Source organism: Triticum dicoccoides, chromosome 1A, assembly GCF_002162155.2.
Source record: "Triticum dicoccoides isolate Atlit2015 ecotype Zavitan chromosome 1A, WEW_v2.0, whole genome shotgun sequence".
Taxonomy (NCBI): domain Eukaryota; kingdom Viridiplantae; phylum Streptophyta; class Magnoliopsida; order Poales; family Poaceae; genus Triticum; species Triticum dicoccoides.
In genome coordinates this window covers 435,319,595-435,391,683 of record NC_041380.1, presented here as the reverse complement: position 1 = coordinate 435,391,683, position 72,089 = coordinate 435,319,595, and positions in this window count along the sequence as shown.

The following is a 72,089-nucleotide window of genomic DNA, read 5'->3' as shown; positions in this document are numbered from 1 at the left end:
GATCTCCTTGTACATGTTTGACATTGAGTTGTGGTCCATCTTCTTCTTGGCATAGATATCCAAGTCATCATCTTGCTCCTCTGGGGCATTAATGACCTGTGCCCACTCAGCAACTGTGGATTGGTACCTTGTACCCTCAGACATCCATGTGATCCTCCCATCTGGGTAGAAGTGTGCCGTGGAGTAGAACTACATGATAAGCTCCTCGTTCCACTTTGTGAGCTTCTGCCCAACAAAGTCAGCTACTCCACAAGCTATGAAGCTGTCTTGCACTCCAGGATAGTGCTCTTCGTTGTCCTTAATGTATTGCCAATCAACCCATCGCATATCACAGACAATGGGCTTCTTATCTAGCAGCATTGTCTCATAAAAATCCTGCTGCTCCTTGGTGTGAAATCTGTAGTCAACTGTTGTCCTTCTCCTTGAAGCATATGGGTCTGCTTCTCTCCACTTCCTCAACCCTGAATCTCTCATGAGCTTCATGTCCTCAGCCACAGGATGAGCATCGTTGTGGTCTGGGATCTTGGGCTTTAGCTTTCTCAGAATTTGCTCTTCATCCTCTTCTTCAGCAACAGTCTCAGGCACTGGGGCCTTGTTCTTCTCAGCTGCAGGAATGCTTCTTGTGTTCCTCTTTGGCTTTGGCTTTGGAGCTGGCTTGGCCTTGGAAGCAGCTCCCCCTGATTTTATGGCATCTCCCATTAGCTTGGGTGCCTTGGGTGCTGGTGCAGCTACCTCTTCTTCTTCTTCCTCTTCCATGATGGAAGCTTTGCCAAGCACTCTAGCCACAGTCTTCTTCACCCTTTCCTTTCTTTTCTTGCCCTCGGCTGCAACTGGCTCTATGGGTTTCTTAGTTGACATTCTGGCCTTTGACATTGGCTGCCTGCCTGTTGGCCTTTTGATTTTCAGCCCTGGCTTTGTGCCTTGAGCTGGCTCAACTCTCTTGGAAGTGGCCTCTTCCTCTGCCACATAGTCCTCATCTTCGGAATTTGAAGTCCTCTTCTTCCTCTGTCTCGTGGCAGCCTTTGGCAAGTTGCTAGGGGTTCTCCTGCTGCCTTCATCAGAAGAACTTGAGGGACTAGTGCCCTCACTCATGTCCACCTGCTGCTCTGACATGTTTTGGCTATCACTTTGATCAGACATGCTGCAACTGACTGCTGACCCTGTGAATAGTTTATAGATGAGATAGACAAGATGAGCATCACAAAATGCAGAGATTTTTGCAAAAGAATGATACAAAAACTTAGTTTTAGTTTCCCACTGAAATCATCTCGGATCTACCGATTTTTAAACTCGGTGATACCGAAGCAGTTTTGGCACCTGAACTGGTGAACTCGGTTGGACCGAGTCACAGTTCGGTGGCACCGAGACTGCTAGGGTTTCACTGAGTTCCAAAATCGGTCACACCGATAGGTAATTCTCGGTCAGACCGAGTCTCACTTGTGCAATGGCATAAGCCAAATCGGTGGGACCGAGTTTTTCAACTCGGTGGGTCCGAGATGGTTTCGGTGGAAACCTAACCCTAAAATTTTCGAATCAAAGCTAATCTACGGGCGCATTGACTGGATAGGAGTGTTTCAATTGTGGAAAGAATCATGAAGAACACAATGTGCTAGGAATTGGACGGGGAATAGCACTGTGATCAAGTCCATACCCTAGTTCGGCGGAGACTTGCTACGGCGGCAACGACGGGGCAGAATTCCCATTGACGGCGATGGAGACCAGCGACTGGAGGCGGCTGGCAGCGAGAAGACGATCCGGAGACCACGAGGGCAGAGCAGGCTATCGCGCGGGCGAGGGGTTCGGAGAAATTTCCAAAATTTTGCCCGTGACTATATATAGCCCGACCCTGTCGGTGTGACCGAGTGGAACAACTCGGTGGCACCAAGATTCATAACTGCAAGCAGTTACTGAAACTCGGTGTGACCGAAAGGTTCAAATCGGTTGCACCGAGATCGAAAACCTAGATCAACTTAATAATCTCAGTAGGACTGAAAGTGGAGTATTGGTCAGACCGAGAATCATAAAGAGGTTTTGGAAGTTTAAGTCTATGACGAATCGGGGACTCCGAGCGCTCCTCACACAGAGTGGTTCGAATCTGACTTCATCAAATTTTGTGATGCAGCATGAATAGAATTTGAGACGAGAAAAGCATAGATAGCTAGAGGAGGTTCTTAGGCATTCTTGTCCATCCACTTGGCAAAAAGAAATAAAGCCGAACAATCAAAACAACAAGTGGATGTCCTCGAATGAGTAAAATATGCAACCAGCATGCTCACACAATAAGATGGCAAATGAAATATGTGACAAGGCATGCACAACCAATTCTAGCATCTATCAAGCAATTTGCGATGACTAGGTCATCTATATATGAGTATATTGACTTAGGAGTCAAGTGAGAACACTTGATCATAGGTCATACTCATCGTTTAAGCTCAAGTGGGGTTACCTCTTTTACATAAAGCATTGTTTTGTTCACATCTTTAGAGTTGCTTTAGCTCAAGTCTTAGAGTAAAGCTCCCCCTAGATGTGATATCCCCCCTAAGAGGGATGAACTAACCTTGGGTTTTGTCGATGATGACTTCATGTAGATATTGAAGATGTGGATGCTCAATGTTGATGTAGATCTCTTGGAGCTATCCATTTGAGTTAATTGCACTTTCAATACCTACATGGGTTAGTCCCACAAGGAACAAACAAGGATATCCATAGACATAGAGTGATGCACACAAAGATGATGTCCATGAAAACTTTTAGGTTACCTTGTCCCTTGTCTTACCAACAAGAGGGTTTGTGACTCCTTGAACTAGTGCAAGATGTGGAAGTTGATTGCACTTGTTCTTGCCAAAATGATAAGAGTGAAGTATGTTGGCGGAGTCACCCTCAAGAACTCTCTAGTTCTTCTTCTTTTGGATCCACACCATCTTGATGGGAATCCTTGGAGTTGTAGTCGTACTTGATGAAGTGGAACTTGAAGTAGTCTTGGGAATCCACTTGACTAAGGTCTTTGGAGCTTCTTCAAATGCATCAATTTCCTCTTGAAGCTTGTCCTTGCCTTTTTGCTTGTAGTCTTGTGGTGGAAGATCATCTTGAGCTTGTGTCCCCTTGAAAGAAGTGTACTTATCTTGTTGAGGAATAAACTTTGTCTTGGGGTATTGATCTTCTTCCCACTCAACTCCATTGGCATTGAACTTTCTTTCAAAACCAACACCTTGATTCTTCCGGTGCATTCCTTGCTTGCGCACAATTTCCTCGAATTGCTTACTCCCGGCAAGGCTTTTGTACACTCCTTTCTCTATAATTCCCTTCAATAAACTATTTTCTTGCTCAAGTGTAACTTGGCTAAGAGAATCATTAGTGGAATCAAGAGAGCTACTAGAAGTAACAATATTGGATTTAGCATGATCATTGTTACTACTAGAGGAAGAATCTTTCTTGTTCTTGTTACTAGACTTGACTTGAGGCATGTAAGTGGATAAGAGTAAACGCTTGGCAATGTAAGAAGAACTTTTCTTGCGGAGATCATCATTGATTGCTTTTAAGAACTCATGCTCCTGCTCAAGATTGAGTTTTTCAAAGCGTAATTTCTCATGAGCTCTTAAAAGTTCTCGATGATCTTCGAAGATGGTTTCATGAGCTAACTTAAGAGTGTTTAGTTCTTTAGTTAGGGCCTCAATCTTCTCCTTATCATTGTCATTCGTTCTATCTTGATTAGCATGTTTAATTGACATTTCATCATAGTATTCATCACTAGAGTTGTCAACAAGCAAATCATCACCTAACAAGTCATCTTCATCACTATTGAAATCAACATACTCGGGGTGTGTTACCTTAGGACCTTTGGCCATGAAGCATCTTCCAATTCCTTCATTTGGTGAGTCAAATATGTCGTAGGAGTTGGTTGACACAAGTGCTAGACCGGCAACACCTTCATTTTGAGTATCTTCGGAGTCGGAGTGATAACTTCTCTCGGAGTGGCTGTCAGAGTCGGAGCCGGATACCCATTCACCAACATGAGCTTGATGTCTTCGTCTTGTGTAGCTCCTTGATGATTTTTCCTTCCTTTCCGAATCCCTGCTTCTCCGTGAGTATCTTCGTTCATAACGATCATCTCTACTCCTTCTCTCTCTTGGTGGTGATTCTTTGCTTCTTCTTCTTGGAGAATCTTCTCTTCTCTTGTAGGGAGCCGTACACTCACTGGAATAGTGTCCAGGTCTTCCACAATTGTAGCAGTTTCGCTCTCGACTAGAAGATCTTTTGTCATTGTAGGATCTTGACTTGAAGCTTCTATCTTTGCTTCTACTCTTGTAGAACTTGTTGAAGTTCTTCACCATTAAGCTCAATTCTTCATTGAGGTCTTGTTTCTCACTTGATGATGTAGGGGCTTCACATGAGGCTTTATAGGCACCACTTGATTTGTTGTGAAGTTCCTCTTTATCCTTAAGTGACATCTCATGAGCAACAATTCTTCCAATCACCTCCGTTGGCTTGAGATCTTTGTAATTGGGCATCATTTGGATCAATGTGCACACGGTATCATATTTTCCATCCAAGGCTCTTAGAATCTTCTTGATGATGAATTTATCGGTCATCTCTTCACTTCCTAAGCCGGCAATCTCATTTGTGATGAGAGCAAGCCTAGAGTACATTTCAGCGACACCTTCACCATCCTTCATCTTGAACTTGTCAAGTTGGCTTTGAAGCACATCCAACTTGGATTCCTTGACGGAGTCGGTACCTTCGTGCATATCAATCAAAGTGTCCCAAATTTCCTTCGCATTCTCAAGACGGCTGATTTTGTTGAATTCTTCGGGGCACAATCCGTTGAAGAGAATATCACAAGCTTGAGCATTGTATTGCAACATCTTCAACTCATCCGCAGTAGCTTCACGGTTTGGTTCTCTCCCATCAAAGAAGTCACCTTGCAAACCAACACACACAATAGCCCAAACGGCGGGGTTATGTCCAAGAATATGCATTTTCATTTCATGCTTCCAACTAGCAAAATTAGTACCATCAAAGTAAGGACCTCTACGGTGATAATTTCCTTCGCTAGACGCCATACTCTCCTAGGTTGTGAAACCAAGGCTATGACCACTAAAAGCTATGGAGATCAAAGCAAATGGAGACCAAAGCTCTGATACCACTTGTAGGATCGAAAGTATGTCTAGAGGGGGGTGATTAGACTACTTGACCAAATAAAAACTTAACCTTTTCCCAATTTTAGTTCTTGGCAGATTTTAGCTGTTTTAGGACAAGTCAAGCAATCATCACATAATTCAAGCAAGCATGCAAAGAATATATTGGCAGCGGAAAGTAAAGCATGCAACTTGCAAGAATGTAAAGGGAAGGGTTTGGAGAATTCAAACGCAATTGGAGACACGGATGTTTTTCCCGTGGTTCGGATAGGTGGTGCTATCCTACATCCACGTTGATGGAGACTTCAACCCACGAAGGGTAACAGTTGCGAGAGTCCACACAGGGCTCCGCCCACAAAGGGTAACGGTTGTGCGAGTCCACACAGGGCTCCACCCACGAAGGGTCCACGAAGAAGCAACCACCCACAAAGGGTCCACGAAGAAGAAACCTTGTTTATCCCACCATGGCCATCGCCCACACAGGACTTGCCTCACTAGCGGTAGATCTTCACGAAGTAGGCGATCTCCTTGCCCCTACAAACTCCTTGGTTCAACTCCACAATCTTGTCGGAGGCTCCCAAGTGACACCTAGCCAATCTAGGAGACACCACTCTCCGAGAAGTAACAAATGGTGTGTAGGTAATGAACTCCTTGCTCTTGTTCTTCAAATGATAGTCTCCCCAACACTCAACTCTCTCTCATAGGATTTGGATTTGGTGGAAAGAAGATTTGAGTGGAAAGCAACTTCGGAAGGCTAGAGATCAAGATTCATATGGTAGGAATGGAATATCTTGGTCTCAACACATGAGTAGGTGGTTCTCTCTCAGAACATACGAGTTGGAATGGTGTATGTGTTCTGATGGCTCTCACCATGAATGAAGAGGAGGTGGAGGGGTATATATAGCCTCCACACAAAATCCAACCGTTACACAGTTTTCCAATCCCGGTGGGACCGAATCAATAAACTCGGTCGGACCGAAAATGTAAACCTAGTGACCGTTAGAGATTTTTGGTGGGACTGACATGCAACTCGGTAGGACCGATATGGTTAGGGTTTGGGCATAACGTAATCTCGGTGAGACCGATTACACAAACTCGGTGAGACCGAATTTGGTAATTAGCTAACCAGAGAGTTGGTCAGGCAAACTCGGTGGGACCGATTTGCTCTTTCGGTGAGACCGAGTGGAACTCGGTGAGACCGAAAAGTTACAAAGGGGAAACACTGAGTTTACATTGCAATCTCGGTGGGACCGATTCGCTCTTTCGGTGAGACCGAAAAGTTACGAAAGGGAAACAAAGAGTTTGCAATCCCATCTCGGTGAGACCAAGATCCTTATCGGTAGAACCGAATTGCTAGGGTTTGGCAGTGGCTAATGACAAGTGAAAACTCGGTGGCGCCGGATAGGAAGAATCGGTAGGACCGAGTTTGGCTTAGGTTTAGGTCATATGTGGATATGGAAAAGTAGTTGAGGGTTTTGGAGCATATCACTAAGCACATGAAGCAAGAGGCTCATTAAGCAACACCTCATCCCTCCTTGATAGTATTGGCTTTTCCTAAAGACTCAATGTGATCTTGGATCACTAAAATATAAAATGAAGAGTCTTGAGCTTTTGAGCTTGAGCCAATCCTTTGTCCTTAGCATTTTGAGGGTTCCACTTTCACATCCATGCCATGCCAATCATTGAGCTTTCCTGAAATAATCATCTTGGAATAGCATTAGCTCAATGAGCTATGTGTTGTGATGAATTACCAAAACCACCTAGGGATAGTTGCACTTTCATCCCTCCTCCGTCCTGGGCTTGGCCCATGGTGAGCCTCCCGCTATTCCCCGCCCGTGCTTCTTATAGTTACATAACGCTCATCTGTTTTTTCGCCAAGTCCCTGGTAACATCATCATGCATGCAACTTGTGTGGACCATATATTTGTGCATGTTGCTCCGTTTTGCATGTATGATATGTCAAAGTGTTCATCTCTGAGTGCTCTTCGTGCTAGTGTCTTTTTCAGGCATGTTACTGTCCATCTTGATGCCCTAATCATTGTTGCAAAAGTGTTATATGATATAACTGTTGGGCAACGTAGCAGAAATTCTAAATTTTCCTACGTGTCACCAAGATCTATCTATGGAGAGACCAGCAACGAGTAGAAAGAGAGTGCATCTACATACCCTTGTAGATCTCTAAGCGGAAGCGTTCAAGTGAACGGGGTTGAAGGAGTCGTTCTCGTCGTGATTCAAATCACCGATGATCAAGTGCCGAACGCACGGCACCTCCGCGTTCAACACACGTACAGCCCGGTGACGTCTCCCACGCCTTGATCCAGCAAGGAGAGAGGGAGAGGTTGAGGAAGACTCCATCCAACAGCAGCACAACGGCGTGGTGGTGGTGGAGGAGCGTGGCAATCCTGCAGGGCTTCGCCAAGCACCGCGGGAGAGGAGGAGTACTTGTGAGAGGGGGAGGGCTGCGCCAGAACTTCGTCTTTAGCTCCCATGCGTCTCCCCACTATATATAGGGGTGGAGGGGCTGGTTTCTTGCCCTCCAAGTCCATTGGGGCGTTGGCCAAGGTGGGAGGAAAGAAATCCCATCATTTCCTTCCTCACTGATTGTTATCCCCCCTTTTTAGGGATCTTGATCTTATCCCTTCGGGATATGATCTTATTCCTTCTAAGGGGGGATCTTGGTGCGCCTTGACTAGGGGTGTGGGGCCTTGCCCCCACTACCCACGTTCATGTGGGTCCCCCCATGCAGGTGGGCCCCACTCCGGAACCTTCTAGAACCTTCCCGGTACAATACCGAAAAATCCCGAACATTTTCCTGTGGCCAAAATAGGACTTCCCATATATAAATCTTTACATCCGGACCATTCCGGAACTCCTCGTGACGTCCGGGATCTCATCCGGGACTCCGAACAACATTCGGTAACCACATACAAACTTCCTTTATAACCCTAGCATCATCGAACCTTATGTGTGTAGACCCTACGGGTTCGGGAGACAAGCAGACATGACCGAGATGTTCTCCGGTCAATAACCAACAGCGGGATCTGGATACCCATGATGGCTCCCACATGTTCCACGATGATCTCATCGGATGAACCACGATGTCAAGGACTTAATCAATCCTGTATTCAATTCCCTTTGTCTATCGGTATGTTACTTGCCCGAGATTCGATCGTCGGTATCCAATACCTTGTTCAATCTCGTTACCGTCAAGTCACTTTACTTGTTCCGTAACACATCATCCCGTGATCAAATCCTTGGTCACATTGCGCATATGATGATGTCCTACCGAGTGGGCCCAGAGATACCTCTCCGTTTACACGGAGTGACAAATCCCAGTCTCGATCCGCATAAAACAATAGATACTTTCGGAGATACCTGTAGTGCACCTTTATAGTCACCCAGTTACGTTGTGACGTTTGATACACCCAAAGCACTCCTACGGTATCCAAGAGTTACACGCTCTCATGGTCAAAGGAAGAGATACTTGACATTGGCAAAGCTCTAGCAAACGAACTACATGATCTTTGTGCTAGGCTTAGGATTGGGTCTTGTCCATCACATCATTCTCCTAATGATGTGATCCCGTTATCAACGACATCCAATGTCCATAGCCAGGAAACCATGACTATCTGTTGATCACAACGAGCTAGTCAACTAGAGGCTCACTAGGGACATATTGTGGTCTATGTATTCACACGTGTATTACGATTTCCGGATAATACAGTTATAGCATGAATAAAAGACAATTATCATGAACAAGGAAATATAATAATAACACTTTTATTATTGCCTCTAGGGCATATTTCCAACAGTCTCCCACTTGCACTAGAGTCAATAATCTAGTTCACATCGCCATGTGATTAACACTCACAGGTCACATCGCCATGTGACTAATACCCAAGAGTTTTAGGTTTGATCATGTTGCTTGTGAGAGAGGTTTTAGTCAACGGGTCCGAACCTTTCAGATCCGTGTGTGCTTTACAAATATCTATGTCATCTCCTAGATGTAGCTACCACGCTCTATTTGGAGCTATTCCAAATAACTGTTCTACTTGGAGCTATTCTAAATTGTTGCCCCATAATACGTATCCGGTATCTCTTCTTAGAGCTATCCGGATAGGTGTTAAGCTTGCATCGACGTAACCTTTACGACGAACTCTTTTACCACCTCCATAATCGAGAAAATTCCTTAGTCCACTAGTTACCAAGGATAACTTTGACCGCTGTCTGTGATCCATTCATGGATCACTCTTGTACCCCTTGACTGACTCATGGCAAGGCACACTTCAGGTGCGGTACTCAGCATGGCATACTGTAGAGCCTATGTCTTAAGCATAGGGGACGACCTTCGTCCTTTCTCTCTATTCTGCCGAGGTCGAGCTTTAAGTCTTAACTTCGTACCTTACAACTCAGGCAAGAACTTCTTCTTTGACTGATCCATCTTGAACACCTTCAAGATCATGTCAAGGTATGTGCTCATTTGAAAGTATTATTAAGCATTTTGATCTATCCTTATAGATCTTGATGCTCAATGTTCAAGTAGCTTAATCCAGGTTTTCTATTGAAAAACACCTTTCAAATAACCCTATATGCTTTCTAGAAATTCTATATCATCTCTGATCATCAATATGTCAACAACATATACTCATCAGAAATTTTATAGTGCTCCCACTCACTTCTTTGGAAATACAAGTTTCTCATAAACTTTGTATAAATCCAAAATCTTTGATCATCTCATCAAAGCGTACATTCCAACTCCGAGATGCTTACTCCAGTCCTTAGAAGGATCGCTGGAGCTAGCATACCTTTTAGCATCCTTAGGATCGACAAAACTTTTCTGATTGTATTGCATACAACCTTTCCTTACGAAAACTGGTAAGGAAACTTGTCTTGACATCCATCTGCCAGATTTCATAAATGCAGCTAATGCTAACATGATTCCGACGGACTTTAAGCATCGCTACGAGTGAGAAAATCTCATCGTAGTCAACTCCTTGAACTTGTCGGAAAACACTTCGCCACAAGTCGAGCTTCATATATGGTGACATTACCATCCACGTCCGTCTTCTTCTTAAAAGATCCATTTATCTCAATGGATTGCCGATCATCGGGCAAGTCCATCAAAGTCCATGCTTTGTTCTGATATATGGATACTATCTCGGATTTCATGGCTTCTAACCATTTGTCGGAATTTGGGCCCACCATCGCTTCTCCATAGCTCGTAGGTTCATTGTTGTCTAGCAACATGACCTTCAAGACAGGATTACTGTACCACTCTGAAGTAGTACGTATCCATGTCACCCTACAAGGTACGATAGTGACTTGATCCGAAACTTCATGATCACTATCATAAGCTTCTACTTCAATTGGTGTAGGTGCCACAGGAACAACTTCCTGTGCCCTGCTACACACTTGTTGAAGTGATGGTTCAATAACCTCATCAAGTCTCCACCATCCTCCCACTCAACTCTTTCGAGAGAAATCTTTCCTCGAGAAAGGACCCGATTCAAGAAACAATCCATATTGCTTTCGGATCTGAATTAGGAGGTATACCCAACTGTTTTGGGTGTCCTATGAAGATGCATTTTATCCGCTTTGGGTTCGAGCTTATCAATCCTGAAACTTTTTCACATAAGCATCGCAGCCCCAAACCTTTAAGAAATGACAACTTAGGTTTCTCTAAACCATAGTTCATACGGTGTCATCTCAACGGAATTACGTGGTGCCCTATTTAAAGTGAATGTGGTTGTCTCTAATGCCTAACCCATGAATGACAGTGGTAATTCGATAAGAGACATCATGGTACCCACCATATCCAATAGGGTGCAACTATGATGTTCGGACACACCATCACACTATGGTGTTCCAGGCGGTATTTATTGCGAAACAATTTCCACAATGTCTTAATTGTGTGCCAAAACTCGTAACTCAGATATTCATCTCTATGATCATATCATAGACATTTTATCCTCTTGTCACAATGATCTTCTACTTCACTCTAAAATTACTTGAACCATTCAATGATTCAGACTTGTGTTTTATCAAGTAAATATTCTCAACATCTACTCGAATCATCTGTGAAGTAAGATCATAACGATATTCACGGCATGCCTCAGCACTCATTGGATTGGACACATCAAAATGTGTTACTTCCAACAAGTTGCTATCTTGTTCCATGTGGTATGATTTGCATATCTCAAGTGATTCAAAATCAAGTGAGTCCAAACGGTCCATTTGCATGGAGTTTCTTCATGCGTATACACCAATAGACATGGTTCGCATGTCTCAAACTTTTCAAAACGAGTGAGTCCAAAGATCCATCAACATGGAGCTTCTTCATGCGTTTTATACCATTATGACTTACATGGCAGTGCCACAAGTAAGTGGTACTATCATTACTATCTTATATCTTTTGGCATGAAAATGTGTATCACTACGATCGAGATTCAATAAACCATTCAGGTTTAATACTAATCTTGATGGTAGAGGGAGCGTGCGATGTTTGATCACATCAAACTTGGAAACACTTCCAACATATATCGTCAGCTCACCTTTAGCTAGTCTCCGTTTATTCCGTAGCTCTTTATTTCGAGTTACTAACACTTAGCAACCGAACCGGTATCTAATACCCTGGTGCTACTAGGAGTACTAGTAAAGTACACATTAACATAATGTATATCCAATATACTTCTATCGACCTTGCCAGCCTTCTTATCTACCAAGTATGTAGGGTAATTCTACTCTAGTGACTGTTCCCCTTATTACAGAAGCACTTAGTCTCGGGTTTGGGTTCAACCTTGGGTTTCTTCACTAGAGCAGCAGCTGATTTGCCGTTTCATGAAGTATCCCTTCTTGCCCTTTCCCTTCTTGAAACTAGTGGTTTCACCAACCATCAACAATTGATGCTCCTTCTTGATTTCTACTTTCGCGGTGTCAAACATCGTGAATACCTCAAGGATCATGTTATTTATCCCTGATATGTTACAGTTCATCACAAAGCTCTAGCAGCTCGGTGGCAATGACTTTGGAGAAACATCACTATCTCATTTGGAAGATCAACTCCCACTCAATTCAAGTGATTGTTGCACTCAGACAATCTGAGCACAAGCTCAACGATTGAGATTTTCTCCCTTAGTTTGTAGGCTAAGAGAATCGTCGGAGGTCTTATACCTCTTGACGTGAGCACGAGCCTGAAATCCCAATTTCAGCCCTCGAAACATCTCATATGTTCCGCGATGTTTCGAAAACGTCTTTGGTGCCTCTACTTAAACCATTTAACTGAACTATCACGTAGTTATCAAAACGTTTATGTTCGATGTTCGAAACATCCACAAACGACGTTTGGGGTTCAGCACACTGAGCGGTGCATTAAGGACATAAGCTTTCTACTGTTCGCATAATCGCTACTACCAACTTTCAACTATATTTTCTCTAGGAACATATCTAAAACAGTAGAACTAAAGCGCGAGCTACGACATAATTTGCAAAAGGTCTTTTGACTATGTTCAAGATAATTAAGTTCATCTTATGAACTCCCACTCAGATAGACATCCCTCTGGTCATCTAAGTGATTACATGATCCGAGTCAACTAGGCCGTGTCCGATCATAACATGAGACGGACTAGTCATCATCGGTGAACATCTTCATGTTGATCGTATCTGCTATACGACTCATGCTCGACCTTTCGGTCTCCGTGTTCCGAGGCCATGTCTGCACATGCTAGGCTCGTCAAGTTAACCCTAAGTGTTTTCGCTGTGTAAAACTGTCTTACACCCGTTGTATGTGAACGTAAGAATCCATCACACCCGATCATCACGTGGTGCTTAGAAGCGACGAACTGTAGCAACGGTGCACAGTTAGGGGAGAACACTTCTTGAAATTTTGTAAGGGATCATCTTATTTACTACCGTCGTCCTAAGTAAACAAGATGCATAAACATGATAAACATCACATGCAATCAAATAGTGACATGATATGGCCAATATCATTTTGCTCCTTTTGATCTCCACCTTCGGGGCTCCATGACCATCATCATCACCGGCATGACACCATGATCTCCATCATCATGATCTCCATCATCGTGTCTTCATGAAGTTGTCACGCCAACGACTACTTCTAATTCTATGGCTAACGTGTTTAGCAATAAAGTAAAGTAGTTACATGGCGTTCTTCAATGACACGCAGGTCATACAATAAATAAAGACAACTCCTATGGCTCCTGCCGGTTGTCATACTCATCGACATGCAAGTCGTGAATCCTATTACAAGAACATGATCAATCTCATACATCACATATCATTCATCACATTCTTCTTGGCCATATCACATCACATAGCATACCCTGCAAAAACAAGTTAGACGTCCTCTAATTGTTGTTGCATGTTTTACGTGGTTGCTATGGGTTTCTAGCAAGAACGTTTCTTACCTACGCAAAACCACAACGTGATATGCCAATTGCTATTTACCCTTCATAAGGACCCTTTTCATCGAATCCGTTCCGACTAAAGTGGGAGAGACTGGCACCCGCTAGCCACCTTATGCACCAAGTGCATGTCAATCGGTGGAACCTGTCTCACGTAAGAGTACGTGTAAGGTCGGTTCGGGCCGCTTCATCCCACAATACCGTCGAAACAAGATTGGACTAGTAACGGTAAGCATATTGAACAACATCAACGCCCACAACTACTTTGTGTTCTACTCGTGCAAAGAATCTACGCAATAAACCTGGCTCTGATGCCACTGTTGGGGAACGTAGCAGAAATTCAAAATTTTCCTACGTGTCACCAAGATCTATCTATGGAGATACCAGCAACGAGTAGAAAGAGAGTGCATCTACATACCCTTGTAGATCGCTAAGCGGAAGCGTTCAAGTGAACGGGGTTGAAGGAGTCGTTCTCGTCGTGATTCAAATCACCGATGATCAAGTGCCGAACGCACGGCACCTCCGCGTTCAACACACGTACAGCCCGGTGACGTCTCCCACGCCTTGATCCAGCAAGGAGAGAGGGAGAGGTTGAGGAAGACTCCATCCAACAGCAGCACAACGGCGTGGTGGTGGTGGAGGAGCATGGCAATCCTGGAGGGCTTCGCCAAGCACCGCGGGAGAGGAGGAGTACTTGTGAGAGGGGGAGGGCTGCGCCAGAACTTCGTCTTTAGCTCCCATGCGTCTCCCCACTATATATAGGGGTGGAGGGGCTGGTTTCTTGCCCTCCAAGTCCATTGGGGCGTTGGCCAAGGTGGGAGGAAAGAAATCCCATCATTTCCTTCCTCACCGATTGTTATCCCCCCTTTTTAGGGATCTTGATCTTATCCCTTCGGGATATGATCTTATTCCTTCTAAGGGGGGATCTTGGTGCGCCTTTACCAGGGGTGTGGGGCCTTGCCCCTACTACCCACGTTCATGTGGGTCCCCCCATGCAGGTGGTCCCCACTCCAGAACCTTCTAGAACCTTCCCGGTACAATACCGAAAAATCCCGAACATTTTCCTGTGGCCAAAATAGGACTTCCCATATATAAATCTTTACCTCCGGACCATTCCGGAACTCCTCGTGACGTCCGGGATCTCATCCGGGACTCCGAACAACATTCGGTAACCACATACAAACTTCCTTTATAACCCTAGCGTCATCGAACCTTAAGTGTGTAGACCCTACGGGTTCGGGAGACATGCAGACATGACCGAGACGTTCTCCGGTCAATAACCAACAGCGGGATCTGGATACCCATGATGGCTCCCACATGTTCCACGATGATCTCATCGGATGAACCACGATGTCAAGGACTTAATCAATCCCGTATTCAATTCCCTTTGTCTATCGGTATGTTACTTGCCCGAGATTCGATCGTCGGTATCCAATACCTTGTTCAATCTCGTTACCGTCAAGTCACTTTACTCGTTCCGTAACACATCATCCCGTGATCAACTCCTTGGTCACATTGCGCATATGATGATGTCCTACCGAGTGGGCCCAGAGATACCTCTCCGTTTACACGGAGTGACAAATCCCAGTCTCGATCCGCATAAAACAATAGATACTTTTGGAGATACCTGTAGTGCACCTTTATAGTCACCCAGTTACGTTGTGACGTTTGATACACCCAAAGCACTCCTACGGTATCCAGGAGTTACACGCTCTCATGGTCAAAGGAAGAGATACTTGACATTGGCAAAGCTCTAGCAAACGAACTACACGATCTTTGTGCTAGCCTTAGGATTGGGTCTTGTCCATCACATCATTCTCCTAATGATGTGATCCCGTTATCAACGACATCCAATGTCCATAGCCAGGAAACCATGACTATCTGTTGATCACAACGAGCTAGTCAACTAGAGGCTCACTAGGGACATATTGTGGTCTATGTATTCACACGTGTATTACGATTTCCGAATAATACAGTTATAGCATGAATAAAAGACAATTATCATGAACAAGGAAATATAATAATAACACTTTTATTATTGCCTCTAGGGCATATTTCCAACAATAACCTACTGGGAATTGTCATAACTTGTTGTTTTGTCTTTTTCATTGCATTTTGTGTGTGCATCTTTTGCACCTCATGTCTACATGTTTTAGGAGCATATTCATGCCATCTTTACAGTGGTGGAACCCATGTATTTTTATGTAACTTGTGGTGACTAGCACAATCTTGCAAAGTGTGCCACTTGATGTTGCTGATTTCTCAGACAGTGATTTTTGCCAAGTCTGTAACTGTTACAGTATGTTGCTATGTTAATTTGGTGCTACCATCAATTCCATGCATAATCTTGAGGTGCCTAATTGACATGTTTTGATGACCATGTTATGCTCTATCATGCCATGCCTCTTGATGCCTCATACATGTCCTTTAGCATATGTTTTCATTTTCATGAACATGCCTAAATGATGTTCCAGTTTTCTGTTAACTTCATGATGCCATGTTGTGAGCTTGTTATTGATTAATCTATGCCTCTTTTTGTTATGCTCCAATTGCATGAATTGAAGTATACTAGGAGTACTTTGTCCACATGCCAAGTTTGTTAATTTTTGATTTCATATGACCTCTGTTCCAAGCTTGCAAACATGCTATCTTGTTGTTGTTGTTTTACACTTGCTGAAACTGTTACAACTTTCAAACTTGTCTAGTTGGTTCCCACTAGTCCATGAGCCATATGTATATGATGCCTTGTTGTTATTTTCTCCTTGTTATGTGTACTTTGATGCCATGCCCTTGATTGCCATATAACTTGCTGTAGATTGTCTCTTTCTTGCTCTAAAGTTGCCATCATGCTAAATCCGTCATCCTGTTAACAACATGTTCCTTTTTGCAAGCATCATAGTTTTTACTCCATGCATCATATGAACTTGTGCCCTTGGACTAAGTTGAAGTATATCATGTCTATTACATGTCCATGGGTTTTGCATAATTACTTAAGTTTCTATGTCTGCTGTTATGTGCCTCCAAAGTCAACATCATAATGTTATTGTTTTGCATTCCCAGATTTCCTCTTAAGTCTGAGAATCATCTTATATCATGTTGCATCTTGTCTTGTTGATTGCCTTTGATCTAGGGATCATATGGAGATGCTTAGTAATCATGAATTACCATGTTTAACACATACTTTAATGCCATGCTTTTGTTTGTTATGTTCTTGCACTATATCATCATTGTTTCATGCCTCCAATATGTCAACATGTTAACTCTGCTCACGCACATGCTCTGTTTTTCACTAAGTCATAATCTTTGTTATTAAGTTGCTTTTTGCATTGATCATCTTGATTTAATCCTAATGCCTGTGAACTTGAACCTTAATGATATTTGAAGCATGTAATATTTACTTTGAGTGCATATCAAGTTTATGCCCATATGTTTCCTATAGCATGTTGTTTCCTTGATTGCGAAGTGCTTAGTTGCTATTTTGGGCGGTTTGTGTTTGAAACTTGTATTGAGTGTATGTGTTGAACCGTTGCTCCGTTTTGAGCATGCTCTATATGAAACTTGCTTAGTTTTGCATGTAGTTTCATGTTACCTTGTTGCATCCATGTTTTGGAGTGTTTGTGATGGTGTTTTGCTTGCATTTGCATCAATGCCATGTTTAACTTGTTTTGCTCATATCTTCTAAGCCGTAGCTCCGAACTAAATGAACTTTGTATGTAACTTGACTAGAAAACCGTGTAGATCATCTTGGTGCACTTTAACTTGATGTTTAACAACTTCAACATTGTGTTCTAATCAGATCTGGACCAATTCCAAAATTTGCATATGAGGACTTACCGGAATTGTTATATGTTGATTCCGTCCTCATTTAAACTTGCTTTGATGTGTTGCTCTTGTATGCATCATCTATTGGCATGAGTAGCATCATGTAGCCTTGTCATGCATCATACTTGGTTGAGCATCATGTCATGTTAATGTGCTTGTGTGTTTACCATGTTGTTTGCTTCTTTCCGGTTGTGCTCCTTCTTGATAGTTCATGTTTTGTTGCGGTTGTGAGGATTCGTTCGACTATGTGGCTTCATCTTCTTCATGGAATCGTTCTTCTTCATAGCAGGATTTCAAGAAAGATGACCGTCACCTTGGATCTCACTACTATCTTTGCTATGCTAGTTGTCGCATTGCTATCGCTATGTCGCGCTACCTACCACTTGTTTATCAAGCCTCCCAAATTGCCATGATAGCCTCTAACCTTTTCACTCTTCCTAGCAAACCGTTGTTTGGCTATGTTATCGCTTTGCTTAGCCCCTCTTATAGCATTGCTAGTTGCAGGTTGTTCCATGTTAGGACATGGATATCGTGGGATATCAAAATATCTCTTATTTAATTAATGCATCTATATACTTGGTAAAGGGTGGAAGGCTCGGCCTTATGCCTGGTGTTTTGTTCCACTCTTGCCGCCCTAGTTTCCATCATACCGGTGTTATGTTCCTTGATTTTGCGTCCCTAACACGATGAGAACGAGATACGCACAACTCCTATCAGGCTAGGTCGGTGCATCGGGAGGTCTTGCTAGACTTGTTTTACCATTGTTGAAATGTCTTGTGCACCGGGATTACGATTCTGGTCGGAGGGTCCAGCGATGGAGGATTGTCTCCGTGGATCGTGAGCTTGTCATGGGCTAAGTTGGGATACCCCTGCAGGGTTTAAACTTTTGAGAGCCGTGCCCGCGGTTATGTGGCAGATGGGAATTTGTTAATATCCGATTGTAGAGGACTTGAAGTAAACTCATTTAAAATACACCAACCGCGTTGCATAACCGTGGTTGTCTCTTTTTGGGGAAGTTCGAGAGGAGAAAACGGTTGGGTTATGTTTGAGCGCACGTAGTTCAGGATCACTTCTTGATCATTACTAGTTTGCAACCATTTGCGTAGTTTCTCATCTTACTCATGTATTCGTGAGTTAGCCACCATACATTGCTTAGTTGCTTGCTGCAACCTAACCACTTACCCTTTCCTTACCCATAAAGCTTTGCTAGAATTGATACCCATGGTAATGGGATTGCTGAGTCCTCGTGGCTCACAGATTACTACAACAACAGTTGCAGGTATAGGTAAAGTGATGATCATGACACAAGAGCGATGTTTTACTTGTGTTGGAGTTCTTCTTCTTCGTCGTCAATCTTGGGTTAGGTTCCTGGTCGGCAGCCTAGGCTAGCAAGGTGGATGTCGTTAGAGCTTTTGTTTATGTTACATCTGTAGGCAGATGTTGTACTCTAGTATGTTGTATTGTTGTATTCTTGTGGCATTGTATGCCTTTTCTATGTATCCCCACTATTATGTAATAGTACGATGTAATGATATCCACACCTTGAAAAAGCGTGTCAATATGCAGTCCTATCCTTGGTGGGACCTTCGATTTCCTTTAGGATAGAGTCACATATTGGGTGTTACAGAGATGTTCCAGGAGTTGAAGTTAATATTTCAAGCAAATACCCGAGTTGAGAGATATGAAGTCTCCAACAAGTTCTATAGATGCAAAATGGAGGAGAATAGTTCTGTCAGTGAACACATAATCAAAATGTCTGGGTATCATAACCACTTGACTCAGCTGGGAGTTAATCTTCCAGATGATAGTGTTATTGATGGAGTTCTTCAATCATTGACACCATGCTACGAAGGCTTCGTGATGAACTATAATATGCAAGGGATGGATAAGATAATTCCCGTGCTCTTCGCTATGCTCAAAGTTGCGGAGGTAGAAATCAAGAAGAAGCATCAAGTGTTGATGGTTAACAAGACCACTAGTTCCAAGAAAAAGGGCAAGGGAAAGAAGGGGAACTTCAAGAAGAATGGCAAGCAAGTTGCCAGTCCCGGGAAGAAGCCCAAGTCTAGACCCAAGCCTGAAACTGAGTGCTTCTACTGCAAAGGGACTGGTGACTGGAAGCGGAACTGCCCCAAGTATTTGACGGATAAGAAGGATGGCAAAGTGAACAAAGGTATATTTGATATACATGTTATTGATGTGTACCTTACTAATGCTCATAGTAGCACATGGGTATTTGATGGTTCGGTTGCTCATATTTGTAACTCGAAACATGGGCTATGGATTAAGATTGGCTAAGGACGAGATGATGATGCACGTTGGGAATGGTTCCAAGGTCGATGTGATCACCGTCGGCACGATACCTCTATATCTACCTTCGGGGTTAGTTTTAGACCTGGATAATTGTTATTTGGTGCCAGCGTTGAGCATGAACATTATATCTGGATCTTCTTACATCTGAGATGGTTATTCATTTAAATTAGAGAATAATGGTTGTTCTATTTATATGAGTAATATCTTTTATGGTCATGCACCCTTTAAGAGTGGTCTATTTTTATTGAATCGCGATTGTGGTGATACACATATTCATAATATTGATGCCAAAAGATGCAAAGTTGATAATGATAGTGCAACATATTTGTGGCACTGCCATTTTTGTCATATTGGTGTAAAACACATGAATAAACACCATGCAGATGGACTTTTGGAATCACTTGATTATGAATCATTTGATACTTGCGAACCATGCCTCATGGGCTAGATGACTAAAACTCCGTTCTCCGGAACAATGGAGCAAGCTAATGACCTATTGGAAATAATACATACCGATGTATGCGGTCCGATAAGTGTTGAGGCTCACGGTGGGTATCATTATTTTCTTACCTTCACGGATGATTTGAGCAGATATGGCTATATCTACTTAATGAAACACAAGTCTGAAACATTTGAAAGGTTCAAAGAATTTTAGAGTGAAGTGGAGAATCATCATAACAAAAAAATAAAGTTTCTACGATCTGATCGCAAAGGTGAATATTTGAGTTACGAGTTTGGCCTTCATTTAAGACAATGTGGAATAGTTTCACAACTCACGCCACCTGGAACACCATAGCGTAATGTTGTGTCCGAACATCGTAACCGTACTTTATTAGATATGGTGAGATCTATGATGTCTCTTACCGATTTACCACAATCATTTTGGGGTTATGCATTAGAGACAGCTGCATTCACTTTAAATAGGGCACCGTCTAAATCCGTTGAGACGACACCGTATGAAACGTGGTTTGGCAACAAACCAAAGTTGTCGTTTCTTAAAGTTTGGGGTTGCGATGCTTATGTGAAAAAGCTTCAGCCTGATAAGCTCGAACCCAAATCGGAGAAGTGTGTCTTCATAGGATACCCCAAAAGAAACTGTTGGGTACACTTCTACCATAGATCCGAAGGCAAGATCTTTGTTGCTAAGAATGGATCCTTTCTAGAGAAGGATTGTCTCTCGAAAGAAGTGAGTGGGAGGAGAGTAGAACTTGATGAGGTAATTGTACCTTCTCTCAAATGGGAAAGTAGCTCATCACATAAAACCGTTCCAGTGATGCCTACACCAACTAGAGAGGAAGCTAATGATAATGATCATGAAACTTCAGATCAAGTTACTACCGAACCTCGTAGGTCAACCAGAGCACGTTCTGCACCAGAGTGGTACGGTAACCCTATTCTAGAAGTCATGTTACTAGACCATGATGAACCTATGAACTATGAAGAAGCGATGATGAGCCCAGATTCCAATAAATGGCTTGAGGCCATGAAATCTGAGATAGGATTCATGTATGAGAACAAAGTGTGGATTGTGGTTGACTTGCCCGATGATCGGCGAGCATAGAGAATAAATGGATCTTCTAGAAGAAGACTGGCCCTGATGGTAATATTACTTTCTACAAAGCTCGACTTGTCGCAAAAAGTTTTCGACAGGTTCAAGGAGTTGACTACGATGAGACTTTCTCACCCATAGCGATGCTTAAGTCTATCTGAATCATGTTATCAATTGCCGCATTTTATGATTATGAAATCTAGCAAATGAACATCAAAATTGCATTCCCTAATGGATTTCTTAAAGAAGATTTGTATATGATGCAAGCAGAAGGTTTTGTCTATCCTAAAGGTGCTAACAAAGTGTGCAAGCTCCAGCGATCCATCTATGAACTGGTGCAAGCATCTTGGAGTTGGAATATACGCTTTGATGAGGTGATCAAAGCATATGGTTTTATACAGACTTTCGGAGAAGCCTATATTTACAAGAAAGTGAGTGGGAGCTCTGTAGCATTTCTAATATTATATGTGGATGACATATTGTTGATTGGAAATGATGTAGAATTTCTGGATAGCACAAAAGGATACTTGAATAAAAGTTTTTCAATGAAAGATCTTGGTGAAGCTGCTTATATATTGGGCATCAAGATCTATAGAGATAGATCAAGAAGCTTAATAGGACTTTCACAAAGCGCATACCTTGATAAAGTTTTGAAGAAGTTCAAATGGATCAGTCAAAGAAAGGGTTCTTGCCTATGTTACAAGGTGTGAAGTTGAGTCAGACTCAATGCTTGACCACTATAGAAGATAGAGACAAAATGGAAGTCATTCCCTATGCCTCAGCCATAGGTTCTATCATGTATGCTATGCTGTGTACCAGACCTGATCTGTGCCTCGCTATAAGTTTAGCAGGGAGGTACCAAAGTAATCCAGGAGTGGATCACTAGACAGCGGTCAAGAACATCCTCAAGTACCTGAAAAGGACTAAGGATATGTTTCTCATTTATGGAGGTGACAAAGAGCTCGTCGTAAATGGTTACGTCGATGCCAGCTTTGACACTGATCTGTATGACTCTAAGTCACAAACTGGATACGTATTTATATTGAATGGTGGAGCTGTAAGTTGGTGTAGTTCCAAGCAAAGCGTCATGGCGGGATCTACGTGTGAAGCGGAGTACATAGCTGCTTCGGAAGCAGCAAATGAAGGAGTCTGGATGAAGGAGTTCATATCTGATCTAGGTGTAATACCTAGTGCATCAGGTCCAATGAAAATCTTTTGTGACAAAGTGGAGCAATTTCCTTAGCGAAGGAATCCATATTTCACAAAAGAACCAAACATATCAAGAGACACTTGATACGTCTCCAATGTATCTATAATTTTTGATTATTCCATGCTATTATATTATCTGTTTTGGATGTTTAATGGGGTTTAATATGCTCTTTTATATTATTTTTGGGACTAACCTATTAACCGGAGGCCTAGTGCCAGTTTTTGTTTTTTTTTTTGCCTATTTTAGAGTTTTGCAGAAAAGGAATACCAAATGGAGTCCAAACGGAATGAAAGCTTCACAAGGATCTTTCTTGGACCGAAAGCAATCCAGAAGACTTGGAGTCGAAGTCTGGAACTCCACGAGGAAGCCACGAGGCAGGAGGGCACGCCCCCACCCTCGTGGGCCCCTTGTAGCTCCAACGACGTACTTCTTTCGCCTATATATACTCTTATATGCTAGAAACATCAGGGGGGTCCACGAAACCACTTTTCCACCGCCGCAACCTTATGTACCCGTGAGATCCCATCTTGGGGCCTTTTTTGGTGATCTGCCGGAGGGGGGATCGATCACGAAGGGCTTCTTCATCAACACCATTGCCTCTCCGATGAAGCGTGAGTAGTTTGCCACAGACCTTCGGGTCCATAGTTATTAGCTAGATGGCTTCTTCTCTCTCTTTGATTCTCAATACAAAGTTCTCCTCGATGTTTGATGTCTACTACACAACCTTCTTCTTGTAGACGTTGTTGGGCCTCCAAGTGCAGAGGTTTGTAGGACAGTAGCAAATTTCCCTCAAGTGGATGACCTAAGGTTTATCAATCCGTAGGAGGCATAGGATTAAGATGGTCTCTCTCAAGCAACCCTGCAACCAAATAACAAAGAGTCTCTTGTGTCCCCAACACACCCAATACAATGGTAAATTGTATAGATGCACTAGTTCGGCGAAGAGAGAGTGAAACAAGTGGTATATGGATAGTAGATAAAGGTATTTGTAATCTGAAATAATAAAAACAGCAAGGTAATGAATGATAAAAGTGAGCGTAAATGGTATTGCAATGTGTGGAAATAAGGCCTAGGGTTCATACTTTCCCTCAACAATACTAACATAATTGGATCACATAACTATCCCTCAACATGCAACAAAGAATCACTCCAAAGTCACTAATAGCGGAGAACGAACGAAGAGATTATGGTAGGGTACGAAACCACCTCAAAGTTATTCTTTCCAATCAATCCATTGGGCTATTCCTATAAGTGTCACAAACAGCCCTAGAGTTCGTACTAGAATAACACCTTAAGACACAAATCAACCAAAACCCTAATGTCACCTAGATACTCCAATGTCACCTTAAGTATCTGTGGGTATGATTATACGATATGCGTCACACAATCTCAGATTCATCTATTCAACTAACACAAAGGACCTCAAAGAGTGCCCCAAAGTTCTACCGGAGAATCACGACGAAAACGTGTGCCAACCCCTATGCATAGGTTCATGGGCGGAACCCGCAAGTTGATCACCAAAACATACATCAAGTGAATCACGTGATATCCCATTGTCACCACAGATATCCACGGCAAGACATACATCAAGTGTTCTCAAATCTTTAAAGACTCAATCCGATCAGATTACTTCAAAGGGGAAACTCGATTCATTACAAGAGAGAAGAGGGGGAGGAGAAACATAAGATCCAACTATAATAGCAAAGCTCGCGATACATCAAGATCGTATCATCTCAAGAACACGAGAGAGAGAGAGAGAGAGAGAGAGATCAAACACATAGCTACTGGTACATACCCTCAGCCCCGAGGGAGAACTACTCCCTCCTCGTCATGGAGAGCACCGGGATGATGAAGATGGCCACCGGAGAAGGATTTCCCCCTCCGGCAGGGTGTCAGAATGGGTCTAGATTGGTTTTCGGTGGCTACGGAGGCTTCTGGCGGCAGAACTCCTGATCTATGTTTCGTTCTGGAAGTTTTAGGTCACGTGGGTATATATGGGTGCAGGAGGTACGTTAGGGGAGCCACGAGGGTCCCACGAGACAGGGGGCGCGCCTTAGGGGGGGCCCACCCTCGTGAGCATCTCGTTCCTTCCTTGATGTGGGGTCCAAGTCCATCGGGTGTGTTTCCTTCCAAAAATGACTTCTCAAGTTGATTTCGTTCCGTTTCGACTCCGTCTGATATTCCTTTTCTTCAAAACACTGAAATAGGCATAAAACAGCAAATCTAGGCTGGGCCTCCGGTTAATAGGTTAGTCCCGAAAGTAATATAAAAGTGGAAAATAAAGCCCAATATTGCCCAAAACAATATATAATATAGCATGGAGCAATCAAAAATTATAGATAAGTTGGAGACGTATCAATGTTATTGGAGATCTATTCGATGTAATACTCTTTTGCGGTGTGTTTGCCGAGATCTGATGAATTGTGGATTTATGAACAAGATTATCTATGAATATTATTTGGTTCTTCCCTGAATTCTTATCTTCATGATTTGATATCTTTGCAAGTCTCTTCGAATCATCGGTTTAGTTTGGCCTACTAGATTGATCTTTCTTGCAATGGGAGAAGTGCTTAGCTTTGGGTTCAATTTTGCGGTGTCCTTTCCCAGTGACAGTTGGGGCAACAAGGCACGTATTGTATTTTTGCCATCGAGGATAAAAAGTTGGGGTTTATACCATATTGCTTGAGTTTATCCCTCTACATCATGTCATCTTGCTTAATGCGTTACTCCGTTCTTATGAACTTAATACTCTAGATGCATGCTGGATAGCGGTCGATGTGTGGAGTAATAGTAGTAGATGCAGAATCGTTTCGGTCTACTTGACACGGACGTGATGCCTATATTCATGATCATTGCCTTAGATATCTTCATAACTATGCGATTTTCTATCAATTGCTCGGCACTAATTTGTTCACCCACCGTAATACATGCTATCTTGAGAGAAGCCACTAGTGAAACCTATGGCCCCCGGGTCTCTTTCCTATTATATTGCATCTCTTTTATTTACATCGCATCTCATTTACTATTTTGCAATCTTTACTTTCCAATCTATACAACAAAAAATACCAAAAATATTTACTTTAATATCTCTATTAGATCTCACTTTTGCAAGTGACCATGAAGGGATTGACAACCCTTTATCACATTGGTTGCATGGTTCTTGATTGTTTGTGCGGGTACTACGCGACTTGTGCGTTGTCTCCTACTAGATTGATACCTTGGTTCTCAAAACTGAGGGAAATACTTACGCTACTTTGCTTCATCACCCTTTCCTCTTCAAGGGAAAACCAACGCATGCTCAAGAGGTAGCAACACTTCAACTCCATCCATGATCAAGTCAAGAAAGGATACATAGAGATTTGCAAAATACACACGAATCTGAATGTGGTAGACCTGTTGACTAAGCCTCTTCCACGAGCAAAACATGATCAATGATACGTCTCCAACGTATCTATAATTTTTGATTGTTCCATACTATTATATTATTTGTTTTGGATGTTTAATGGGCTTTAATATACCTTTTATATTATTTTTGGGACTAACCTACTAACCAAAGGTCCGGTGCAAATTACTATTCTTTTGCCTATTTCAGTGTTTCCCAGAAAAGGAATATCAAACGGAATCCAAACGGAATGAAACCTTCGGGAGAGTTATTTTTGGAACAAACGCAATCCAGGAGACTTGGAGTGGACGTCAAGGAAGCAACAAGGCAGCCACGAGGTAGGAGGGTGCGCCCAGGGGGGTAGGCGCGCCCCCCACCCTTGTGGGCCCCTCGTGGCTCCGCCGACCTACTTCTTTCACCTATATATACTCATATACCCCGAAAACATCCGAGAGCACCACGAAACCCTATTTCCACCGCCGCAACCTTCTGTACCCGTGAGATCCCATCTTGGGGCCTTTTCCGGCGCTCCGCCGGAGGGGGAATCGATCACGGAGGCTTCTACATCAACACCATGGCCTCTCTGATGATGTGTGAGTAGTTTACCACACACCTTCGGGTCCATAGTTATTAGCTAGATGGCTTATTCTCTCTCTTTGGATCTCAATACAAAGTTCTCCTCGATTCTCTTGGAGATCTGTTTGATGTAATTCTTTTTGCGGTGTGTTTGTCTAGATCCAATGGATTGTGGGTTTATGATCAAGATTATCTATGAATAATATTTGATTCTTCTCTGAATTCTTTTATGCATGATTTAATATCTTTGCAAGTCTCTTCGAATTATCAGTTTGGTTTGGCCTACTAGATTGATCTTTCTTGCAATGGGAGAAGTTCTTAGCTTTGGGTTCAATCTTTCGGTGTCCTTTCCCAGTGACAGCAGGGGCAGCAAGGCACATATTCTATTGTTGCCATCGAGGATAAAAAGATGGGGGTTTATATCATATTGCTTGAGTTTATCCCTCTACATCATGTCATCTTGCCTAATGTGTTACTCTGTTCTTATGAACTTAATACTCTAGATGCAAGCTGGATAGCAGTCGATGTGTGGAGTAATAGTAGTAGATGCAGAATCGTTTCGGTCTACTTGTCACGGATGTGATGCCTATATACATGATCATGCCTAGATATTCTCATAACTATGCGCTTTTCTATCAATTGCTCGACAGTAATTTGTTCACCCACCGTAGAATTTGCTATCTTGAGAGAAGCCACTAGTGAAACCTATGGGCCCCGGGTCTATCTTCCATCATATTATTTTCCTATCTACTTGCTATTTCTGCCGCCTTTTTATTTTGCAAAGTTTATTTTCCAATCTGTACAACAAAATACCAGAAATATTTATCTTATTATCTTTATTAGATCTCAGTTTTACAAGTGGCCTTCAAGGGATTGACAACACCTTTATCACGTTGGTTGCAAGGTTCTTGATTGTTTGTGCAGGTACGAGGGACTTGCATGTAATCTCCTACTAGATTGATAACTTGGTTCTCAAAAACTGAGGGAAATACTTACGCTACTTTGCTGCATCACCCTTTCCTCTTCAAGGGAAAACCAATGCATGCTCAAGAGGTAGCAAGAAGGATTTCTGGTGCCGTTGCCGGGGAGGTTGCACCAAGTCTAGTCAAGATTTGATCTCCCAGCAACTAGCCATTTCTGGCGTCATTGCCGGGGAGATATATGCACAAGTCAAGACATACCAAGTACCAATCACAAACTCTTATCCCTCGCATTATATTATTTGACATTTGCCTCTCGTTTTCCTCTTCCCCACTTCAACTTTGTCGTTTTATTCGCCCTCTTCCGTTCGTCCTTCTGTTTGCTCGTGTTTCCATGTGCCTTCTATTAGCTTGCATCGTCGCTTTCTAAATATCTATTGTTATGGATCCTCATCCTCGCGCTAATATTTTTAAAATATCCAATTATGATGAACCAATTGCTAGTGAGTTGAGTGCACTAGATCATTTTTATCGAGTTTTGCGTGAAATCTGTGAATCTGAAAGTTGTGATGAACTGCTTTATAGAGTGATTCACGATAGATCTTTGAATAAAAAACATGATTGCAATAATTTTATTATAAATTCTATTGATGTAAATTGTGCTAATAATATGCAAAACCCTAACCTTGGGGGATGCTAGTTTTGCTATGTCATCTACTTGTTGCAATGATCATGATTGGGGTGATTCTTCTTACGATCTTGAAAATTTATTTAAGCCCCATGATGAATATGAGATTGATAATAATGTTTGCAATAATATTGAAAGTGGGTTTGGAAGAGTGTCTGTGACGTTCGGATAATTACGCTAAAGTAATACTCTACTAATGGTGCCAAGTCATCACAATTAATTTTTGCTAATCATCGCTTTGTTCCAAACTGATCTCGAATTCAAATTTAAAAGATAAGTCAAATTATTATTTCTTCAAACTATAAAACTAAAATGTTCGAATTTTGGTATAAAATACCCTAATCAATTGTCAGTTGTAACCAACATCATTTGACTTACCATTTAATTTCTAGGAAAATGTAAAGTGGTCAAACAGCTACCAAAATAGCCATTTCAGAATAAACAAATGTTTATGTGTTTCCAAACCACTTGAAACTTTGTGGGCCTCTCCAAAATAATGACGACTATTTTATATGACAAGTTTCATATTTTACATAATTCTTTTGCTATTAAAAATAAATAGAAAGCGGTAACTCTATTTAAAAAATAAACAGTAGTAAAAGGGTAAATCCTAGGTACTGTGCACTGTAGCCCAATGCTACAGTGCACAGCCTAGCCCACGTAGCCGCCATCTTCAACCTCCTGTTCACTCCATCGCGGTGGACGCCGCTCCCGCGTCCATGGCGCGGATGGCCACACGTCGGCCATCCTACGGCCTCCCCGACGTCGTGGGTGCCTACTAGACCGCTCTCGCGGCCCCTCGGCGAACCCTAGCCTCGCAATCCCCTTCCTCTCGCTCTCTCTTTCTCTACTAGAGGTCGCGCCCGAGACTCCCGTCAGCGCCGCGTCGTCGTTGCCGTGCTCCGGGGCATCCCTGAGCTGCTACAAGGTGGCTAGGATCCTCCCTGACCTCGTCTCCTTCACCTACGCATCTGGATCGAAGCCAAAAGGCCATGTATGTTCCGCATCGAGCTGCCATCCCCACCACGGCCGCTGTGGCCATCGCCGTCGAACTCCACCACCGGCGCCTCCCCGACCTTCCCGGAGCTCGCATACGTCCTCCCCAGTGAGCCCTCCTCCGGATCCCCCTTCCTCCGCCTCGATTCGGTCACCGTTTGCCGTCCCCGAGAACATCCGAGCTCGCGTCGCGTGTACGCGTACGTGTACTGGCTTAAGCGCGTGTGTGAGCTGCTGCTGCTTAACTGTCGTCTCCTGCTGCGGAGTACTGCTGCTGCAGCGCGCCCGCCCTGGCCTCGCCTCTGCCTGCCGCTGCTCGCCGGCCATCGCCCACGGCCGCGTAGCGCGCCCCTGCTGCTCCTTGCGATGCGTTGCTGCTCATACCGCTACTCTGATCTGCTTGCTGCTGCTGTCACTGCACTGCTGCTCTGTTTGCTGCTGCTCACGGCCGCTGCTACTTCTTTCCTTGTGTTGCTGCCGCTGTTGGCCATGGCCGCCGTGGCTTGTGCCTCGTGCGTGCTAGCCATGGCAAGCACAGCCAAGGCCTGGGTGTGCCGCTGCCAATGGCCGGCCCAACTAGTAGGTCTAATTAGTTTAGGCTAAATTAGGTGTTAATTAGTCTAAGGCTATTACAAGTGGACCCAGGCTAATTAATCTAATTAACTAGAATAGTTTAGTTGTTGTCTATGATGTGTGGCTCCCACCTCTAATTAAGCTAGATTAATTAATCTGTTAAACTAAGACAATGATAATTAGGCCCCACTGTCACTATTCATCAGGGACCAGTCAAAGTTGACTGGATCAACTGAGCCCTCCAGCCCCACATGTCATGCACATGCACACATTTCTGGGTACACTCCTATGTACCAATAGCCATTTTTTTAATTCGGGTTAAGTTTAATTCCAGAATTTCAGAAATGTTTAAAACTTCATAAAATCATATAAAATAAACTATAATTCGGATGAAAATACTTTGTACATGAAAGTTGCTCAGAACGACGAGACGAATCCGAATTCATAGTCCATTCGTTCACTACACGTCCCTAGCATAGTGAACCTGCAACTTTTCTCCTTCGGTTTATCTGTCGAAAAACGCGAAACACCGGGAATACTTTTCCGGATATTTTCCCCCTTCGCCCGTATCGCCTACTACCGCGTTAGGGCACCCCCTAGCACCGCGTATTGGCATGTTATGCTTTGTGATGCTTTGATTGCTCTGTTATTTATTGTGTTCTCTCTCCGTTACTTCTTTTTGGTAAACCCTGAGATTGTCGGCGACCCCCAGTTCGACTACGGTGTCGAGGACCCCTTCTTCTTGCCAGAGCAACCAGGCAAGCCCCCCTTGATCAATCCGATATCGCCTATTCTTCTCTCTACTGCATGAATTAGAGTAGTGTAGCATGTTACTGTTTCCGGTTAATCCTATTCTGTTGCATAGCCTATCATTGTTGCTACAGTTGTTGATACCTTACCTGCAATCCTAAATGCTTAGTATAGGATGCTAGTTTATCATCAGTGGCCCTACATTCTTGTCCGCCTGCCATGCTATACTATCGGGTCGTGATCACTCGGGAGGTGATCACGAGTATATACTTACATACATACATACATACATACATACTATACAGGTGATGACTAAAGTCGGGTCGGCTCATAGAGTACCCGCATGTGATTCCAATGTGGGGCTGAAGGGGCAGGTGGTTCCATCCAGGTAGTGGTGGGCCTGCGTTCCCGACAGCCCCCGACTATTGATACGTCTCCAACGTATCTACTTTTCCAAACACTTTTGCTCTTGTTTTCGACTCTAACTTGCATCATTTGAATGGAACTAACCCGGACTGACGCTGTTTTTAGCAGAATTACCATGGTGTTATTTATGTGCAGGAGCAAACGTTCTCGGAATGACCTGAAACTTCACGGGGCCACTTTCAGAAAATAAGAAAAATACCTGCAAAAGATGAAGGCCAGGGGGCCCACCACCTTGCCACGAGGGTGGGGGGCGCGCCTGCCCCCCTAGGGCGCGCCCCCCTACCTCGTGGGCCCCCTGTTGCCTCTCCGACTCCAACTCCACCTCCATATATTGAGTTTCGGGGAGGAAAAAATCAGCGAGAAGAAATCATCACGTTTTACGATATGGAGCCGCCGCCAAGCCCTAAAACCTCTCGATAGGGCTGATCTGGAGTCCGTTCGGGGCTCCGAAGATGTGAACCTATTATGTTTTCATCAATATATGAGTGTTCTTGATCCTATCTTGCAAGTCTATAGTCACCTATTATGTGTTATGATTAGTTAACCCCGAAGTGACAATAATCGGGATACTTACCGGTGATGACCGTAGTTTGAGGAGTTCATGTATTCACTATGTGTTAATGCTTTGTTTTGGTTCTCTATTAAAAGAAGGCCTTAATATCCCTTAGTTTCCGTAAGGACCCCGCTGCAATGGGAGGGTAGGACAAAAGATGTCATGCAAGTTCTTTTCCATAAGCACGTATGACTATGTTCGGAACACATGCCTACATTATATCAATGAACTGGAGCTAGTTCTGTGTCATCCTAGGTTATGACTGTTACATGATGAACCGCATCCAGCATAGTTCTCCATCACCGATCCATTGCCTACGAGCTTTCCATATATTGTTCTTCGCTTATTTACTTTTCCATTGCTATTACTATCATCACTACAAAATACCAAAAACATTACTTCTACTACTGTTACCTTTTGCTACCGTTATCACCACTATCATATTACTTTGCTACTAAGCACTTTGCTGCAGATATTATGTTTCCAGGTGTGGTTGAATTGACAACTCAGCTGCTAATACTTCAGAATATTCTTTGGATCCCCTTGTGTCGAATCAATAAATTTGGGTTGAATACTCTACCCTCTAAAACTATTGCGATCCCCTATACTTGTGGGTTATCAAGACTATTTTCTGGCGCCGTTGCCGGGGAGCATATCTCTATTCTTTGAGTCTCTTGGGATATATATCTGCTTCTCATTATGAAGAACTTGAGAGATCCAAAAATCAAGATCTATCCATCAACTACGAGGGGAGGTAAGGAACTGCCATCTAGCTCTGCACTTGATTCACCTTCTGTTTTGAGTAAGCTTGCGACACCTACACCTGCTTCTGCTATTCGTTCTGATATTGATGATGCCACTTCAGCTATGCATGATACTTATGACGAAACTACCACTATGCCTGATACTACTATGCCACTTAGTGCTTTTCTTGATGAACAACTTGCTAGGGCTAGAGAAATTGAAAATACTGAATCAGATGATATTGATGAAAATGATGATGAAGAACCACTTGTCATTCCTAAGGGTTATGTTTTTGATCAAGATGCTTCTTTAGCTATTTTAGCTTACAGAAATAGAACTAAACTTAAAAGATTATTAGCTAAATGGAGTAAGCAATCTCTAAATGCTAGAATGAAACCTGACCCTGCTTTTGCTACTTCACATATCTTTGTTACTGATAAGGATTATGAATTCTCTGTTGGTCCTGATATAATTACTTTGGTTGAATCTGATCCTTTTCATGGTTATGAATCTGAAACTGTTGTGGCGCATGTTACTAAACTGAATGATATAGCTACCTTGTTCACTAAAGATGAGAGAACTCGCTGCTTTTATATCCTTAAAATATTTCCGTTCTCATTAAAGGGTGATGCTAAGATATGGTTTAATTCTCTTGATCCTGGTTGTGTGTGTAGTCCCCAGGATATGATTTATTACTTCTCTGCTAAATATTTCCCTGCTCATAAGAAACAAGCTTCTTTAAGGGATATATGTAATTTTGTGCAAATTGAAGAAGAGAGTCTCCCACAAGCTTGGGGGAGGCTTCTCCAATTACTTAATGCTTTGCCTGATCATCCTCTTAAGAAAAATGAAATACTTGATATCTTTTATAATGGACTAACCGATGCCTCCAGAGATTACCTGGATAGTTGTGTTGGTTCTGTTTTCAGGGAAAGAACACCGGATGAAGCTGAAATTCTATTGAATAATATGTTGACAAATGAAAATAATTGGACACCTCCGGAGCCAATTCCTGAGCCTATTCCTAAACCAACTCCGAAGAAGAGGGGTATTCCATTTCTCAGTCCTGAAGATATGCAAGAGGCAAAGAAATCTATGAAAGAAAAGGGTATTAAAGTTGAAGATGTTAAGAATTTACATCCTATTGAAGAAATACATGGTCTTAATTTACCGCCTGTTGAAGAAACATATAATCAAAATCATTTACATATTGAAGAAACTCATGGTCTTGATAACCCGACACAGGTAGTAAATGTAAATTCTCTCTACAGATATGATAAAGGTGTAATCCCATTTACTAAAATTGCTAGCCCATGCTTAGATGAGTTTCATAAATTTATGGCTAAGCAAGAAGACTTTAATGCTTATTTTGGTAGACAATTGAAATACAATTCAAATATGCTTAAACACTTGGGTGATTATATGGCTAATGTTAAAGGTGAACTTAAACTTATTAGTAAACATGCTTCTATGGTTACCACTCAAGTAGAACAAGTACTTAAAGCTCAAAATGATTTGCTCAATGAATTGAATAATAAGAATAATGATAATGCTGTTAGAGTTATGACTAGAGGTGGTAGAATGACTCGGGAGCCTTTGTATCCTGAAGGCCATCCTAAGAGAATTGTGCAAGATTCTCAGAGAAATAATTTAGATGCACCTAGTTCTTCTAAAAAGAAGAAAAAGAAAAATGATAGGACTTTGCATGCTTCTAGTGATCCTATTGTTGAAACACCTGAGAATCCAAATGATATTTATATTTCAGATGCTGAAACACAACCTAGTTATGAAACTGAAACTAGTGATAATGTCAATAATAATGTTCATGATGATGCTCAACCTAGTAATGATAATGATATAGAAATTGAACCTGCTGTTGATCTTAATAACCCACAATCAAAGAATCAATGTTATGATAAGAAATACTTTGTTCCTAGGAAGCATGGTAAAGAAAGAGAGCCTTGTGTTCAGAAACCCATGCCTTTTCCTCCCAAACCATCCAAGAAAAAGGATGATGAGGATTTTGAGCGCTTTGCTGAAATGATTAGACCTATCTTTTTGTGTATGCGATTAACTGATATGCTTAAAACCAATCCTTATGCTAAGTATATGGAAGATATTATTACGAATAAAAGAAAGATACCGGAAGCTAAAATTTCCACCATGCTTGCTAATTACACTTTTAAGGGTGGAATACCAAAGAAACTTGGAGATCCAGGAGTACCCACTATACCTTGCTCCATTAAAAGAAACTATGTTCAAACTGCTTTATGTGATCTTGGAGCTGGTGTTAGTGTTATGCCTCTCTCTTTATATCGTAGACTTGATTTGAATAAGTTGACACCTACTGAAATATCTTTGCAAATAGCTGATAAATCAACTGCTATATCTGTCGGTATTTGTGAGGATGTGTCTGTTGTAGTTGCAAATGTTATATTTTAACGCACTTTGTTATTCTTGATATTCCCGAGGATGATAGTATGTCTATTGTTCTTGGAAGACCCTTTTTGAATACTGTTGGGGCTATTATTGATTGCACTAAAGGCAATGTCACGTTTCATGTTAATGGTAATGAGCACACGGTACACTTTCCGAGAAAAGAACCTCAAGTTCATAGTATCAACTCTATTGGAAAAATTCCATCGATTATATTTGGAGGTTTTGAATTTCCTCTTCCTACTATCAAGAAGAAATATGATATTCTTATTATTGGGGATGTGCATATCCCCATTGAGGTAACATAGTGTTATTCGAAATTTCTCCGGATCCATGTTATTCGGAATGAGTTCGTTAACAAGACTTGATCAACCTTGTTAGTGGATTCCTTTTGATGACCATGAGATGGATGAAACTGGAAGGCACAACCTTCTGTACCCCACATTTACTTTCTGTTATTTATATTAAATAAAATAAAAATAAAAATTTGTCTGTGTGTTATCTGATTATTCGTGCAATATAAAAATACCTCGAAAATAAAAGTTCTCCAAATGCCCTGAAAATTAAATATGATTTTTTCTAGAATATTTGAGGATTTATGGAACTGAGAACACACCAGGGGGGCCAACCACCTACCCACGAGGGTGGAGGGCGCGCCCAACCCTCTAGGGCGCGCCCCCTGCCTCGTGGGCCCACGGTGGCCCTCCTCCACTTATCCTTTCACCCATACACTCCTTCTTCCTCCCCCAAACACGAATAACCAGCTCAAACCCGAGTCCAAGCTCGTTTTGCTGCCATTTTCGATCTCATTGCTCAAAGCACCTCTCATAAAACTGCTTGGGGAGATTGTTCCTTGGTATGTGACTCCCCCATTGGTCCAATTAGTTTTTGTTCTAGTGATTTATTCATTGCAAATTTTTACTTCTTAGGTGACCCTGTTCTTGAGCTTGCATGTCAAATTTATATGGTCAAAAGTAGTTTTGATGCATGATATAGGCCATAGGCACTTGTAGGAGTAGTTACTATCAATATTATTGAGTTTGATTTACTTTTATTTTGAAGTTACTAAAAATTTTCAGAATTTTTCAGAGGAAGAAAAATGCTTAGGAAAATGTTCCAAGGTGGTTCTTCGAGGAAGCAAGGACACAGGCTTGCAATGCATGATGCTGATGAAGAGCCACCAAGAGACGCTCCAATGCGTCCTTGTGAGTGGCCTTCTGAAAATTTTATGGATCGAGCGGGAATAAACGAAGAATTCAACGCATATTTGCGTAACACTGATCTCATGAGCTTCGAGGAAGAAAAGTGCAGTTAGTATCATAATCTCACTAGTTCCTTTGTGAGGAGGTTTGAATTTTCAACTTCACGTAATTCTCCAACTGTCCTGTTTGATCTTTATGATAAATCTTATACCATGGACTTAGAGGATTTTACCACTGCATGCAAACTTCCACAATGGGGTAGTACAAGGGATCCTTGCAAATCTGAATTTAGAGATTTTCTTGCTAGCATAACTGTGGGAGAATCTAGAGATATTACACAAGCTACCATAGGGAGCATTCACTTTCTTGGTATACATTATTTTGCTCTCTTCACAGGTAGATGCATAAATGGTAAAGATGAGGCATGTCACATGTGTGTCCCTGACCTCAGTATTCTTAGGAGTGCTGTGATAGGAGACAAATCTTATAATTTGGGAGCCATTGTTGCACGTAGGTTGCATCTTAATAGATTTAATGGACATTTCTTTGGTGGAATTTATGCAACCCGCGTAGCTAATTTTCTTGGTATAGATGTACGCGAAGATGATATTGAATTAACTCCTGCCTATCTAGATTTTAATGCTATGGTTCACCACCAGTTTGTCGAGAGGAACAAATCACCTCTCCAGTATCGACTAATCTTTGACAGACGTCGTGTTGTCCGTATTACTCTCCCTGCTCCTGCTTTCTTTGATTATCAGGCAAGAGGAGGATATACTATTACCAGAGAGGAGGCAGATGAGTACGAGAGGAGAGAGGAGACCGCTCGTCGCCACGCTGCAGCTCAGCAGGCGATAGCTGCTGCATCACAGTATGACCCAGCTACTATTATGGATATCAGCCAGGCCAGCCGTGGCCATAGACCAACTTAGGCCAAAAGTCTAAGCTTGGGGGAGTACGTATTTCTCACCGACATTATATTTATGCTCACACACTCATTGCTAGATGTCGGTGCTCATACTTTTTCATTGTATCATCCATGCTAGTTTATTTTCCTTTTTTATGCTTTCTTCTTGTGTGTTTAATAAACCTTAAGAAAAAAACCAAAAAAAATTAGTTGTAGCTTTTAATTAGTTTACTTTCCATGTTTGTAGTAGTAATTAAAAAGAAAACCCAAAAAGATTTCCTGTTCTTCTTTTGCTTGTTGGGAGCTTTCCCGTGTAAATAGTTTTATTTCTTTTCTTTTCTTTGGGGGTTGATAGGAGAAGACCATAATTAAATTGTTGAAGAGGCTCTTATATGCATTATTGTTGATCTGACAAAAGATCCCATATTGCCTTGTCTTCTCCAGTTTATTGAATGCCTGCAGATTCCAGCTTAGTCCAATGCACATGCACTATTATTATTATTCACATCGTTCAGTCGTGCAAGTGAAGGGCAATTATGATGATATATGATGGACTGGCTGAGATGAGAAAAGCTGGTATGAACTCGACCTCTTTCGTTTTTGTAAATATGATTAGTTCATCGTTCCTGATTCAGCCTATTATGAATAAACATGTTTTCAATGACAACTAGAGATCATAGTTTCTTGTGCCATGCTTGATTAGCTATGAGTTATAATGGTTTACCTTGCGTGCCAACATGCTATTAAAATGGTTATGATGTGGTATGATAGGGTGGTATCCTCCTCTGAATGATTTAAGTGACTTGACTTGGCACATGTTCACGCATGTAGTTGAAACAAAATCAACATAGCATTCACGATATTTATGTTCATGGTGGATTATATCCTACTCATGATTGCATTCGGTGTTGATTAATTTTAATGCATGTTCATGACTATTGTCGCTCTCTAGCTGGTCGCTTCCCAGTCTTCTGCTAGCCTTCACCTGTACTAAGCGGGAATACTGCTTGTGCATCCAATCCCTTAAACCCCAAAGTTATTCCACATGAGTCCACTATACGTACCTATATACGGTATCTACCTACCATTCCAAGTAAATTTGTATGTGCCAAACTCTAAACCTTCAAATAAATATCCTGTTTTGTATGCTCGAATAGCTCATGTATCAACTAGGGTTGTCTGTATCTTCCATGTTAGGCAGGTTATTCTCAAGAGGAGTGGACTCCGCTCCTCACTCACGAGATAAATGGCTGGTCACCGGGATGCCCAGTCCCATGCTTTATGCAAACTAAATCAAAATAACTGCAAACAAAACTCCCACTGGGACTCTTGTTAGTTGGAGGCACTCGTTGTTTCGAGCAAGCCATGGATTGATGCTTGTGGTGGAAGGGGGAGTATAAACTTTACCATTCTGTTTGGGAACCGCATATAATGTGTGTAGCATGGAAGATATCGCCATCTCTTGGTTGCTATGTTGACAATGGAAGTATACCGCTCAAAATATTATTCACCTCTGTTTCAAAACCGAGCTCTGGCACCTCTACAAATCCCTGCTTCCCTCTGCGAAGGGCCTATCTATTTACTTTTATGCTGAGTCATCATCCTCTTATTAAAAAGCACCAGTTGGAGAGCACCGCTGTCATTTGCATTCATTACTGTTAGTTTACATTGAGTATGACTTGACTGGATCTCTTTTACCATGAATTACAATGTCTAGTCAGTCCTTGGTCTTTGAAGGTGCTCTACATTTATGTTTTGCGGTCTCAGAAAGGGCTAGCGAGATACCACCTTGTTATATCATATTATGATTGTTTTGAGAAAGTGTTGTCATCTGAGATTTATTATTATGGCTCGCTAGTTGATTATGCTATTGATATGAGTAAACTTGAGATCTATGCGTTATTGTGAATGTGGTTAGTTATAATCTTTGCTGAAAACTTGAATGCTGGCTTTACATATTTATAACAACAAGAGCAAACAGAGTTTGTAAATTTTTTTCTTTATCACTTTCAGTTTATCAATTGAATTGCTTGAGGACAAGCAAAGGTTTAAGCTTGGGGGAGTTGATACGTCTCCAACGTATCTACTTTTCCAAACACTTTTGCCCTTGTTTTGGACTCTAACTTGCATCATTTGAATGGAACTAACCGGGACTGACGATGTTTTCAGCAGAATTACCATGGTGTTATTTATGTGCAGGAGAAAACGTGCTCGGAATGACCTGAAACTTCGCGGAGCCACTTTTCAGAAAATAAGAAAAATACCTGCAAAAGATGAAGGCCAGGGGGCCCACCACCTTGCCATGAGGGTGGGGGGCGCGCCCAGGCGCGCCCCCCTACCTCGTGGGCCCCCTGTTGCCTCTCCGACTCCAACTCCACCTCCATATATTGAGTTTCGGGGAGAGAAAAACCATAGAGAAGAAATCATCGCATTTTACGATATGGAGCCGCCGCCAAGCCCTAAAACCTCTCGGGAGGGCTGATCTGGAGTCCGTTCGGGCTCCGGAGAGGGGAATCTGTCGCCATCGTCATCATCAACCATCCTCCATCACCAATTTCATGATGCTCACCGCCGTGCGTGAGTAATTCCATCGTAGGCTTGCTGGACGGTGATGGGTTGGATGGGATCTACCATGTAATCGAGTTAGTTTTGTTAGGGTTTGATCCCTAGTGTCTACTATGTTCTGAGATTGATGTTGCTATGACTTTGCTATGCTTAATGCTTGTCACTAGGGCCCGAATGACATGATTTCAGATCTGAACCTATTATGTTTTCATCAATATATGAGTGTTCTTGATCCTATCTTGCAAGTCTATAGTCACCTATTATGTGTTATGATCCGTTAACCCCGAAGTGACAATAATCGGGATACTTACCGGTGATGACCGTAGTTTGAGGAGTTCATGTATTCACTATGTGTTAATGCTTTGTCCCGGTTCTCTATTAAAAGGAGGCCTTAATATCCCTTAGTTTCCGTAAGGACCCCGCTGCCACGGGAGGGTAGGACAAAAGATGTCATGCAAGTTCTTTTCCATAAGCACGTATGACTATGTTCGGAATACATGCCTACATTATATCAATGAACTGGAGCTAGTTCTGTGTCACCCTAGGTTACGACGGTTACATGATGAACCGCATCCGGCATAATTCTCCATCACTGATCCATTGCCTACGAGCTTTCCATATATTGTTCTTCGCTTATTTACTTTTCCGTTGCTATTGCTATCATTACTTTTACTACTGTTACCTTTTGCTACTGTTATCACCACTATCATATTACTTTGCTACTAAACACTTTGCTGCATATATTAAGTTTCCAGGTGTGGTTGAATTGACAACTCAGCTGCTAATACTTGAGAATATTCTTTGGCTCCCCTTGTGTCAAATCAATAAATTTGGGTTGAATACTCTACCCTCGAAAACTGTTGCGATCCCCTATACTTGTGGGTTATCAACTGTTACTTTGTGGCGGAGCGACAGGGCAGGCTGAAATCACCTAGGAGAGAAGTGGGCCTGGCCCTGGTCGGCGTCCGTGATTACTTCAAAATGACACGCTTAATGAGATCTTGGTATTTGATCTGAGTCTGGCCACTGGCCTATACGCACTAACCAGCTACATGGGAATAGTTATGGGCACTCGACATCGTGGTATCAGCCGAAGCCTTCATGACGCCAGCAACTGAGCGGCGCGCACCGGATTGGACCGTAAGGCTGCTCCCGTATTAAGGGGGCTAGGTCTGCTTCCGGCCGCCCACGCAACATGCAGGTGTGCAATGGGCGATGGGCCCAGACCCCTATGATACATCTCCGTCGTATCTATAATTTTTATTGTTCCATGCCAATATTCTACAACTTCCATGTACTTTTGGCAACTTTTTATACTATTTTTGGGACTAACATATTGATCCAGTGCCCAGTGCCAGTTCCTGTTTGTTGCATGTTTTTTGTTTCGCAGAATATCCATATCAAACGGAGTCCAAACGGGATAAAAACTGATGGAGATTTTTCTCGAATATATATGATTTTTCGAAGAAAAATCCACGCGAGACGATGCCCGAGGGGGCCACGAGGCAGGGGGCGTGCCCCTGACCCTCGTGGCCACCCCGTAAGGAGGTTGATGCCCTTCTTTCGCCCCTAGAAAGCTAATATCCGGATAAAGATCGTGTTAAAATTTCATCCCAATCTGAGTTACGGATCTCTGGGAATATAAGAAACGGTGAAAGGGTAGAATCTGAGAACGCAGAAACAGAGAGAGACAGAGAGACGGATCCAATCTCGGAGGGGCTCTCGCCCCTCCCACGCCGTGGAGGCCAAGGACCAGAGGGGAAACCCTTCTCCCATCTAGGGAGGAGGTCAAGGAAGAAGAAGACGAAGGGGCCCCCTCTCCCCTTCTCTTCCGATGGCGCCGAAACACTGCTATGGCCATCATTATCACCGCAATCTTCACCAACAACTTCACCGCCATCATCACCAACTCTTCCCCCCTCTATGCAGCGGTGTAACCTCTCTCTTACCCGCTGTAATCTCTACTTAAACATGGTGCTCACTGCTATATATTATTTCCCAATGATGTATGGCTATCCTATGATGTTTGAGTAGATCCGTTTTGTCCTAATGGTTATTTGATGATCGTGATTGGTTTGAGTTGCATGTTTATTATTGGTGTTGTCCTATGGTGCTCTCTGTGTCGCGCAAGCGTGAGGGATCCCCACTGTAGGGTGTTGCAATACGTTCATGATTCGCTTATAGTGGGTTGCGTGAGTGATTGAAACACAAACCCGAGTAAGGGGGTTGTTGCGTATGGGATAAAGAGGACTTGATGCTTTAATGCTATGGTTGGGTTTTACCTTAATGATCTTTAGTAGTTGTGGATGCTTGCTAGAGTTCCAATCATAAGTGCATATGATCCAAGTAGAGAAAGTATGTTAGCTTATGCCTCTCCCTCATATAAAATTGCAATAATGATTACCGGTCTAGTTATTGATTGCCTAGGAACAAATAACTTTCTCGTAACAAAAAGCTCTTTACTAAAACTAACTTAGTTGTGTCTTTACCTAAACAGCCCCTACTTTTTATTTACATAATCTTTATTACCTTGCAAACCTATCCAACAACACCTACAAGTACTTCTAGTTTCATACTTGTTCTAGGTAAAGCGAACATCAAGCGTGCGTAGAGTTGTATCGGTGGTCGATAGAACTTGAGGGAATATTTGTTCTACCTTTAGCTCCTCGTTGGGTTCGACACTCTTACTTATCGAAAACTGTTGTGATCCCCTATACTTGTGGGTTATCACCCTGCGCCATAGGATTTAGACCGGTGTGCTGACCTCTCTGTTGCGCCTAGGTGGGGCTGCGACGTGCTGATCTTTCGAGGCCGCGCATGACCCAGGAAAGTGTGTCCGGCCAAAGGGGATCGAGCGTGTTGGGAAATGTGGTGCACCCCTGCAGGGAAGTTTATCTATTCGAATAGCCGTGTCCCTCGGTAAAAGGACAACCTAGAGTTGTACCTTGACCTTATGACAACTAGAACCGGATACTTAATAAAACACACCCTTCCAAGTGCCAGATACAACTCGGTGATCGCTCTCTAACAGGGCAACGAGGAGAGGATTGCCGGGTAGGATTATGCTATACGATGCTACTTGGTGAACTTACCATCTAGTCTCTCCTATCTGCTTCAAGATGGAGGCTATCAGAAGCATAGTCTTCATTAGGACTAGCTATCCCCCTCTTATCCTAGCATTCTGCAGTTCAGTCCACAAATATTACCCATTTCATTGATTTTAATGCATATGTAGTGTAGATCCTTGCTTGCGGGTACTTTGGATGAGTACTCACATTTGCTTTCCTACTTCTTTTTCCCCTTTTTCCCCAATTATTGCGATCATATGATGGAGTCCAGGAGCCAGAGGATCCCGAGGATGATTCTACATGGAGTTCGGATTCGAGAAGTAGTTATGAGGTCCCAGGCAGGAGGCCTTGACTTTTCCATCGTTGCTAATTTTGTGCTAGCCTTCTTAAGGCAAACTTGTTTAACTTATGTCTGTTCTCAGATATTGATGCTTCCTCTAACTCATTTGTATTCGAGCTAATGTATTCAAGCCCTCGAGGCCCCTGGCTTGTAATATAAAGCTTGTATTATTTTATTTGTGTCTAGAGTTGTGTTGTGATATCTTCCCGTGAGTCCTTGATCTTGATCGTACACATTTGCATGTATGATTAGTGTACGGTCAAATCAGGGGCGTCATAAGTTGGTATCAGAGCCGACTGCCTGTAGGAATGCCCCTTCCAAACTCCTTGGCCGAAGTTGAGTCTAGTCATTGCAAAACTTTTAACTAACATGGCTGTGCGGCTTACGGGCCCAGGTCGCCATTGGGTGGTATTAGGATCTTTTCACTACAAAGAAATACACTTCCGTGATGATACGTGTTTGTCACAGTAGGTCACTTTTTTGTCATGCATGTGCATCCATGACAAATTTATGATAGAATCAAGATAGTCATACATGTGCTGTCGTAGAAGTGTTCCATGACATTACCAAAATTATCATCACGGAAGTGTCCACTTCCATGACGATAAATCGTGCGTCACAGAAGTGCTTTCGTCAAGGGTGACCGACACGTCGCATCCACCGTAACGGAAAGCCGTTAAGCTATCAGGTCGGGTTTTGGATCCGATAACCCGTTAACAGCCCCGACCAATGGGGAATTTCCACGTGTAAAATTCTTATTAGCCGGACGAAACACGTGTCAGCTCGTCAGTGGGTCAGATAGGCGCCTATGATACGTCGACATGTGGCACGGCCCAATAGAGGCCCATTCTTGTGAAAAGGCTAGCCCATTTGATTTGGTCAAAAGGTGGCGGGCCGGCCCATGGAAAGCCTGTTAACGACCTGTTCACATATAGCCCATTTACAGCCCGCTAACCCAAGGCCCGTTACACCCTATCTGAATTAGGCCCAGTAGCGTCATCTGGGCCATCCAATATGATTCCAGCCCGTTTTCACTTCTGGCCCATGACGTCTTTCGGCCCATATGAGGCCCTATGTAACTCTTGGCCTATTAACAGCCCGTGGTGACACTGGCCCGTAATGAACAGTGTATCACTTTACACCCATTAATGGCATGTGGTGAAACTGGCCTGTAATGAACAATGTATCACTTTATACCCATTAACGGCCCATTATTCCGTTGGGCCGTTTCTAGCCCATGTTATCTTTCGGCCTTCTCAGAGCCCATTTATTCTTGGGCTCATTTCCAGCATTCGTTTACTTACGGCCCGTTACTGTCATTTTCTGCTTGTGGGCCAAATTCAGCCCGTGGTTACAGTCGGCCCATTTGTGGTCTGTTAATACGTTGGGCCGTTTTCATAGCGTCATCAAATACGGCCTATTAACGATGGCCCGTTATGGTCGGCCCATGAACGGACGATTCCAACTCTAGCCCATTTACGGCCATAATGCGGCTTGTTATTGGCCCATGTTTGGCAAATCGATCATACGGCCCGTATAAGGCCATTGATGATACGGCCCGTAGAAGGCCCATTGATGATACGGCCCATAGAAGGCCCATTGTTTCTATGACCCGTAGAAGGCCTACTGTTTCTATGGCCCATAGAAGGCCCACTATTTCTACGACCCGTAGGAGGCCCAGTGTCACTACAGTAAATATTAGCCCATGGTTATTGTGGCCTAGTTTTAAAAAATAGGTTATTGCAGCCACTAGTTAACCACGGAAAAAGAACTGCAATGACTACAAGCAAACAAATAAACAAGACAACAAGGAAATAAATAAGCAAGCAACTAACGCTAGGCTATCACGGCTATTACACATATTACATCCACTGGGAATCAAAGTTCACCACCAGTGCAAATATAGGGAACAAAGTAGCATATCATATACACTGGCCGTCAAAATTGGCCACCAGTGCAAATAAACGCGGCAGCAAAACAAGAGCATAACTGAAACAACTTCAGAAGAGCTCAAGAAACGTTATCCTGGGTATCCACCATGCTAGCAATAAGCTTAGCAAGCTGATTAGCTTTGTCCTGTTTGGTGCTAAAATCCTCCAACGCTTTCTGTTGCACCAGAAAGTATGCATCTGAATGCTCAAGGGACTTCCGCAGTCCTTCTGCTTCTTGTCGAAACACAGCTGATCGATGTCTTTCAGCTTGTAGTTGAGACTCAAGAAACCGAACTGATTTAGACAGTGAGTTTGAATAGCTTGTGCAAGCGGTAGTGGCCAGTAACTCCAAAAATAAACCAAGACAGGATGTGTCACTATCCTGAACCTTATCTGCATTACTTCCTTTACCGTTGCTTAATAAGGCACTCTTCCCCAATATTTTGTCAGCATTCTAAAAGAAGAAACAAGCAGACACATAACAAGTTTATCATGTACTAGTATATGAAACTCATTTCGGTGAACCAATTCATTAGTAAGGTGGACAGGATTAAACTACCAAGTCTTCTATTGCCAAGTACTAGTACATAATAAAAGCATCAAACAAACATATATCTATGTCCAAGGGTAGCAATGGAATCTTAAATTAGAACAGTTGTTCTTCAGGTTTAGGCACTTGTTCTACATGAACAGAGTACACTAAGACGCAAGAATATAATACTTAAAAATAGAAAATGAGCTCATAGACCTTACCACATTCTTGGTTCGGGACTAGTACAGAACAAGGCGTTCCCAGTCATCATCCAGTGAATGTGTCTCAGGAGAACGTAAGGGAATTTGATGAGTTTCTTTGCCGGTGAAGTACGTTTTCTTCAGGTAATTGCGATACTACCACCAAGCATTCTTGAAGATAGCAGAGGTATTAGCACAGGTTACCTCATCCTGAGTTTCCAAATTGATCCTTCTCTATAGAGAAAAATGGGAAAATTTGCTGTATTATAACCATCATGGAGGTAGGATGTATGGGACGAAGCAAAGTAATTGCCATGAATAACATTACTTACACATAACTCCTGGACAAACACTTACACTAGAATTTTCCTTCATCTTCAGTATAATATTTCCAAGACGGGAAGATACACACATACGATTTAACACCATCAAATCCGATAGATGCTAAACTACGACTAGCTGGTTGTGCTTCCTCCACAGGAATAGGCGTACGAACTGGTGGAGTTGGGGTTTGCCGTGATAGTACTGGCCCTTTGGGCACTAGAGCTGACTTACTTACTGCTCTTGTTTGGGAGCTCTGTGGTGGAGATGGTGTTGTGTCAACAAGAACTGGGTTACTATCGGCTGGGATTGGGGTTAGATTGGGTGAAGCTGGTTCTCTGCCCATCGTAGTAGGGGTACAATCTGCGAGAGATTGGGTTATGTGTGGTAGGGCTGGTTCTTGTGCATGTACAACCGGGGTGCTACCTCCACCAAGAGGTAGCACTGTTTTATTTGAAGACCGTGTTTTTAGTCTACTAGATACTGGCATCACCCGCTCCAATTCAAATGGCTGATAAACAAGAAACATAGTTGAATGTACAGACATTGTATGAGAGACAGATGCAATAGATAGTGTGGAAAAAAGAGGGCATGAAATAGTTGACATGTATATTGTTTAACTAAAACGGATAGCATGACATAATTTCACATATATGATGTGTATCTAAACTGGATAGCATAGCATAACATAATTCAAAGATATGATGAATAACTAAATAGGATCGCATGACATAATTCACCTACATGTTATCTAAGAATCAGGATCGCATCATTTAATTCACATATGTGATTTATATGCTAAATAGAGGGCATTCGGTATGATATCTGAACTAAGAACATGGTGTTGAATATTGTGTATATGATGTCTAAACTATGCAATGCAAGACACCGTATGCATGATATGAGCAGTATAACCGTGCCAAGTTACAGCATACACCTCAGTGGGGGAATAGGACTGGTCATCTATCTATGAATCCATTTCTGAGGAGCTATCGGGACCCAACAAGAGATCTGCTTCGACAGGTAGCACTGTCTGCTCTGAAGGCTTTGTTTTCACTCCAGATTTTTCCATCTCCCACCCAAATGGCCGATTCACAGGAAGAGTAGTTTAATGTACAAACATTGTCGGCAAATGGAAATGTAATGAAGAAAAGGATGGGCAAGATATCATTCAAATATATGATGCTTGGTTAAACAGGATGGCATTGCACATTTCACATATATTATGGCTGGCTAAAAGACATGAGACTGCATAATTCCCATATACGATATAGAAACTAAACAGGTGGCATTACAGAACATGTCTAAACTAAGCAGATGACATATATGATGTCAAAAGTAGGCACTGCAAGGCAACATATGCATGATATGACTAACATCATCGTGCCAAGGTAGAGCAAACACCTTGGGGGTAAATAGGAGTGGTCAGCGGCGTCCGAATCCGCCTCAGAACAGATATCTTCCTCTGGATTACAATCTGGAGAGGGGTGGGGAGGGTTTGCCATTGAACCCACCATGGAGCGATGTCTACATGACATTGTATTGCCGCGCAAAACTCTTCTCTTTTTCTCTACATGTTCAGCATGACTGTGTATAATATCTGACATGCATACGAAAAAATATGGTGAGATTATGTAAGGAGAGCATGCAGAAATTTAGAGTGATGGTAACAACCAGTGGATCGATGTTTTTCCGTTGAACCAAAATAGCCCTAATGGATCGACGTGAATGTATAGTAATAAGTGATGCAACAAGTGTATAACCTCTTTGCCTTAGCCGTGTCGACCTCAACATCATTGGGTTGGTCGCTGAAGCAGTTGAGGCAGAGGTGGCTGTCGGAGGTGTGGAGGAAGATCTGAGGAATCTGTAGACGGCGTCCAGGGCACTGCTCTGTTGTGGTGGATCGTTCTGTCGTTGGAGCAGCTCCGGTGAGCCGTAAGACGTCAAGGCTAAAGCAGCACAAGACAGACATCGTCAATCTCAAGTGGGATTCTAATAGAATCTCCAATAGATGATGTAAAATGGATGTAAAATTAACATCACCAAAAATCACCTGACTAAAACAGATGAGGTAAAAACTGTTGACTCTGAACTTAACTGTCGAAACTGAAATTTACTGTGGAATCTGAATGCTACTGTCGAAACTGAACGCAATGGTAGCAGAGAGGCACTTGACATGTAGTTTAGGGAGGGCCTGCAGTTCATCTTCAACCTACACCCCCCTGAGCTGCCAGCCACCACCGGCCAAACCGCCGGCCCCAGCGTCGCCTCACCGCCCCAAAACAACTCGCCATCGCCGCCTCGGCCAGCCCTCTAGGCCCCCCCACCCTGAACCCTAAGATAGATAGTGGGGTACCTCTCCGGCGAGCCCCCGTCCCCACTGCGGGTGGTTCTTCCTTAACTCCGGCGAGCCCCCCCCAACCCCTGAAAACCGACTGTCCCAAAAGTCGATTCAGTCGACTAAAGTGTGGCTTAATCGGAGCAGAGCAGCAGCACCAGCGAGGGGGAGAGCAGCAGCAGCTGGGCGAGCGAGCGATCGAGCGAGAGCCGGAGCAGCAGCAACAGATCTGGCTGGTATGGACGCCGCCGCCGAAGGGGCCTCGCACTGGGGGAGAGCCACCGTGGAGATGTCGCCCGCGGCACCGGCTTCAAGGTAGCCGCTCCATGGGGGTGCGGGATGGAGCACCGTCGGCGCCGGGAGGTCGAGTTAAGGAGAAGGTGCGATGCGATGAGTGTACAACCTCTTTGGTGGTGCCGAGTAGGCCTTGGCTTCGTCCGAGGAGTCGGTGAGGATGCTGCGGTTCCGGTGGAGCAGGTTAAGGCGGCGCTGTGGGGATGGAGCAACCGCGATAGACGAGGCGATCTTCGGAGCAGCTCCTTGGAGGTGGAGGACGGGGCGGCTGAACCAGCGGGACGACGAGATGGACGACGGATCCTCATCCGGGGAGGTGGACGAGGGAAGTCGGGCTGTTGCGATGGACGACGTCGTCGGGGAGGAGGCTTCGGCTGGGCAGCGGTGACGTTGCGGACAGAGGAGGGTGGGGTTTCGCGGCTGGAGCGGAGATGTTATGGCGGCCTGGGATTTCGAATGGCGAAAAGGGGGCGATGGGAGGGGGTGAAGCATGACTTCGGAACGCGCTTGTCCAAAATGTAGGGTGTGTTACAAAAGTACCCCGCACCGATTTGAACTAGCGGCCCTTTCGGCTCAGGGTTAGAAGGGGGATTTCACGTGTCGGGATTTGGCAGCTGGAGGGAGTTTTTGCGCGTGTTGTAATTTCGGGATAGCAAGGCGCGGGTTGTGAAGGCGCCAGTTTTGGGAGCACGGTATCTGAATTTTCGGGATATAACAAGACGCGGGTTGAATTTTAGGGACAAGCCTAACGTGTAGTAATATTGTACTTGTACGTACCAAATCAATTTGCACTTCCCTCAACTAAAAAGAAAACGAAAAAATAAAACTATTCACACCACACAAAGATAGAGTCTTGCCCCGTTTTACTATACAAATGTTATTCAAAGCTACACCCTCCTTCCATCTATATAGGACCTAATGCGTTTTTCGATGCTAACTTTGACCAAACATTAGAGCAATGATATATGACATGCAACTTACACAAAGCACACCGTTGAATTAGTCTGTGAAAGGTTCTTTCAATGATATAATTTTCACATTGTGCATGTCATGTACTATTAATCTTGTCAATAGTCAAAGGCGGTCTTAAAAATCTCATTACGCCCTATATAGATGGAAGGAGGGAGTATGAATCCATGTTATGTCCGATTAAATTTTTTCGCTTGCTGTATAATGCATGTTACCTACTCATACCAACATTTTAGTGCATTCCAAATGTCTATACTACCGCTGCAATTCGAAATAAATTTGAATTCGTTTCTCTATTTCAATAAGAATCTACAATCATGATTGTTGCCAACTTCAACCATCATAGTTTCCTTTCTATCCGCCAGATATAAATCAGACGGCCTATAATGCAGGATGGCAGGCACACCATCATCAACAACTCTGTTTTTTATAAGAGTAGAGATAAAATATATTAAATATAGTATACCATGTTCTAACCACACCATGTGTATCACTGTTATATATATTCACACATCCGTCGGTTTGAAACACTATGATAAATTCTTCAAATATCTGAATTCGCTTTTTATAATGAAGTATATATGATCTCTATTCGTCTTTTACACCCACACAACCCTCTTATCTTTGTAGCTAGCGCTAACTTTCTCTTGTGCATGCACACGCCCGCATCCCTCTCACCCTCCCTCAGCATTCTCTAGCTCCATCGCGCAAATTCGTCTTTTCACTTTAGGTCGTTCACCCATGGTGTGTGTAGGCCCCCTAGCTCCTTCTTTATGGCACACATCGATCGATATGCCTCTCTAGCCAGGTGTGCCTAGCACAAACACAAGCTTCCCCTCTTCTCTTGTCACCGTCCATGCCTCACTCCCACCACTCTTTTCGTCATTCTCGTACTTGCACACTCCTCCCCCTCGACATAGTATGCCTCTCGTACCACCTCCTACATGCATCCCTCTCTCTCTATCCTTCTCCTCATGCCTCATTTCTTCTAATACACACATGCATGTATACCGATCGATCTCCCAACATATACCTAGATCGACTTTAACTACCCCCCCATCGATCGACGTACCTCACAAGTTATGTCTCTCCTTTCTCTTACAAAGGGCGATTGATCTTCCTATGAAGTTACGTCTGCTTACCACAGCCACATCGTCCCCCCTCATCATTCGTGCATGCCTCCTGACCCGTCTCTCACACGCACGTGCATAGACAGCAAGCAGCCATCTCCTCTCTTATTGATATTGCAGGTGTGCCCTCCGTTTGTCTAGCAAGCCTATCCCACTATTTGTTAGAAGCAACTCCACTACCACCCCCTCCAACACTCTAGCTCTGTCTCTCTCCCAACCTTATTCATCTCCTGTACATATGCACGGATGCCGATCGATCTCCCTTAATACATGAGGCAGATCGATCTCCTTAATACATGAGGTAGGCCTCTCTCCTCCTCTACACATATACCAGCCATTGTACCTCTATAGTTAATTGGGGGGACATTGCTGCCAATGAAAGCATGGATCAATTTCTATTTAACACCTTCTCACAACTTTGTCTTCAGCTGTGATGTAATTATTAGCTCTGATCTGCTAATAATTGACATGCATTAGCAAGGAAGTTAGTTTTTTATTGTTTCCGAAAGAGCATCAATGGCAAGACACGCAAAACAAAAGCTGAAAGCTCACACCATTGTACAATTTTATGTCGATGGAAAATTATTTGTATAGTACGTCAATTATGTAAAAAATGATGGAAGCTTGATAGCATTGCCAGAAGCCTCTCATCATCCGGGTCCATGTGCCATGCACAAAATTATACTCCTTCGTTCCTAAATATTTGTATTTTTACAAACTTCAAATGGGCATATTTTAGAGTGTAGATTCACTCATTTTGCTTCGTATGTGTACTCCCTCCGTTCCTAAATATTCTATTCGTCTTAACAGAGATTTCAACAAGTGACTACATATGGAGCAAAATGAGTGAATCTACACTCTAAAATATGTCTATATACATTCGTATGTGCCAGTCCATTTGAAATCTCTAAAAAGACAAATATTTGAGTAGTCACTCATTGAAATCTCTAGAAAGACAAATACTCCGGAGTATATTTAAGAACCGAGGGGGTAGTGCACAACCGCATGAGAGACTCAGCCCGATCGTTGCGCCGCATTAATAGTGAGTAATGAGCAGTCAAATCATAAGCCCCACCTTTCCCACTGTAAGTTGCTTTGAAGAAGCAACCATCAATACGCTCTTCTTTGAATCCGCTCATACTAATGCATCTGTCACTGTTTATACAGCGTGCTTCAGAAAAAAGAAAAAAATCTGTGGGACCAAGGCAACTAGCGATCGGCCTGGAAAATAGCATTGGTAGTTATAGCATGGCGTCTATTACTAGAGGGAATAATGTGTACATACATGCATGCAGTGCTTCCACTCCGGGTACACACATGCATGCACTTCGTAGTAGTACAGTACATGTAGAAAAGCAAGACACCATCGACATAATCACCCACGTCTACGCGCAAATCATCCACAAGGACTACATGCAAGAGGAGGAAGATAGGACGTTGGCCTTCTTGGAGCGCAGGGCAACCTTGGACGGCACTGTTCAGAAGCACGTTGAGCTCGCCGCCAACGCCGCTGCTCCTCACACATCGGTTGGTGACCCGGCGCACTAGGGCATGAGGATGTCGTTGAACGTTGATGGATCCATATGTATTTTTATCTTTCCGTCAAATCCATGTAGTAGTATATGATACAACAGTAATTATCTTACCTTTCGCATTAACTTCATAATTTTCATACGTACTCCATGCATGAACGGCGGCAGAACCAAACTTCTCATTACTCTAGGCAAAATCGTTATTTTCTATCTATCGGTCGCGCCATGGAGCAGAACCAAATTTTACAAGTTACAAGTTCAAAAGGAAAAGCTTGTTGTGTTCGCGTTGCACCCCCACATGGTTGGTCCGGCACACCTCTCAAGCGGGAATGCGTGCGGTGTTGCATTTTCACTTACAAGTGGGACCACAGTTGAGCAAACCGACTATCGGCAAACCCCCACCCCGCCCACCGCGCGATGGCTGAGAAAACAGGAGGGAGAAGAGATGGCTATAGCACGGACTCCAAGAAAATTGGTGTCGGATGGGACTCGTGTGGGTGGAGTGTGCAGTACTGCTAGACATGAATGCTAGTTATGGCCCATGCCACCCCACTATATCGAGCCTATATCGAGGTACGTAGAACAGATTTCCTGCAGTCCGTGCTCAGCCCTCCTCTATCTCTCTTCTCAGCCAGCCAGCAGACGTGTGGAGCCCATCGTCTGTTTGCTCACATGCAGCCCCACATGTCAGTGAAAACGGAAGAGGACCCACTGAACCTGCACATCTTTCACCTCGACATGCTGGTGATGAAAAACAAATCCAATAAAGATCTTCGGTGGCCGCTTTTGGAGTTACTCAAGAGTAGTAAGATTCTATTCACAGTTTAACCCAAGATGCACATCTCGTGGCTTCAACTACCACTCTATTTTCTTTCATGACACGACCTGGATGCTGGATGTCCCACGTGTCGGGAAAAGGAGGAAGAACCCGACCAAATCTTCGGTTCTGCTCTCGGATTAGACTAGTTGTGCTAACTTAAAATTTTTATTGTGTACTCCCTCTGTTCCAAAATACTTGACTTCCATTTGTCCAAAAATGGATGTACCTATATACTAAGACATGTCTAGATACATATATATTTTGACAAATAGAAGGCATGTATTGTGCAACGGAGGGAGTAGAATGGATGCAAGTTTTTGTATTGGGAAGAAGAGTGCATCCATATATTGATAGAGCGCAATTTAGTAGATGTTCTATCACTTTTAGCTAGCACAGACGCAAGATCGAGCCTCCGCAGATCAACAATGAATGCATCGAGAAGGCACTAATCCAACTTACAGGAGTAGTAAAATGTATTCTTGTGGTTCTTGTTTTCTTTGGTCTTGCTTTTCTAGTCAAAATTATCGTTGGAGTTCATGCAAAACGGAGGTGCGTTTGGGGTCGTGCGTTGTAGTTGGCCTTACAAGTGGGACCGCAGTTAAGGAAACCGACAATCGGCAAACCCCCACCTCGCCGCCGCGCGATGGCTGAAGTTAGAGAAACGACGAGGTTGAAGAGATTGCTCTAGAACGGACTCCAAGAAATAATATGGTGTCAGATGGATGTCGTGGTGGTGGCGTGTGTCGTACTCCTGAAGTGAATGCTTGTTCTGGCCCATGCTACCCTACTACTCCTACTACTTACTCCTACTACTATATAGTATACTAGTATCGAGGATTCGAGGTGCTGGTTACGTACAACGAACACATTAACATATGGCTATAGTAAAAACACCCGCCCGACGCGCGAAGCATGTGAAGCTAGTACAAATAGTGTACTACTATTGTTGATTGGCCTCATCGATAACCTGTTGCAATGCACGTACAATTATGTATTCAGAAAATATTTTTTTGCCTCGTGGCACCACTCACTCAGAGAAGCGACTCGAAAGCCATTCATAAATTTAGTAAGTTTATCACAGGCATATCATTTTATTACATACAACAGGTCATCAACCCACACCGACAACGAGGATACATTATAAATACTAAAGTTTTCACCACACAACAAATAACAAGCCATGAAATGAACTTTAACTCAACCATTCCGCGGCGTTGGAAACGCTTGCTTTGAACCACAAGTGATTCTCTGGGACGGGCCATCCGTTGTCGATCTGGAGACCAATGCAGGACTGATCATCCAGGCTAAAGCAGCCTACTATATCAGTACCAGGGTAGGGAACCACCCAAATGTCCGAGGTATAGACACAGTTGCTTCTCATAAATGTGCCAACACAGTTGGATCGCCTTTCACCATCATCGGATAGTTTTGTCCAAGGAAGAGCGAGTTTTCTCCAAGACTATCAATTCTGTGCCAAGGAGAAGGAGTTGGCACTAGCACACTAGTATCCATCCCGAATACCATGCAACGGGTGTTGGAATAGGTCCGGAGAGTGCGACAATGGGAGACACCTGCTTCCTTAGTAGTAACATCATCAGTGGGCTGTATACACACAAGAAGAGGTGATCCATCGGAATTAGTTGCCAGGCGCCACAAAGTATATGGGCGCTGCTCGTGATCATCACCATCGGCATCTCCCCCTTTTTTATAAAAAATTTCAAGTATAGGTGGTGGGATGTTCACAAGACCTTGGAAACACAAGAAGAAGGTTAATTAGTAAAGGGAAACTTGCTAACCCGCATGCATGTGGATGAAACAATTATAATTACGGTGGAAGACAAACGTACCGAAACTACTAGGATGCCATGCAAAAACAGTGCCACGAGTGGTGGCAGCAAACACAAGGCCCTCGTATTGAATTGCATCACAGTACTCATCCGTGTACATAAACCGATTTTTGAGCAATATCCATCGAGTCGAACCACGAAGGACGGCAACAAGCTTGTCAAAGATAGCAACAACATGCAAAAACAGTTCCAAGAGCGGTTGGGAACTCAACAAATTGCTATCTTCTGTAGAAGACAGTCACCATGATCGTATTTGAACGTGCGTACATTACCGGTGTGCTCAACCTCTGGGCAGTGTGCTTAGATTTTTGGAAGTGGAACCCGGTGAAGAGTGTACACATTCACAAGTTCCCACTCGTAGTTGGACCCAATGTAAACAACCCAATCTCCATTTGCGCCCGCCCAAGCCTTGCCCTCAAGCAATGGCATCTTAACATCATACGTATCATTATCAAGCGGCATCAACTAGCACAGGGCGAGGCCTCCGTCGTGCCGGCGCCAGTCATCAGGGTCACGGCGAAGAAGATAGGGGAGATCAAACCGCTCCTTGACTCTTGGGTTCTTTGTAATGATGTTATTAGTTGAGTCGAGAATGGGCTTGAACGAACCTGCCATGCTAGCCGAGGTGATGACGTCACACCGATCAATGAGTTCCTCCACCACGTCATCTTTCAGATCGGGGCAAGAATAACGGGGTCATTTCCGGCCTGTTCCTTCCATGGAGAAGATGATCGAACAATGGCAAAAGAAAGGGTGAAGGGCTGAAGGAAAATGGAGGAGGGAGAGGAAGAGCGTGCGACAGCAGTTCCAAATCGAGAGGGAAAGGCGAAGAGTCGGTGGACGGTTGCGAGTTTGCCATGGTTCACGAAGAGGCGCCCCGGCCTACACGTCCGTTCGGAAATACTCCTACTACTCGCCGTCGTCTCACTGATATGTTGGAACGGGACCACATGTCAACGAAACATGGTGTGTAATTTCTCATGCAAAATGCGATCTGGCCGCGTTGGCCCGAGGTGCCGCATTAGTTATCGACCTTTATTTTTTTAATGGCGTGCCGATCAGTTTTGAAGCACGACTAACTGGTACTGTATGCGGAGAAAATGGGTTGTATTTGTCCTCCACGGTTTAGAGGCTGACTTGTGGGCCTAGCAAGTTGACGCATACACAATCAGGAGATGATTGTACGTGGAGAGGATGACAGCAGGGACCCGCCAAGGTCATGGCAGTACGCAAGCAAGTGCCTCCTTATTTCAAGCCAATAAAAAAATGGCTCCTCCTACAGGATTTCTGACATCTGGGTCCCATGCCATTGTCAACATAGTCAATAAACGAGAGAATTGCACAATGAGCGGTTGACACCAGGGACCTAGCAGCTCGCCCAGTTATTTTTGTTTTGGGTTAATTAGATAAATGCCACTCCAAATCTGGTGTATCCGAGAAATGCCACTGCAATTTCCAAACTTTGAAAAATTCCATTTCATGCCATTTCTAGTGACATTTTTCGAATTCTAGAGTAGCGTTTTTCAAAGTTTGCAAACTGCAGTGGCGTTTTTCAAAGTTTGCAAAAATTGCAGTGACATTTTTCAAAGTTTGGAAATTGCAGTGGCATTTTTATGAATCGCCATAATTGGAGTGGCATTTATCTAATTTTTTTTTAGACGGAAGCAGGGTGTCAACTGGGCTGTGCGGGACACTCTGGCCTGTCTAGACAGCCTTTTCTTTTATGTTTACCACAGACCAGCCCAGTAAATTTTTTTCTGAAAATGGCTAGCCCAGTTCTTTTGTGATTGGTCAAGTAAGTTGCTTTATCAGGCCTGTTGGGCTGCAAATATTTCAAGACGAGGAGAGCTTCATTCGGCTGGCCGATAAAATGGCCTATCAGTAATGAGAAATGGGCTGTACATTTTCAAAACACATCAAACCGGCAATTATTTTCAAATATCTTTTTTTCATTTCGAGATTTTAAATTGCATTTATTTTTATGCGTGGACAATTTATTGGATTTTATATTGATATACATTTATTTTTAAAATCAGTCTGAATGTGACTCAAAATTTCGGGATTAAAATTAGTTCAGACCGCACCAACATATGCAAAATTTTGTATAATTTTTTAACCGTGGCCACAATATGGGCTGTAATGCTAACATAAAGAATATGGGCTCCTAAAAACCCGTAAGAATTAGCAAATGGGTTGTAAATTATTTGAAATAATGGCAGATGGGATGTATGCTGTTTTCCACAGATTTGAGGCTTGTCACAGATGGTCTATAGACTGTTGGATGTCCATCCAACGGCCGTCGTGCTTCTTCAATCTCTGCTCTTCCTGCTCCAGCCGCTCAAACAAGCGCCGGCGGGACTGCCTGCTCCCTCATCCCCGCGGCCGGCTGTGCTGCCGCGCAAGCCTCACCGCCCCACTGTACTCCCATCGTTGGCCTAGCCATCCCTCTACTCACCCACACCTGTTGTTATTCTCCGGCGACGGAAGACGAACCAGTAAACCCTCGTACAGTCGTACTCCCCTCCGCGTGGGAAACAAAAACAACGGCCGAGTCTTCCCTGCCTCCCTGTCGTTCCTTTCCTAGGCCTCGCTATCATCCACCACCCTGGTGCTCTCGGCGTGGCGTGGTCAGCGTGGTCAACGATCGACATGCATCTGAAGTGGACCGTACGTGGAGAGGCTGATAGCTGGGTCCACGGCCGCACGCAAGGAAATGCCTCCTTATTACGCGCAAAATAATGATTTCCTCCACCTGACATTTGGGACCCACCGAAACGGCCTCTGTATTTTGCGAAAAAAAACGTTACCGCCGCTGACAGCTCGGACACACCAGCTATATCTTCGCACGCAAGGAAGTGCCTCCTTATTACGCACAAAAAAATGAATACTCCCCCTGCTAGCTGGGACCCAGTATAGTGGGCCTACTAAGTTGACGGGGACAAAGGGCTTTGTCAACTTAGTCAATATGCACGATTCTAGCTCGACTGACCGTATGATGTCCATCCAACTGCCGTAGTGCTTCTTCAACCTCTGGTCTTCTTCCTCCAGCCGCCCAAAGCAGCGTAGGTCGTGCCGCCTTCTCCTGCCTCCCGTGGCCGGCTATGCTGCCGCGGAGGACTCACCGCCCCCATACTACTCCCACCGCTAGCCAGGCCATCCCTCCACTCCACTCACCCACACCCCCTGTTATTCTACGGCGACGGCAGCGCAGCCGGACCAGTGAACCCTCGTACTCCTCTCCACCTGGGCATCCACTGTCGCGTCTTCCCCGGCTCCGCGTCGTCCCCTTCCTAGGCCTCGTTGTCGTCCACCGCCGTTGTGCTGTCGGCGCGGCATGGTCAATGTGGTCAACGACCGAATTCCATCGGAAGAATATTGTACATGGAGAGGCTGACAGCTGGGTCCACGACAGCCGCAAGGAAGTGCCTCCTTATTACGCGGAAAATAATTATTCCTCCACCTGACAGCAGGGACCCACCGGACGCCCACCAGTATATCGCGAAAAAAACGTTTGCTACTGACTGCTGGGACCCACCCGACGGGCAACCGTATTTTCCGAAAAAACATTCCCCCTGCTGTCAGCTAGGACCCACCGGAAGTGCCTCCTTATTACGCACAAAAAAATGAATACCCCCCTGCTAGCTGGGACCCACCTTGGTGGGAGGCTGACTTGTGGGCCTACTAAGTTGATGGGGACGGAGGGCTTTGTCAACTTAGTCAATATGCACGATTCTAGCTCTAGTGACCGTACGATGTCCATCCAACGACCGTAGTGCTTCTTCAACCTCTGGTCTTCTTGCTCCAGCCGCCCAAACCAGCGCCGGTCGTGCCTCGTGCTCCTGCCTCCCGTGGCCGGCTGCGATGCGGCGGAGGCCTCACCGCCCCCTACTACTCCCACCGCTGGCCAGGCCATCTCACTACTCACCCACACCCCCTATTATTCTGCGGCGACGGCAGCCTCACACCGCAGTGAACCAGTGAACCCTCGTACTCCTCTAAGCGTGGGCATCCACTGCCGCGTCTTCCCCATCTCCGCGTCGTCCCCTTCCTCGGCCTCACCGTCGTCCATTGCCCTGGTGCTCTCGGCGCGGCGTGGTCAACGTGGTCAAGGAACTGCTTCCATCGGACGTGGACTGTATGTGGAGAGGCTGACAGCTGGGTCCACGGCCACAGCAAGGAAGTGCCTCCTTATTACGTGCAAAATAATTATTCCTCCACCTCACATCGGGGACCCACCGGACGGGCCACCGTATTTCACGAAAAAAACGTTTGCCCCTGACTGCTGGGACCCACCAGCTACATCTTCGCACACAAGGAAGTGCCTGACAGTCGGGACCCACCTGGTCGAAGCGTACGTAGCGTTGTCATTCTGGTCGCGAACATATACGTACATACTGGTCGATGTAGAGGCGCGCACGTGTCGTAGTAGAGGCGCGCACGTGTCATAGTAGAGGCGCGCATGTGTCGTAGTAGAGGCGCGCATGTGTCGTAGTAGAGGCGCACACATAGCATGTACACGTACGTACAACGGCTAGGGTGCAAGAGAGAAAATACGTCCATGTATGTGTACATACGGGTGGGGTCTCGAATGCCTACTCGCGCATACGTACGGCCAGGGCTCGTGTACATGGCTGGGTCGGAACGGACAAACAGCATCGTCGTCGTGTTCATGGGGAAGCAACGGAATGCGTCGTGTTCATGGGGAGGCAACGGAATGCGTCATGTTCATGGGGAGGCAACGGAACGCGTGGGAGCCAACCGGCTGGGTCGGAACGGAATGTGTGGTCGTGTTCATCGGGAGGGCTCGGTCGGAATAGGCGATGGAAACGAGGCCTGGCGTACCGCAAAACGGAGGAAACGGCCTTGTATTCGACCGGACACGTTCGAAATAGGATCCTTTTCGTCGGGAGGGGTCTGGCGTACTGCAAAACGGAGGAAACGGACCTCCTACGGTCGAAATGGGGGTCCTATTGATCGGGAGGGGTGCGGCGTACCGCAAAATGGACGAAACGGACTTGTGTTGGAGCGCTACGGTCGAAACGGGGGTCCTGTTCGTCAAGAGGGGTGTGGCGTACCGCAAAACGGGACTCCACGGGATACTGTTCATCTCCACCGTCGACCCCCTCCAGCCTCCATGAGCTACTGTTCATCCACCGTCGACCTCCTCCAGCCTCCACCTGTGACTGTTCATCCACTGGCTCCTGTTCATCCAGCATCCACCGCCCGCTACTCCACCGGCTACTGTTCAACCAGCCCTCTCCACGGGATCCTGTTCAACCACCCCTCCACGGGCTGCTATTCATCCTGCCCTCCACCGTCTACTGTTCATCCTGCCCTCCACGGGGTGGTCCTATTCATCCAACCCTCCACGGGGTCCTGTTCATCCAGCCCCAACCGGCTCGATCGATCGGGGTCTTATTCATCCAGAGGCAACACCACAGGGTCTTGTTCATCCACCCCCACCGGGAACTATTCATCCAACCCCCCCTGCAATGCTCACTGTTCATCCAGAGACAACATCGATCGGCTTCAGTTAGCAGCAGTAGTGAAGGAATCGCTCGATCGGGTTCAGTTAACAGCCATCGATCGATCGCTCGGGTTCAGTGACGCGTAGCCTGCAGTGCAATCGCTCGGGTTCAGGTAGAGCCCAACGCCTCGCTCGGGTTCAGTTAGAGCCAACGCCTCACACACACACGCGTACGTGTACGAGAGAAGCACGCATCGCTCGGCCCCCGACCTCCCACCGTAACCAGGAACTCCCCGAAATTTTCCTCCCCCTCGCTTCTACCATGGTTTTTTCCGTCATGGACGGCCCAAAGAATGTCATGCAGCTGCGTCTCCGGCCCGCCTAGGACGAAAAGCCCATTTTCTGTCATGATTTTTTGTCATAGAAGTAGGAGCCCACCACATCTATGATGATACCGGGTTTTGTCATAATTATCGTCATAGAAGTGTCATATGTATGACAGAAAAAAAATTCATTCGGCCCAAAATGTCACGGATGTGTCTTTTTTTGTAGTGTTTATTCCTCACCTATACTTTGAGACTATGATCTCTCTTCTATTCGGGTTAAAAGATTTTGCTAACTCTAACTCTAGGTTCTCGTAATTACTTCCTTCCGGAGAGCCCCTTATTACAGATGATCGCCTGCTGCACCAGAAGATTCAGAAGATACTCTCTGATGCTATCCCGAGAACTTGTGCTCATTGCGTTTGCAATTCCCTTCCACGGTCAACCCCTATAGATAACTACATTCACTTGCCATTCTTACCTTAGTCCCGAGTTGCTCTTGTTATTACAAGATACCCCGAAATACTCGTTGTTGTTCCGAGAATCCTTGTGCCTACTGCCATGCAGTTCCTTGTCGCCTGACTACACCTACAAATTAATCCTCACACACACCGAGGATTTGTTTCTCCCCAGTTGTTCATGTGTTTGACCAAAGCCTTCGAAATACTGTTTGATCTTCCGAAAATCCTTAGCAGCTTATTGCTCTTGAAATTCTTGCTTGCTTGCATTATGGTTAATCCCATAAGTATAGTAATCTTATTGGCATCCTTTGACACTATCATTTTGAGCCCATTGATTCAATAAGTGCGAATGCTCGCAATCCTCAACCAGATCCTAGAATTCATCCTTCCGGCTAACCATTTTAAACATGAGCTGGATCTCGATCAACCAAATTGCCATCGATTGTACACCTAAGGATATTCAAATTATCCATCCCTAATCAGAGCATTGCTTCTGACCCCTTGTCTTGGAATTCACAATTCCTTTGCATTTGAGCTTTGAGTTAGTCAGTTGTTTATATAATCTGACCTCCTTGCATTCTTTCTTCCTCTAGTTGAGTACCGATGCTCACATCAGATCCCTTATAGACCACCAGATCCTTTGTTGAATTTTGCCCGACATCGTCCTTCATATCCATTAAACTTGTGAGCCTTTCATCGGATACATAATGCCTTTGGTAAAATTGTATCCCCTGCTTTTGTCAACCATGCTCTGCTCCCGAGCTTGAGTTATTCGCTCCTGATGTTCGTGGTATATGTTTCTACGATGCCCCGATGGGTTGAACCTATGTTTCTAAGATTTCACATGTCATACTTATCTGGTATTGCACTAGGTAAAACTTTCAACAACTAATGTCATTTTCAAAAAGTGAGAGGTGAATGGAAGGTTATGCATTGAGGAAGTGGGAGTCGACCTTGAACCTTTGTGTTCATGCCCATGGACACGATGTAGATCATATCATGGAAGCTTCTTGTAATAATAACTATTTCCTTGATTTAATATCCTTTGGTATCGGTGGATTGATCTTTTGGAATCATGGTTCCGACCATATGTTCTTCTTTGATCCCATTTCTCGGGAAAACTTTAAGCACTTGTCTTCTATGGATCAATACACATGTCCAACCTTTACTTTGGTCTGTCGTCAAGTATTACCCCCCCTGGTATCTCGAGATTGTCACGGAACTGCATAACTTCTTATGAGTTCTTCGTCAAGTACTACATTCTCACCGATTCCAAATTTTTCACGAGCTCTGAGTTATTAAACCCTCAAGGACATCGATAACTGAATCGAGTCCGCATCGTGATTAAACAACTCTTAGTAACCTTCTTTACTTGCGAGTTTGTACCCGATCATGCCATTCCTAGCCTGTTTGGCTATATCATTATCATACTAAATTTTTACTGTGCTACATGGTCCTTCACGAAGTACAATTTCCAATGATGAGCTAACCCTACGTCGATCTTCCTCGTCATATCATTTCACCTTGAACAGCAAACTTGATTTTCAGTAAGTGTCCTATCCTTGGTTCCAATAACCTTTCGCTTCATCATTCCTTTGACTTGATGTCATCGCCGATTGATTACATCTTCATGAGATTCTCGACAAATGTGCCATGATCATCATCAGCATTCTGAGCTCTTCCAGGATATCAATTGAATTCATGATGACAAATGCCATCCTTATCCCCTCGATGATTTTTATTAACATCGACAACATTCTTGCATTCACTCTGACCCAAAACTTGTTCATGTTTTGTGTTGCACCTAGAGTTCCTTCCTATCCAACTTATATTAGGATTCTATCTTGGAGTATTACCATCTTTTATGTCAAGGTTGTTGAGAGAATTGCTCCGGCTATTAATTCTTGCTATAGTGATACTTCTCACCATCACCATCCTTCCTTGCTCCACGTGTTATTTCTAACCGGATAACCGACAATTGAACTATGACGTGCGACTCCAAAACTTCTAGCAACCCTATTGCCTTGAAGTTAATGGTCGATATTTCATTCTTAGACCATTGGTTATTGAATCACCATTCTAACATTGATCGTACTACATAAGCCCATATTTCGGGTGCACTTTTCAACCAATGTTTAATTGTGTATGTTTTCCTTGAGCATACCTCCTTATATCATTTGATCCGACAAATGTTATCACCTTGTTCACATAATTGTGGAAATACATCTTTTGGAAATCCCAATGAATTGTCGTTGAGATCATTAGCCGCCTCCTCATTCTCTCCATGGTTTACTAATGAACTCTTGTATCAGAACTCGCTTCCATAGTTCATTTCCCGAGAATCTTACGAGGTCTTCTCATCAATTTGTTTCGCAAATTTTTCTTCTAAGGTATCCTGACCCCAATCAGATCTGAATCTCGGTCTGATATGATGGTTGGAACATATTTCCAAGAGATATAACATTGGTCTTTATGTGACCCGGTAAGGTGATGTCGTGCCTAGCACACTTGGCCTGAGGACTATTGTTATAGATTCCTTTTCAGCAAGGTTATCCATTCTTCCATGAGGAAATTGTAAGACTTATTCTACTAGCTATTTCTGATGGATCCTTTCTGTTTCCAAAGTCTGATCTTCACATGTTGACCATGTCAATGCTATCTTGAAGCATGTCTATGGTACTCCGATTTTCAACAAAACATTTGAAGCCCAATGCTAAATGTTTCCTACTCAATTATCCAAATACCGTTGTATGGGTAATGTCATGAAATTTCTCCCCCCTTACCTAAAGAGTTTTCTACATTATATTCTGCCATGGATATCTTGCTTTGCTTGTCTTTGGGAAGGATATACCCTTGAATGATGTGTTTAAACACATTTTTCCTTTCCATTGTTCTGTTTAATCTGATAATCACATATTCCTTTCCATTGTTTTGTTTAACCTTCTTGAGGTTTATATGATCTAATCAGTAATATTCTCCTGCTTATGTAAACACCTCGTTGTACAATTCTGTCAGCAAGACCCTGTTACTATTATTGATGACATTTCGGTAGCCACCGATGGGTGAGTACTTTGCCTATTGGTCTGCCTCATTCAATGAGCAGGAAAATGGTTCTCTTCGTCCCTCACCCTTGGTACTGATGTTGTTGCCGACATAACTGATAGGCTATCCTCTGACATACCTTGATTACATGATCGTGCACGACATAATCGCTCTTCCTACTTTTAACCCACATGATGGGCCCATAACCCACAGGTCTCAGGATCGAAACCTAACTCTCATATACACCCTGTTGTTAAAGTTATTCCTCACGCTTGACTTCTTATGTAATTCACGAGCCACCTGCCAGGAGATCTATTCTGGTTTCAACCGCAATGCTTATTCGTTGCTCTGAACCCCCTTTCCTGCTATGTTTCAGGCATATAAACATTGCTTACCTGCTTGAAACTCATTACTATACCTTCTTACTTTACTCTCGATATTTTCTTAAGTATCTATTCGAGATTTACTTTCTACCACATTCCCTGAGTTATCCGCCAGATAGTCAACCTTGTAAGGCCCGTTCTTCCGAAGTTACCCCTTGTCCTTTCGTAAGTACGATGAAATTTCCGAAGAAAGGATGTCGACTTCATCATGATGGCTGGAAGCAGAGTAATGAAGACGTCAATGTAATGGATCGACCTGTTCGAGAAAAGCAACCAAAGACCGAGAAGAACCGTTAGACTTTCGTAACCTAGTCTTTCCCCCTTAATCCACCCCTTAAAATCTCAGGACGAGATTTCTTGTAGTGGAGGAGAATTGTGATGCCTAGATAATTACGCTACAGTAATCCTCTACTAATGGTGCCAAGTCATCACAATTAATTTTTGCTAATCATCACTTTGTTCCAAACTGATCTCGAATTCAAATTTAAAAGATAAGTCAAATTATTATTTCTTTAAACTATAAAACTAAAATGTTCGAATTTTGGTATAAAATCCCCTAATCAATTGTCAGTTGTAACCCACATCATTTGACTTACCATTTAATTTCTACGAAAATGTAAAGTGGTCAAACAGCTACCAAAATAGCCATTTTAGAATAAACAAATGTTTATGTGTTTCCAAACCACTTGAAACTTTGTGGGCCTCTCCAAAATAATGACGACTATTTATATGACAAGTTTCATATTTTACATAATGCTTTTGCTATTAAAAATAAATAGAAAGCGGCAACTCTATTTTTCTAAAAAAAATTAAACAGTAGTAAAAGGGTAAATCCTAGGTACTGTGCACTGTAGCCCACCAAAAATGCTAGACATACAAAGATTTACAAGCTTTTACAAGCTCTTTCCATCTAACAACCAATCACAAACATCTTCCCCCCTGATTGTCACGAAGGTGGGCCGTCCCGCTCACTTGTTGACCAATAAAAACTAACCCACCTATAAAAGCCTGTAAACTTTTTGTACGTGTAGCATTGCCGGTAGCCCAATGCTACAGTGCATAGCCCAGCCCACGTAGCCGCCATCTTCAACCTCCTGTTCACTCCATCACGGTGGACGCCGCTCCCGCGTCCATGGCGCGGATGGCCACACGTCGGCCATCCTACGGCCTCCTCGACGTCGTGGGTGCCTACTAAACCGCTCTCACGGCCCCTCGGAGAACCCTACCCTCGCAATCCCCTTATTCTCGCTCTCTCTCTCTACTAGAGCTCGCGCCCGAGACTCCCGTCAGCGCCGCGTCGTCGTTGCCATGCTCCAGGGCATCCCCGAGCTCCTACAAGGTGGCCAGGATCCTCCTCGACCTCGTCTCCTTCACCTACGCATCTGGATAGAAGCCAAAAGGCCATGTATGTTCCGCATCGAGCTGCCATCCCCACCACGACCGTCGCGGCCATAGCCGTCGATCTCCACCACCGGCGCCTCCCCGACCTTCCCTGAGCTCGCCTACGTCCTCCCCGGTGAGCCCTCCTCCGGATCCCCCTTCCTCCGCCTCGATTCGGTCACTGTTTGCCGTCCCCGAGCACATCCGAGCTCGCGTCGCGTGTATGTGTACGCGTACTAGCGTAAGCACGTGCGTGAGCTGCTGCTGCTTAACCGCCGTCTCCTGCTGCGGCGTACTGCTGCTGAAGCGCGCCCGCCCTGGCCTCGCCTCTGCCTGCCGCTGCTCGCCGGCCATCGCCCGCGGCCGCGTAGCGTGCCCCTGCTGCTCCTTGCCATGTGTTGCTGCTCATACCGCTACTCTGCTCTGCTTGCTACTGCTGTCGCTACACTGCTGCTTCGTTTGCTGCTGCTCACGGCCGCTGCTACTTCTTTCCTTGTGCTGCTGCCGCTGTTGGCCATGGCCGCCGTGGCTTGTGCCTCGTGCGTGCTAGCCATGGCAAGCATAGCCAAGGCCTGGGTGTGCCGCTGCCAATGGCCGGCCCAATTAGTAGGTCTAATTAGTTTAGGCTAAATTACATGTTAATTAGTCTAAGGCTATTACAAGTGGACCCAAGCTAATTAACCTAATTAACTAGAATAGTTTAGTTGTTGTCTATGATGTGTGGCTCCCACCTCTAATTAAGCTAGATTAACAAATCTGTTAAACTAAGACAATGAAAATTGGGCCCCACTGTCACTATTCATCAGTGGACCGATCAAAGTTGACTGGGTCAATTGAGCCCTCCAGCCCCACATGTCATGCACATGCACACATTTCTAGGTACACTCCTGTGTACCCGTAGCCATTTTTTTAATTCGGGTTAAATTTAATTCCAGGATTTCAGAAATGTTTAAAACTTCATAAAATCATATAAAATAAACCATAAGTCAGATGAAAATACTTTGTACATGAAAGTTGCTCAGAACGACGAGACGAACCCGAGTTCGCAGTCCATTCATTCACTACATGTCCCTAGCATAGTGAACATGCAATTTTTCCCCTCCGGTTCATCTGTCCGAAAACGCGAAACACCGGGAATACTTTCCCAGATGTTTTCCCCCTTCGCCGGTATCGCCTACTACCACGTTAGGTCACCCCTAGCACTGCGTATTGGCATGTTATGCTTTGTGATGCTTTGATTGCTCTATTATTTATTGTGTTCTCTCTCTGTTACTTCTTTCCGGTAGACCCCGAGATTGTCAGCGACCCCCAGTTCGACTACGGTGTCGACGACCCTTCTTCTTGCCAGAGCAACCAGGAAAGCCCCCCCTTGATCAACCCAATATCGCCTATTCTTCTCTCTACTGCTTGCATTAGATTAGTGTAGCATGTTACTATTTCCGGTTAATCCGATTATGTTGCATAGCCTATCATTGTTGCTACTGTTGTTGATACCTTACCTGCAATCCTAAATGCTTAGTATAGGATGCTAGTTTATCATCAGTGGCCCTACATTCTTGTACATCTGCCATGCTATACTATCGGGCCATGATCACTCGGGAGGTGATCACGGGTATATACTAACATACATACTATATAGGTGGTGACTAAAGTCGGGTCGGCTCGTAGAGTACCCGCATGTGATTCCGATGTGGGGGCTGAAGGGGCAGGTGGTTCCATCCAGGTAGTGGTGGGTCTGGGTTCCCGATGGCCCCCGACTGTTACTTTGTGGCGGAGTGACAGGGCAGGTTGAGACCACCTAGGAGAGAGGTGGGCCTGGCCCTGGTCGGCGTCCGCGGTTACTTCAAAATAACACGCTTAACGAGATCTTGGTATTTGATCTGAGTCTGGCCACTGGCCTATACGCACTAACCAACTACACGGGAACAGTTATGGGCACTCGACGTCGTGGTATTAGCCGAAGCCTTCGTGATGTCAGCGACTGAGCGGCGCGCGCTGGATTGGACCGTAAGCCTGCTCTTGTATTAAGGGGGCTAGGCCTGCTTCCGGCCGCCCACACAACGTGCAGGTGTGCAATGGGCGATGGGCCCATACCCCTGCGCCATAGGATTTAGACCGGCGTGCTGACCTCTCTGTTGTGCCTAGGTGGGGCTGCGACATGTTGATCTTTCGAGGCTGGGCATGACCCAGAAAAGTGTGTCTAGCCAAAGGGGATCAAGCGTGTTGGGAAATGTGGTGCACCCCTGCAGGGAAGTTTATCTATTCGAATAGTCGTGTCCCTTGGTAAAAGGATGACCTAGAGTTGTACCTTGACCTTATGACAACTAGAACTGGATACTTAATAAAACACACCCTTCCAAGTGCCAGATATAACTCGGTGATCACTCTCTAACAGGGTGACGAGGAGAGGATCGCCGGGTAGGATTATGCTATACGATGCTATTTGGTGAACTTACCATCTACTCTCTCCTATATGCTTCAAGATGGAGGCTGCTGGAAGCATAGTCTTTGTTAGGACTAGCTATCCCCCTCTTATCCTGGCATTCTACAGTTCAGTCCATAGATATTACCCATTTCATTGATACCAATGCATATGTAGTGTAGATCCTTGCTTGCGAGTACTTTGGATGAGTACTCACGTTTGCTTTCCTACTTCTTTTTCCCCTTTTTTCCTGGTTATTGCGATCATATGATGGAGTCCAGGAGCCAGAGGATCCCGAGGATGATTCTACATGGAGTTCGGGTTCGAGGAGTAGTTAGGAGGTTCCACGCAGGAGGCCTTGCCTTTTCGGTCGTTGCTAATTTTGTGCTAGCCTTCTTAAGGAAAACTTGTTTAACTTATGTCTGTACTCAGATATTGTTGCTTCCGCTAACTCGTTTGTATTCGAGCTAATGTATTCGAGCCCTCGAGGCCCCTGGCTTGTAATATAAAGCTTGTACTATTTTATTTGTGTCTAGAGTTGTGTTGTGATATCTTTCCGTGAGTCCTTAATCTTGATCGTACACATTTGCGTGTATGATTAGTGTACGGTCAAATCGGGGGCGTCACAGTGTCAAATTTAGATCCCACACATTTGGAGAATGTTCAATCTTATGAATTTTTTTGATAAAAGTGGGTTTGGAGAGGTCATGACTTTAGTTAATGTTAATCCCACTATTTTGGAAGAGTGTCAACTTCGCATGCATGTGGATCGTGTTGAATATATTTTATATGATAGCTATATTGTTGAATTTGATTATGATTTTATATGTAATTATTATGAGAGAGGAAAATATGGTTGTAAAAATTTTCATGTTACAAAATTACCTCTCGTTATGTTGAGATTGATATTGTTTCTTTCTTCTTCCTTGCATATGGTAGTTTTTGCTTGCCTTGATAATTTGTTTGCTTATAAAATGCCTATGCATAGGAAGTATGTTAGACTTAAGTGTGTTTGTCACATGTTTTATGATGCTCTCTTTGTGCTTCAATTCTTGTCTTTCATGTGAGCATAATTAAAATCTCAATGCCTAGCTAGGGGCGTTAAACGATAGCGCTTGTTGGGAGGCAACCCAATTTTATTTTTGTTTCTTGTTTTTTGTTTCTGTTTAGTAATCAATAATTCATCTAACTTCTATTTAGATGTGGTTTTATGTTTTTAATTAGTGTTTGTGCCAAGTAGAACCTTTGGGTACACTTGGGGGAAGTCTTTGCGATCTTGCTGTAAAAACAGAAACTTTAGCACTCACGAGATTAGCTGTCATTTTTTACTGGAGAGTGATACTAGGTTGATTCTTTTTGCAGATGATTAATAGACAAATTCCTCACGTCCAAAAATTTATTTAAGAATTTTTGGGGTTACAAAAGTATTCAAAATCTACAGATTACTACAGACTGTTCTGTTTTTGACAGATTTTGTTTTTCGCGTGTTGTTTGCTTATTTTGATGAATCTATGGCTAGTATTGGGGGGTATGAACCATAGAGAAGTTGGAATACAATAGGTTTAACACCAATATAAATAAATAATGAGTTCATTACAGTACCTTGAAGTGGTGGTTTGTTTTCTTATACTAACGAAGCTCATGAGATTTTCTGTTGAGTTTTGTGTTGAGAAGTTTTTAAGTTTTGGGTAAAGATTTGATGAATTTTGGAATAAGGAGTGGCAAGAGCCTAAGCTTGGGGATGCCCATGGAACCCCAAGGTAAAATTCAAGAAAAATAAAAAGCCTAAGCTTGGGGATGCCCCGGAAGGCATCCCCTCTTTCATCTTTGTCTATCGTTAACTTCACTTGATGCTATATTTTTATTCACCATATGATATGTGTTTTGCTTGGAGCGTCTTGTATGATTTGAGTCTTTGCTTTTTAGTTTACTGCAATCATCCTTGTTGTACACACCTTTTGGAGAGACACACACATAAATCATAATTTATTAAAATACTCTATGTGCTTCACTTATATCTTTTGAGCTAGATAATTTTGCTCTAGTGCTTCACTTATATCTTTTTAAGAGCACGGTGGTGGTTTTATTTTATAGAAATTATTGATCTCTCATGCTTCACTTATATTATTTTAAGAGTCTTTTAGAACATCATGGTAATTTGCTTTGTTTATAAAATTAGTCCTAATATAATAGGCATCCAAGATGGGTATAATAAAAACTTTCATAAAAAGTGCATTGAATACTATGAGAAGTTTGATACTTGATGATTGTTTTGAGATATGAAGATGGTGATATTAGAGTCATGCTATTTGAGTAGTTATGAATTTGAGAGATACTTGTGTTAAAGTTTGTGGTTCCCATAACATGCATGTATGGTGAACCGTTATGTGATGAAGTCGGAGCATGATTTATTTATTGATTGTCTTCCTTATGAATGGCGGTCAGGGACGAGCAATGGTCTTTTCGTACCAATCTATCCCCCTAGGAGCATGCGCGTAGTGCTTGGTTTTGATGACTTGTAGATTTTTGCAATAAGTATGTGAGTTCTTTATGACTAATGTTGAGTCCATGGATTATACGCACTCTCACACTACCACCATTGCTAGCCTCTCCAATACCACGCACCTTTAGCCGGTATCATACACCAACCATATGCCTTCCTCAAAACATCCACCATACCTACCTATTATGGCATTTCCATAGCCATTCCGAGATATATTGCCATGCAACTTACCACCGTTCTGTTTGTTATGACACGTTTCATCATTGTCATATTGCTTTGCATGATCATGTAGTCGACATCGTATTTGTGGCAAAGCCATCTTTATAATTATTTCATACATGTCACTCTTGATTCATTGCATATCCTGGTACACCGCTGGAGGCATCCACATAGAGTCATATTTTGTTCTAGCATCGATTTGTAATTTTTGAGTTGTAAGTAAATAAAAGTGTGATGATCATCATTATTAGAGAATTGTCCCAAGTGAGGAAATGATGATGGAGACTATGATTCCCCCACAAGTTGGGATGAGAATCCGGACGAAAAAATAAAAAAAGGAAAAAAAGAGGCCATAAAAAGGGAAAAGGCCCAAATAAAAAATAGAAGAAAGGAAAAAAAGAGAAATGAGGGAAAAATAGAGAAGGGACAATGTTACTATCCTTTTACCACACTTGTTCTTCAAAGTAGCACCATGATCCTCATGATAGAACTTGTCTTGTATATTCCAATGATGGGCTTCCTCAAAATGCCCTAGGTCTTCGTGAGCAAGCGAGTTGGATGCACACCCACTTAGTTTCTTTCGTTGAGCTTTCATACACTTATAGCTCTAGTGCATCCGTTGCATGGAAATCCCTACTCACTCACATTGATATCTATTGATGGGCATATCCATAGCCCGTTGATACGCCTAGTTGATTTGAGACTATCTTCTCCTTTTTTTGTCTTCTCCACCACCACCATTCTATTCCACATATAGTGCTATGTCCATGGCTCACGCTCATATATTGCGTGAAGATTGAAAAAGTTTGAGAACATCAAAAGTATGAAACAATTGATTGGCTTGTCATCGGGGTTGTGCATGATTAAATACTTTGTGTGATGAAGATAGAGCATAGCCAGACTATATGATTTTGTAGGGATAACTTTCTTTGGCCATGTTATTTTGAGAAGACATGATTGCTTTGTTAGTATGCTTGAAGTATTATTATTTTTATGTCAATATTAAAACTTTGTCTTGAATCTTTCGGTTCTTAACATTCATTCCACAATAAAGAAAATTACATTGAGAATTATGCTAGGTAGCATTCCACATCAAAAATTATGTTTTTATCATTTACCTACTCGAGGACGAGCAGGAATTAAGCTTGGGGATGCTTGATACGTCTCCAACGTATCTATAATTTTTGACTGTTCCATGCTATTATATTATTTGTTTTGGATGTTTAATGGGCTTTAATATACCTTTTTATATTGTTTTTGGGACTAACCTACTAACCAAAGGCCCAATCCAAAATGCTGTTTTTTTTGCCTATTTCAGTGTTTTGCAGAAAAGGGATATCAAACGGAATCCAAATGGAATGAAACCTTCGGGAGAGTTATTTTTGGAAGAAACGCAATCC